A 72,089-nucleotide genomic window follows, 5' to 3' on the forward strand; every position below is an offset into this window, starting at 1 on the left:
ATTTTAAATCTCTCTAGTTGCTTGAAATGCTTTTTTTATTTCGTTCACAACTTAGGGGCCAGATACCATTAGGAATTGGGAATTTTAGTAACTTAAACTTCTTGTCTTTATACAGCAATGACTTAATTGGATCAGTGCCAAATACATTATGTGATTTGCAGAATCTTCAAGGGTTAACTCTTGACTAAAATAGGTTAAGTGGACCCTTGCCGGAGTGCCTTTGCAAATTGCCGGAGTTGGGCTTGGCTTCTTTGTCGTAAAATCAATTTTCGGGTCCGATACCATCTTACATTGGCAGTGATGCCTCTTTGAGAAATATTTATCTAAATTCAAATAGGCTCACTAAAATACCCATGAGTCTATGGAGCCTCAAATATCTTTTGAATCTTGACTTGTCAAATAATTCTTTGATTGGTTCTTTACCTCCTGATTTCAGAAATTTGAATGCCATAACGTTCATAGATCTGTCATGGAATCACCTTTCAAGAAGTATTCCCTTCACAGTTGGAAAGTTGCAGAATCTACTTTATCTTTCTTTGGCTTATAATAAGTTATAAGGATCTATTCCTGAGTCACTTGGGACAATGATAGGTCTGGAATCGGCAAATCTATCAAATAACCTTGTTTCGGGTACGATTCCAAAATCATTAGAGGCACTTCGATATCTGAAGGATTTCAATGTATCATTCAATAGATTAGAAGGTGAAATCTCGAGTAAAGGACTTTTTCTTAATTTCACCTCTCACTCTTTTATGGGAAATGAAGAGTTATGCGGCGATTTGCTTTTCCAGCCCTGTATGACTATGCCTTCTCATCATTCAAGGAGAAGCAATTTGGTTCTGATTATTCCTGTCCCATTGGGAGTTGTACTAATGGTACTCAGCTCAATCGTCGTGTTTATGTTAAGGAGACGTGGGAATAAAAATGTTCCAACTCAAGCTGAATCCTTTCCTGTAACAACACTAGCCAGGATTTCATACATTGAAATTAAAAGGGCAACTCAAGGGTTCGACCAGTGCAACTTGCTAGGTTGTGGAGTTTTTGGTTCTGTTTACAAGGGCATGTTTGCAAATGGGATGACTTCTGCAATTAAAGTGTTTAATTTACAGGTTGAAGGTGCATTAAAGAGTTTTGATGCTGAATGTGATGTTTTATGCAAACCTTCGCCATAGAAATCTTACCAAAGTTATCAGCTGTTGTACTAACATGGATTTTAAAGCATTACTTCTAGAGTACATGCCCAATAGAAGCCTAGAGCAGTGGCTACACTCTGATGATTACTTCTTGGATATAATCCAAAGATTTTGACATAATGCTCGATGTTGCATCTGCCTTGGAATATCTCCATCATGGTTATGCAACAGTTATTGTTCGTAGTGACTTGAAGCCTAGTAATATCTTGCTAGACGAACAGTTGATTGCACATGTGGGTGACTTCGACCTAACAAAGTTATTAGGAGAAGGGAAATCAATTGCTCATACTAAAACATTTGCTACTATGGGCTATATTGTACCAGGTGACTTTCTTTTAGTCCTTTTATTATCGCATACTAGTTTACTGGTTCCAATGTTATATGTCACATTAGAATTGGGTAAAAGCCTGAGTGGATAGCTTAATTTAGGAGAATGTAACATATCACAGATTAAGCATGAAAAAAAATGGTATTGAAAACATCGAAATATGACTATGTCAAACTCTATATTCATGCATCTGCAACGATAAAGAAAAAAAAACTTATGGTCATATTGTTTCAACTCTTTTTTTTTTCCTTAATTCAAAAGTTCCCAAGAGGGGATTAAACAGATAAGCCAAAGGAACAAAGAGGACGGGCTATGCCTCACCTCTGCAATACAATACTTGGAATGGAGAATTTATCCTTACACTCTAGCTTATTAGAAAAAAGAAGAGAGGAAAAAAAGGAGGGTCGCTCCTCATCAATTAAGCTTACAAAAACATATCTAAATTCTAGAATTTTAGAGCAAGTACAGAAGACTCAGCCAGGATAAAAAATAAAGTTGCTCTCTTCACTCAAATTCTAATGTTAGGCTTTCCAACTACATTATTCTTCAATGTGGATATAATCTTGGAAGGAAGACTTATAGCCTCAGTGAAGAAGGTAGTTATTTTGCACTGTTCAGCCAAGTTAGCAAGCATGTCAACAGGAGTGTTACCTTCTCTTAAGGCATGTGTGAAAGTGAAATGGCCAAGTGAGCTCATAGATTGAATCTGTCTAATATCGTCTTTAATCTGCTGGAAGTCATTGAGTTTCAATTGATTGTCTTACTATTGTTTAATTTCCATTATACCTTCAGCTTTTAAAGTTTTTATCTATTCAAGGTAGATTCAACTATTTTTAATATCTAGAAAATATAAAGATATTATTTTAATTTCTTTATTTGGCTCATCAAGAAAGTAATTACTCTTGTAACATTGGATCAGTAGGATTAGTTTCTAGAAGATATGATGTGTACAGCTATGGCATGATGCTCATGGAAACTTTCACAAGGAGAAGGCCATATGATGAAATGTGTCCCGAAAATTTGAGCATGAGGAGTTGGGTCTGTAATTCACTACCTGTCTCACCATATGATATTATTGATGCCACCTTATTGGAACCTGAAGATATTGATTTTGAGAAAAAGTTGCATTGTGTGTCCTGTATTTTGGAGTTGGCATTGAATTGCACATTTGAATGTCCTACTGAGAGGCTGAACATGAAAGATGTCTTTGCAAATATCAAGAAGATCAAGCATGAATTTCTTCGCAAATGATGTAACAAGGTTTATGCGACGGTAAGTACTCCAACTTTTTAGAACATTCTAATGTCGTGTTGAGAAATTATTTCCCCAATCAAGAATAGAAATGATTATTGTCTTGTCAATACCATATATAAATGTAGAAATGGGTTATTTAATAATAATAATAATAATAATAATAATAATAATAATAATAATAATAATAAATAAAGGAGAATTGAATTGAAGGACAACCTTTTAAGAGTCTAATTTAAGAAGGCAAAATAAAAGGAAAGCAAAGTCCAACGAACTTAAGAAAGAAATTTGGTTAAAAATTAAGGGTGAAATTTAAGAAGGAAAAAACATGAGAAGAAATTGAGGTCTAGTGCAAATGGGGTAGGACAAAGTTACCTTGATAAGATTATAAATGTTAGATTGGTCTTTTCCTATTTCTTATAACTCGGTTAGAAAAAAATTCCGTATTAATATCGAGTTCGCAATTCTTCTTTTTGTTTTAAATTCAAATCCATCATCCAGGCTGCATGAACCTGTGATGCTGGGGGTTTCGGCAAAGATCCCTACTGTGGATATTAGAATCCAAAAGGTAAAAGCATATAGGAGACATAAAACCTTGCCTCCTCAAAAGATTTATATTGTACAATAATATAATTAACTATTAACTAATTTCCTATGATAGGATCCTCCTCTATATAAATAGAGCTGCAAAATACTAGAAGAAAATAGGAGGACATCTTCTTTAAATAAGCGGAAGAGAGGCCTTTAAACACCAAGAAAAAGGATTCTGCTTAACCATAATTATCAATGTTGCAACCTTTTCTTTGCCTTATCCTGAAGGTAGGCATTTGAGTCTTTGTCCGTTCTGTATGAACCTCTTGCTTCCCTAGGAAGAGCTTGAGCATTGTAGAACAGTTCTGTCTCCAAAGAGTCTGCCAGTTCATTGCCTTCTCTAAAAGTATGAGTGATTCTATATCCATTACTGTAGATAATTATCTCTTTGATGTTATTCAAATCATCATATAATTCCCAAGGCATATTGTATTTTCCTTCAACCATATTAACAACCAAGAGAGAGTCCATTTCCAATATGATGTTGATCATGTTACTAGCCACACAAAGGTTAAGGCCCAATAAAGCAGCCTCTATTTCAGCAGAGTTATTAACACAGTAATGAAGAAATTTTGAGAAAGCCCATATCCAATCCCCATTTCTGTTTCTAGCAGCTCCCCCAATCCCAGCTGTGTAATTACCGCTATTACTACTACTGCCATCAGTGTTGAGCTTAATCCAGTTTTCAGCTGGTTTCAACCATTTACTGGGGTTAAGCTTAACTGTGGCTATACTCATCAATAACTTGACATAGCCGGTACTAAGAATTCTGATAGGATCAATTGTTAGTATCCCTGTTACCAATGGTGATCTTTCGGGGGTCGAGGAAAGCTTCTTTAGTGAGAAATAAATCAAAACGTTTAAGGAGAAGGACCTGCAATTTTGCCTATGGAAATTTAATTATGGTGACAGTTGAAAAATAGTATACTTTATGTTGAAAAGTAAAGTAAACAACTCGAGTCTCCGTTACTATTATAGTTTACATGTGCTGAGTTCGTATCCATAATGACTGGCAACTCAAGTTTGATCCGATTTTTACTTTTATACAGGTAGTGCCACCTTTTTCTCTTGGCATTAGCAATTTTTGGTGACCCCAATTGCGATGACAACCAACATTTGGTCCGAGATTGGAACTTTCTTTTTTCTCTTGTGCAATGTTTTAAGTTTGGTGTGTGTCAAATTGTAAGAAGGTAATAATCTGCTTGCATTAATCTTTGTCAACATGTGTATATATACAAAGATCCTAGGCTATAATGAAGGTAACTAAATATACACCTAAACATAATGGTAACTAAATATTCTTCTAATATATTTACATGGTGGCCTAGAATATTCTTCTAATATATTTACATCAATAAAGATGGTAACTAAATATTTACATAATATTCTAACACACCCCCGCAGTCGAAGCGGGAGGTTTGCGGACGCTTAGGCTGTCGCGAAAATCTTCAAATAGAACCAAGGGAAGACCTTTAGTAAATATGTCCGCGATCTGATAGCACGATGGGACATGTAGGACACGTACATGACCACGAGCAACTTGTTCACGGACGAAGCGAATATCCATCTCGATATGCTTAGTGCGTTGATGTTGAACAGGATTGCCAGATAGATATATGGCAATAACATTATCACAGTACACCAACGTAGCCTTTCGTATTGGACAATGAAGTTCTAGAAGCAGATTGCGTAGCCAACAAGACTCAGCAACAACATTGGCTACCCCTCGATATTCGGCCTCCGCACTAGATCGAGACATGGAGGCCTGCCGCTTGGCGGACCAAGAAATGAGATTATCACCAAGAAAGACACAATAACCAGAAGTCGAACGCCTGGTATCCGGACAACCACCCCAATCTGCATCCGTATACGAAATGAGGGTGGTGGGTTTAGATGGATAAAGATGCAAGCCATGATCAAGGGTGACCTTAATATAGCGCACAATACGTTTAAGAGCATTCATGTGGACCTTCATCGGGTTATGCATGAATAGACAAATCTGTTACACGGCATACGAAATGTCTGGTCTCGTAAACGTGAGATATTGCAGTGCACCTGCCAGGCTGCGATAAAGTGAAGGATCCTTAAATGGTGAGGTAGAGGTGGCACTTAACTTCGGTTTGGTGTCAACCGGCGTGGCACTTGGCCTACAAGACGACATGCTAGCTCGTTCTATGATCTCTTCGGCGTACTTCTTTTGAGATAAAAATAAACCACCTGCATGACGAGTAACTGCTATTCCCAAGAAATAACTGAGTGGTCCCAAATCCTTCATAGCAAATTCAGAGTTGAGAAGTGTCATGATAGACTTGCGAAGATTATCAGAGGAGGTAGTTAAGATGATATCATCCACATACAAAAAAAGATACGCCATATCAATACCTTTTCGGTAGATGAACAGAGAATGATCAGACTTGCTGTGGGTGAAACCAATACTAGAAACATAGTCAGCAAATCGTTTGTACCAGGCCCGGGGAGCTTGCTTGAGGCCATATAAGGACTTCTTTAGTAAGCAGACATAGTCAGGATGTGTAGGGTCTCAGAAACCCACGGGTTGATGCATGTAGACAGTTTCCTCGAGTTCGCCATGTAAGAATGCATTTTTCACATCAAGTTGGTGAATAGGCCAAGCATTAGAGAGAGCTAAACTGAGAACAGTGCGGATGGTCGCCAGTTTCACCACTGGGCTAAAAGTATCACCACAATCCACGCCAACTTGTTGAGTTTTGCCATCACCTACAAATCGGGCTTTATGCCTCTCAAAGGAACCGTCAGAGTGTTCTTTATGTCTAAAAATCCACATAGACCGAATAACATGCACATTAGGTGGGCGAGGCACTAACTCCCACGTCTTATTTTTAATAAGAATCTTATATTCATCTTCCATAGCCATTTTCCAATTCGGGTCACGTAAGGCAGACACGGGGTTACGAGGAAGGGGAGATTTGGACACATGAGTGATGAAGCTGTATTTTAGGTTAGGCTTGAAAATACCATGTTGACTCCTGGTGATCAGTTTTTGGACTGGGAGAGGACAGTGGACTGTGGCGGACGGGGGCTGGACAGTGGGGCTGGCGGTAGCAGCTGAGGGTGAGGCAGATGTGGTCGTGGGTGGTGGGCTGCTAGGACCAGTGGGCAGCGGAGTATGGTCGCTAGAAGGTGGGTTGTTTTGCGAGGCTAAATGGTGGATTACATAAGGAGAGGGTCCATCATCCAGAAAATCATAATGGTGATGATCTAAGGGAGTATGTAGCTTAGCAAAAGGAAATTGGGTTTCATCGAACACGACATGACGACTTATGATGATTTCTTGGATGATAAATCATAACATTTGTAACCACGATGATGAGATGGATAGCCTAAGAACACACATGAGGTGGAACGGGCTTGAAGCTTGTTAATGATATTAGATGGGAATAGGGGGTAACATAGGCAACCGAACACCCGAAGATGAGAATAAGATTGGTCTTTGTGATAGAGTACTTTGAGAGGAGATTGATAGGATAATCCTTTATGAGGAAGAATGTTGAAGAGGTAGGTGGTCATTTGTAATGCATGATGCCAAAAAGAAGGAGGTGTGAGTGCGTAAAGTACGAACCATGTTGTTTATTGTTCGAATTTTTCTTTCGGCCTTTCCATTTTGTGATGAGGTATGAGGACAGGAGAGGCGAAAAGACAAGCCATTAGATTTACAAAACTCCCAGAATGGACCGTTATCAAATTCCCTGCCATTATCACATTGAATGTTCTTTATTTCTCGTTCAAATTGAGTGCGAATAAAATTTCAAAAGACTAAGAATGTGGGTAACGTTTGAGACTTAGTTGATAAGGGAAATGTCCACAAAAAATTAGAGTAATCATCCAAGAACAAAACATAATATTTGTGACCCGAAGAGCTCAAAATGGGAGATGTCCAAAGATCACTATGGATAATATCAAATGGCATACATGTTTGTGAATGAGATGCAACAAATGGCAATTTAATCTATTTTCCAAGAGTGCAGGAATGACAAACATGAGACTTAATCGATCCATTACATTTAATAAATTTATTTTGCCTAAGGGAGTCTAAAATAGGTGCCCCCGAATGACCCAAGCGATCATGCCACATAGATGAAGTTAAAGCTGCAAAATACGATGGTGGTGTGGTGGTGATGGGATAAAGCTCGCCCCGACTATCACATCTCATTAGTCGCATCCCCGTCCGGTAATCCTTCACAGAAAAACCAAAAGGATCAAATTCAACAGAAACTGAGTTATCTATGGTGAATTTTCGAACTGAGACTAGGTTCTTGATAAGATTAGGAGCATGAAAAACATTTTTTAAAGCTAAAGGTGGGATGGGAGGAGCTAAGTTGGTATGACCATAACCACGAATTGGAATTGAATGACCATTTCCGACAATTATACCATGATTATTGCTCAAATTAAAATAAGACGAGAGGTTACCTTGCACGGATGTCATATGAGAAGTGGCTGCGATATCCATGTACCAATTTGCATCCGGAGAAGTGAGCCCAAGTGTGTGCATCGCTTCAATATCGGTTGGAGTGGGCTGAACGTTGGTAGAGTAAGCTTGTGGTGGACGTAGCCCAAGTATGCCAACCTGCCTCTGTTGAGTGTTGGTCCGTGGCCGTGGAGTAGTTGGATACGGACGAGGCACAGGCCACGGCATGTAGGGCCACTGCCATTATTGTGCATTCCCCATCCAAGGCTGCTGCCACTGTTGTTGTTGGTCGTGGTACTGCTGCCAGCTGTCGCGTCCACCACCGAAACCACCATTGTTTCGGTTGTTGCTGCCCCGATTGCCACCGCCTCTGCCATGGTTCTTTCCACCATTGTTGCTACGGTTTTGATACCTTTTACCACTGTTATTCTGACGGTTTGGGTGGTTATTTCTAGAAGAGGGATTATCGTCGTAATCCCGAGCAATCATGGCATTAGCGGATCCCGTGGCAAGCTGTTTGGTGAAGCCTGTTTCTTCAAGAATGAGCATGGAACGGGCTTGATAGAATAGAGGAAGAGGATTGCTTTGACGGATGAGTGTACCCACCCCCTTATATGCGTCAGTGAGTCCGGCTACCATTTGAAGGACGAGGCGGTTGTTGGAGACTGTAGCACCGACGTTCTTGAGTTGATCAGATAAAATCTTGAGTCGTTGGCAATACGCGGAAGAATTAGGAAAATCCTCTATATTAGTGTGAGAAAATTCATGCTCAAGAGTGACGGCTCGAGAATTTTTGTTGTCTTGGAATATGTCACGCAGCCTATTCCAAGCTTCCATGGTCGTGGAGTCGGGTTCAAGGATAGTATGCAATAGGTCAGTAGAGATGGTAGCATAAATCCATTGAAGAACCGTGGCATCAAGAGTCGGCCATAACTCTCTTTCAGCATCGGTTTTGGGCACCTTTTCTTTCCCGGACTCTGGTAGAATGATATGGTGGAGGACTCTGTGGGACTTGGCGTGGATTTTGAAGAGTTCCGCCCATGTCCCATATTGGACGTTTTCCATCTCAAGAGTAATGGAGATGTGATTTTTGATGTTAGAGACAGCCAAAGCTGGGTGGAAGAAGGACTTGGTGGAGTTAGATGAGGAGGAATCAGTCATGGTGGCTGATTGTAGGAGAAAGATGATGATGTTGACGCAGAGATGGAGGAAGAGAGAGGAGCAGAATCGTGCCCTAGTCTGATACCATGTAAGAAGGTAATAATCTGCTTGCATTAATCTTTGTCAACATGTGTATATATACAAAGATCCTAGGCTATAATGAAGGTAACTAAATATACACCTAACCATAATGGTAACTAAATATTCTTCTAATATATTTACTTGGTGGCCTAGAATATTCTTCTAATATATTTACATCAATAAAGATGGTAACTAAATATTTACATAATATTCTAACACAAATAACTTTAATATATAAGATGTGTGCTAAAGTTGGCATGGTGAAGGCCTTGTATAATATTGATGATCATTATTATGTAAAAATCAGCTTCAAGAATTGATGGAGAGTAGTGTAATATGCTGAACCACAGGCTAGGCTCTTTTGCTTACCAAGTTGAATGAGTTGTCTCAATGACTGTGGATTGAAAGCACAAATACAATCCACGTTTTTCACTCACTCACAAGTCACAAATGGGATTGAGACTTAAAACCAAAATATTTAACTTGTCATCACTATGGTTGCTTAATTTCAGCACCAACAACTTAACAGGTAATTTCAAGCAACATGTTATTGTTTGGTAATCTCGACTAGTCTTGCATCCAGGGGCAGGGCTAGAACGTTAACTACGGGTTTGGCCAAATCCAGTAAGTTTAGTCCAAATTTTGTACTTGTATTAAGAAATTCACTAAATATTAAAAAAAAAAAAAATTAGAACCCAGTTATTATATAATACTTGATGTTACTATCCTAGAATTTAAAATGCATAAAGTTCAAATCCTAAGGGCCTGTTTGGAAAGCCACCCCGGTAATTGGAATTGGATGTAATTGGGTGTAATTACACAGTTTGGCCTGTTTGTTTGACCAGGTAATTACACAGTTAGGTGGGAATTGGGTGTAATTGACAGGGTGTAATTACACTCTCCAATTCTCAAGGGGGGGCTGAGAATTGGGTGTAATTATACCCTGTAATTATAGAGTTACTTTTTAGTTTATTTCTTTTTTTATTTTATTTAATTTCTTTTTTTTTTTTTTTAATTTCTTTGCTTTTCTAATTTATTTTTTATTTTTACTTTTTAATTATTTTTATTTTTTAAAATATTTTTTTTTATATTATTTATATTTCATTTCCTTTCTTCTCATTTCCAACCTTTACTTCTTGTGGTTCCATGTAATTGCTCGTATTTTTTATTTTATTTTATTTTATTCATTTAGCATAACAGTATTATTATTCTAATTTTTGAAACTACATATCTTAATATTAGAAAGAATGAGTCATTAACAAACTTGGCATATAATGAGTGACGTATTAAAGTATAATTTCGTTGTGAATGTGGTTATAGACTTATATTTTCCCTTTCTTTTGAATTATAGGAGTATTTACTTATGTTACGTTGGAACTTACTTATGTAATGTTGAAATTTGACATAAGAGTATTATGTTAAAAAAAATTCTTTTGGATTTTGAATTTAGGTTATATTTTTTACTTTAATTTATTTGTTTTAATACTATTGACTTGTTATTTCACATTGCTTGTTGTTTATTTTTCACTTATAATTGATAGAATTTTTGTTAAACATTTGAATAATATTGTGGCATTATATTTATAAATATTCTTTTTTTTTCTCAAACATCAAATCCCATGATGTTCTCACAAAAAACGTATTTATAATCAATTAAAATAAAAATATTATTAATTTGAAATTATATATCAACTATTTTTTACAATATTAGTTACAAATATATGATTATTAATTAACATATTTTCAAGAAATAATGTGTTATTAAATAGTTAATTTAATATCATGTATAAAGGCACATATTTTTTAAATATTAATTTTAAATTTTTTATAGTGAAGTTTTATTTTAAAATTAAACTAACTGTGTAATTACACTTGTGCAACCAAACAGCACGCTTGTAATTACACTGTAATTACATTATGAAAACAAACAGGTCATTGTAATTACAATACTGTGTAATTACTAGGGTAGTAATTACACCAATTCCAATTAACAGGTGGCTTTCCAAACAGACCCTAACAGTTGCGCCTCTGCTTGCATCATGCATGAAGTTGCTGCTTGTTGATATATGAAGTCCATAGATTTTAAAATGGATCAAGATAATGTATATCATTATCTGTATTATGGATGCAACATTGGAAAACTTGAGCAGTCAAACAAATTTAATCTAGAAATGTTTTCCAATTTTTCCGTGTTCGGTTGATCACAAAAATTTTGAAAAAAAATTTCTTTAGGAAAATAAGTTACTTAAAATGAGGAAAATGACTTCCATAATGGAAGTAGGGAAAATAAGTTCCACAAGTGGCATTCAACATTGATTGTGTCTTCCCAACCTCCAACACACCTCATCTTCACCTCCACCCCCACCTCTCATAGTATTTGTCTAGATTATATACAAATATTATTAGTATAATATTTTTTGCTTATGTACCGAACACAAGAAAATAAGTAAGGAACTTATTTTTTTGGAAAACATTTTCCTTCATACAGAACACACCCATACTCTTTCTGAGGATTTTCACGGAAGCTAAAAACATTATAAATGGATCTTTTTTTATCTCTATAATTTGGGAGGAATTATTGCCAAAGAGATTGGGAGTCCACAAATTGGAGATACTTCCTTTGCAGTATAATAAACACTTCCTTTGCAGTATAATAAACTAAGTTCTTCCATACCGGCAGAGCTCTTCAATATCTCTACGCTAAGAGGGACGTCACTTGCTTGCAATAACCTTTGGGGCATTCAAATCTCTGTATCCCCTTCCCTCCAAATTCCATTCTCGTCTTGTGTTCTTTGAACTGCCAATCTCCTTCTTCTTTTAATCACACTGTGAAAGTATGCAGTGTTTTTTTCCCTACCCGCTAGCCATTTAGCCTAAGTTTTTTTACCTCAAAACTGCATCCTGTAGCTTCAGGTTGTGAAAATACTCCACCTTTTCTTTGATTAACTCGATTTTACTTAATAGAAAGTATAAGTAGAAGAATTCATAGACACCAGCAAAGGTTCGTGATCGGAGAGCACACCCTAGCAAGGTGAACCACTAATGTTGCAGAGAATTCATCAGACCGCTCAACATTGAGTAAGATCCTATCCAACCTCACCATATAGCTGAACTGAAATAAAGATAGCGATGCCCACACTAAAATTCTCTCCTAGTTTATTTAGTGATTCAAAGGCTTAATGACCTACCTCATGAGGGTCTAAGATTTGTAATCTATTATTAAGAAAATTAATCAGTTTTACGTGCACTTGTCACAGTTACTTGATAATATATAAGATACATGGTGGGATTTTTAACTATTTTATGCAACATTTCTGCAGTATGTCGAGTATGGAAGCATATTAGTTAAACTGTAGGTGGTGAGTTTAGTACTTGTTATAATAAGATTGGCAAGTCAGTTTTGCCAAGTAAAGCTTTCAGCTTACAGTATTGGTTGGATCCTGTTGTATGTGTTATCACTCTACTGCTTTGAAATTCGAGACCATACCATAAACTCATTAGGAAAGAAAACAAATATATATTGAAGAATGGATATCAAGATTCTATATTATTTTATTTTTTGGTACAACTAGACCATCTGCAATTTCTGGCAGGATTCCATCATCTAATTTCTCACATGTTACTCTGAATAAGGACCATAATGCAGCCTTCTCGATACTGCATTTATTTTGCCCTCTTTTAATCTATTTTTGGCTTAACACAGAATGGTGCAAGAAATGCAGATGGAGATCTTGTCTATGCTGCTGCAAAAATACATTTAAAAGTCCTTGGACTTGTGTTTAGCAAGGGACTTTTAACTGTATTCAACCTTGGTGAGGATTATTTTAATGAAAAGCTTCCGCTACACTGATTTTTTTTTATGACAAGGGAACCTACAGCTATCTTTCGGGTGCGCGAAGGGTAGCGCACAGGATAAACTCCGCTCCTATGCAATAGCCAACAAATCACATAAGAGATAACCCCCACCCCACTAGGCAAGTCCCGTGCAACGAGCTCAACTCAGAAGACAAATCTTGTTGTCAGGGGTTCGAACGTGAAACCTCCATTATAGAATTTTCATGCTCAACCAACTGAGCTACCCTTACGGGTCTGAAATAGAAATAATCCGCTACACTAGTTTTTCAATAGCACAAACCAAATAGCCAATAAAAAATAATATCAAAATAATTAATCTCAATATAACTAATTAATTCCAGCATAACTAGTCTTCAAACCAAACATCCCCTAAGAGAGTTACTCTTTTATAAGAGATACAACAAAAGGAGGAAACTTTACAAAAAAATTACTTACTGCTGCAAAAATAGCTCAACTGGCAAGTTTAAAAGCATCAATGAACAAACCATACGTAAAACCCATCTTGAAGTTGTTCAAAAGAGCAATAGGAAAAGTCACCTTAGGCCTACTATAGTAAAATCTTGTCACATATTCAGTAATTAAGACACACACTACAGCAGCAATGACATCATTAACTCCTAAAGCTCCAAATGATAGAGAAATTGTCTGTGCCACATAAAATCCACCAAGTAATGATATACCTCCAAACAGTGCCCTTCTTGAAGGGGTTTTGAAATAATTTCTTGATATTTCTGGCACTATACGAATAATGTCAATCAGTCGCTTAGGTCCTAGTCCATTATCTTGTACAGCTTGAATTTTGAATAATCTTGATGATGGTCTTGGTAAAGCCCTAATTTTGGGAGTGATGGCGTATTGGATAAGGTTTGTAGATGTTAAAGCTAGAGAATGGGTCATTTGGTATTTATGTGATTAAAGGGAAGAGAATATATAGGATGGATGATTTAGCAACTATTTGGTTGAATGAATAATGAAAAGATGGAGAGGCATAAGAACATGAATAAAACCCAATCCTCAATGTCCCTATCTTTGTTTTCCTTAAATACCCCTGACTGAACACTTGCAAGTAGCTAGTAGCTAGTAGCTAGTAGCAAGTAGCAAGGAGCAACACGTTTAACTAGAGCACTTTTATGTCCTTCTGGAAATAAAATTATTACTCTGTTAGTTGATATCACATGAAGAGAAAAGACATCATTATCCCCTAACTATACTCGAAGTTGTTACGACACACATTATTTTTTTATGGGTTCTATTATTCCTAAACTTTTTAAAATGGAATCATTATCAACCTAAGCGCTAACGTGGCAACGAGAGTGCATTGCACTCTCTTTGGGAGAGTGACAAGCATAAAATCTTACCTGTGTCATTTTTTAATTGGTACTTCACATCAAAGCTTAAAGTTTTTTTCTAAACTGATTTTTTTTTTTAAATGTGGAAAACTTAATTTTTTTTATTAAAAATCTGCATTTTCTTGAAATACGGAAAACTGAATTGTTTTTAAAAAATATGAAAATTCATTTTTTAGAAAATAATTCTGGAAGAGTTTTCTTATTAAAAATCTAGACTTTTTTAAATCTGCAAAACTAATTTTTTTTAAGAAAAATGTGAAAAACTGATTATTTTTTCTATATATGAAAAAAAATCTAGTTTTCCAGATCTAGTTTAAAAAAGAGGTTTTCCACATTTTAAAAAGAATAATTAATTTATCCAAATTCTTATAAAAATTCAGTTTTTTCACATATTGACAAGAAAAAACACTTTTTCCAGATTTTTTAAATAAATAATCCAGATTTTATCTGAAAAAATAAAAGTGTCCTAAAAAATGAAATCATGAAAATCTAGATTTTTTAAGAAATTTTTTAAAAAATAATCCCATTTTTCATATTTTAAGAAAATCCATTTCTTCCATATTTTATAAAAAAAAAATCCTTGTTTTCAAATTAGTTTTAAAAAAAAAACGAGTTTTCAAAAAATCAAATTTTCAGATTTTTTTTTTAAATATCCATTTTTTATTATTTTAAAAGAAAATTCACTTTTCAAATTTTAAAAAAAATTGCTTTATTAGCAAAAAGAATTAAAAAATAAGGTATATTGTAGCAATTTCGTGTATAGTTCAAGGGGTAATGATGCCTTTTCCCATCACAGAAACAATGGAATCTTTTTTTTTTTTTTTTTGGTTTTCTATCCGATGTCCCGTACCCGCATTGGGACCCGACTAATCCGGATTAGTAGCATATTATGTCAAGCTCTTAAAATATGTTTATTTTTCACATTTCTTTGAACTCCATGTTCACACAATGGATTCTTATTCGCATTTAGTTTTAAAAATTATTTATTTTAAAATTATTTTTGTCGGGCATATTTTTTAAAAAAGTATTTTTGAGGAGTTGCAGTTTATGTTTAACTAATTGATTTACAACAATAACATATCCCGTATAATTCCACAAGTGGGTATGAGAGAGTAGGATGTACTAGATCTTACCCCTATTAAAATAGCAATTTGTGCTCCGTTTTTAAAAGTGCTTATGAGGAACACAACTTGGAGTCTTTAGTTGACTTCACGAATGAAAATTTTCACAAGTTGGAGTCTTTAGTTGACTTCAAGAATGAAAGTTTAGACTTTTAGTCATCATATTTAATGAATCGAAAGGTCCCTTTTGACTGTTTTGCAGCATTTAAATGACATAGTCAACATAGCTTGGAGACTTTAGTTGACTTCAAGAATGAAGGTTTTCACCATTTATGTCGTTTTTTTTTTTTTCCTCAAATAATTTATCGCATTGTCGGCAGTTGGGGAAAGTAGTTCCAAGATGTATACCCCAATGGAAATTATCTATAACTAGTATCAAAGTCACCATCAAGATATGTTTTGAAATGGAAGACATTTATGACAGCTATTGCTACGACTCAGTCTCAAACAAGTTTGAATCGGTTATACCAACCTAGGACATTTACGACCAAATATTATGTTAATCATTTGTTATCAGAAACACATCTCTGTGAAGAAACAAAAGGAGAACTTTGAAACATTTATATATGTCCCAAATCCGCACTACTACTTCTCATAGACAAGTTTTATTTTCAAAGCAATGGCACTCATAGAGAAGTCCTTGTTCTATTCTCAACTAACATTCTTTTTGCTTCAATATGTTGTGACTAGTTCAGCCATCAAGATTGAAACCAACATTACAACTGATCAGTTATCTCTTCTTTCCCTGAAATCTCAGATCATTTCTGACCCTTTTTTGCTCTTGACCAAAAGCTGGTCTCAGGACACTTCTGTTTGCAATTGGATTGGAGTCACTTGTGGCTCTAGGCACCATAGAGTGACTTCCTTGAACATCTCCAGCATGGGTCTAACAGGAACCATTCCGCGATATTTTGGGAACCTCACATTTCTTGTTTCTGTTGACTTGACAAGCAACAATTTCTATGGGAATCTGCCTCAAGAAATCGCTCATTTGCATCGACTAAAGTTTGTGAGATTGAGTTATAACAACTTTAGTGGTGAAGTTCCTTCTTGGTTTGGTTTCTTAGCTCAACTTCAAGTTCTTAGTCTTAGGAATAATAGTTTTACCGGTTTAGTCCCTTCTTCACTTTCTAACATTTCCAATCTTGCAACTTTGGATTTGGCCTTCAATGCTTTAGAGGGACAGATCCCAAAAGACATTGGAAATCTTAAAAATTTGAGGGGTTTAAACCTGGGAAGAAACAACCTTACAGGTTCTGTTCCTCCATCCTTCTCAAATGCCACAAAGCTGGAAACTTTGTTTCTTTCTAACAATTTCCTTCATGGAAACATCCCAAATGGGATCGGTGATCTTCACAGCCTGAACTGGTTGACTGTAGAAACTAATCAGCTTACAGGTTCTATACCGTTCTCAATTTTCAATATTTCCACCCTTGAGACTATTGGATTTTCCAAAAATGGTTTATCTGGTAATCTCCCTACTGATTTATGTGATCATCTTCCTATTCTCAAAGGGTTTTATCTTTCTTTTAATAAGTTGCAAGGTCATATGCCACAAAGCTTGTCAAGATGTTACGAACTTCAGCTGTTGTCTCTGTCGAATAATGAATTTGATGGACCGATACATAGTGAACTTGGGATGTTAAGTAACTTGCAGGCCTTATATCTTGGATTTAACCATTTCAAAGGTATGATACAAGGTCTTCCATTTCTATGAGGTCTCTCTTTTTTCCTCTTTTAAGCTACTTATACAAGATGCTGTCACATGATTGCAGGGGAAAAACCACAGGAAATTGGGAATCTTGTTAATCTGCTGATGATAGGCATGGAGAATAACCAGCTTACAGGGTCCCAAGTCGATATTCAATATTTCCTCACTACACTTCTGTCGCTGCAGAAAAACAGTCTAATTGGATCATTACCAAGGGAGATTGGAAATCTTACTATGCTTCATGGTCTATATCTTGGTGAAAACATGCTTACAGGTATGCAGATGATAAAGTTAAACGTTTTCTACAGTAAAATACCTAACTAAAGATTTTTTTGATACTATATAACTTTGTCAGGTGAAATACCAAAAGAGGTAAGCAATCTCATTGAGTTGAGGACTTTGATTTGGGGAGTAACAGATTGAGTGGTTCATTTCCAATGGGGATTTTCAACATCTCAGGACTGAGATTGATTTCTCTTACAGATAGTACTCTATCGGGAACCCTTCCATCGAATATAGGTTCTATGCTTCCCAACGTTGAACTTCTTTAACTAGGTGGACTAACAAACCTTGCTGGGACTATGCCTTACTCCCTCTCAAATTGTTCAAAACTAACTGTTCTAGACCTTTCTCTGAACAAACTCTCTGGCTCGATTCCCAACTCTCTTGGACATTTGACACTCCTAGAGACCCTAAACCTGATGGAAAACAATTTAAGCAGTGACCAGTCTTCTCAAGAACTTAGCTTCTTAACTTGATTGACAAATTGCAGAAATCTAAAAGATCTGAGTCTTTCCATTAACCCTCGAAATGGTATGCTTCCAGCCTCAGTTGGGAACCTTTCAACTTCTCTTGAAAAGCTTTTAGCTTCTGATTGCCAAATTAAAGGTGGAATTCAAAATGAAATTGGGAATTTAAGCAACTTAATCTTCTTGCATCTATACGGGAACAGCTTGACTAGACTAATTCCAGTGACACTTGGCAGCTTAGGCAGGCTTCAGCAATTGTCTTTGGCAAACAACAGACTAAAAGGATCTATTGGGGATGGCCTATGTAAATTGCAGAACTTGGGTAACATAAATTTGGGTGAAAATCAGTTCTCAGGAATTGTTCCTGAATGTTTCAGGAATGTTAATTCCCTTAGGGGGATACAACTCAATTCCAACAGATTAAGTTCCATTATACCATCAAGCTTAGGTAACCTCAAGGATCTTCTGCAGCTCGACTTATCGTCTAACAACATGAGTGGTTCCTTACCTGCAGAAATTGGAAATCCAAAGGCTGCAATTCGTATAGATCTTTCGAAGAATCAATTTTCAAATGTTATTCCTAGAGAAATAGGAGACTTGCAAAATCTAATACACCTTTCTTTGACACAAAACAAGCTGCAAGGATCTATACCTGACTCAATTGGTAGCATACCAAGTTTGGAATTTCTAGACCTCTCGAATAACAATCTATCTGGATCAATTCCAATGTCCTTGGAGAATCTTCGGTATCTCAACTATTTCAATGTTTCCATTAACAGATACCATGGTGAAATTCCCTCTAGTGGTCCTTTCAAGAACCTTTCTAGCTAGTCATTCATGTTTAATGACACATTGTGTGGTGCTCCAAGATTTCATGTCCCTCCATGCCCCATTTCGTTAAACCGTAGATCAAAGAGGAAGAAGTTACTTCTGATAGTCTTTCCTCTACTGGGAACTGCTGTGATAATTGTTTTTATAACATTGGCATTTGTATGGATGAGGTGCAGAAGAGAAGGAAATGTTCCAGTCCAAGCTGATTTGTTGGCTACAAGGGGAAGAATTTCATACTATGAAATAGTACAAGCCACTAACGCTTTTAGTGAGAGTAATTTCATTGGTTCCAGGAGTTTTGGTTCTGTTTACCAAGGAATTCTCAGAGATGGGACTACCATTGCAGTTAAAGTAATCTACAATTAGAAGGCGCATTCAAGAGTTTCGAAACAGAATGTGAAGTTCTTCGCAACCTTCGCCATAGGAATCTCACCAAAGTCATTAGTAGTTGCTCCAACCTTGATTTCAAGGCTTTAGTGCTCGAGTACATGCCTAATGGGAGCCTTGAAAAGTGGTTGTATTCGCACAACTACTTCTTAGACATCATGCAAAGACTAAGCATAATGATAGATGTGGCATGTGCATTGGAATATCTTCACCATGGTTGTTCAGCACCTGTTATTCATTGTGATCTGAAGCCTAGCAATGTCTTGCTAGATGAAAACATGGTTGCTCGTGTAAGTGACTTTGGCATTTCCAAACTACTCGGTGAAGATGAGAGTGATTTACACACTAAAACCTTCGCAACATTCAGCTACATTGCACCTGGTAAATATCTTATAGCTTCTTGTTTCAGTATCCTAAATTTGTTTTTCCTTTCTCGCGATTAAATGATAAACCATATGTGATTTTATTGTAGAGTATGGGAGGGAGGGATTGGTGTCGCTAAAATGTGATGTTTATAGTTATGGGATCATGTTGATGGAAACGTTTACAAGGAACAGGCCTAACGATGAAATATTTGATGGAGATTTTAGTTTAAAGAAATGGGTAAATGATTCACTGCCAGAGGCAATAAGCAAAGTTGTGGATATGAATTTGCTAAAGCCAGAAGATAAGAAACACATGGACAAGACAGATGGTGTAGCATCCATCTTGAAAGTGGCACTAGATTGCTCCGCTAAGGATCAACATGAAAGATGTTGTAGGAATGCTACAAAAGATCAAGATTCGACTTCTTACATGTTCTGCAAGTACATAAAACATTTGATTCATGTCACTTAAGGATATGGCAAGTGTTTGCTGAACTTTTTTAGCTTCATACAAAAACTGTTACCTTATATTTTTGTTGTACATGGTCATCTATATCCTACCTCCATATTATTTGTTTTTTTAAGCTTTTTGCACTTCCTTCAAGAAAGACATTAATTAGTGTTAATCATAAGATATTTCTCTCAATTACTTTTATCTCTCCTTAAACGTCTCACTTAATTAACTCTAGGAACAAAGGATAAATTTTTCTTAAAAGAGGTATTAAATGACTTCTTATTTTTATGAAACAGCAAATATTTTGAAATAAATTCAGTTTACTAAAATAACTAATATTTGAGACCGAGGGGGTCATACTTTTCAGGACGATCATAATCATAATCATCATATCATAATTCATAATCTATCTGCATTTATATTATATTAAAAGCACAAAGGGCCTTAGAAATGTTGATTGAACTTTTTGCCCTTCATTAAAAGACTCTACAATAGACAAAATTGTCATTTATTATTTTCCTCAAATTAGTATTGAATTATATTTCTAATATTTCACAAATTTTATTTTTTGGAAAAGTATAAACATTATCGTTATTTTTGAAGTCCTTTTTAAATTTGGCAAATATTTTTTTGAATACTAAAGGAAACCTACAGTTATTTCTGGTAAAATCCTTTTTTGCTTTGATAAAATAAAATGCACGCAGCTCCCTTGTAATTCCACAATTCTATTTGGGGTAGGTCACCGTCGGTAAACATGAAACCGAAATTGAATGGGTTCTGACTGATAGAAATATATATATATATATATATAAGCCTCTGAGGAGGACCAACACAGCATCAAATACTTGTACCAAAAGCTTTACAAATTATACACGCAATGAATGCGTATACCATAAGCTATATAACTTGTACACTTTACCCAACTATTTTTTTATCCCACGTGGACATATGTCATAGTACTTAATATTTATTCTCTTCTCATTTATAGATGTATGCACTTCAATTTTAATTCTTCGACACATTTATTTTCTCCGTGCACTTTTACTTGTTCACTTTTGACTTTTCACGTTCTTTAAGAATTAATAAATCTCACATGGATATATGTCATAGTACTGAATATTTATTTTCTTCTCATGTATACACGTATGCACTTCAATTTTAATTCTCCGACACATATGTATTTCCTCCGTGTACTTTTACTTGTTCACTTTTGACTTTTCACGTTCTTGTTGAATAATTATTCTCTTCTCATATATACATGTATGCACTTCAATTTTAATTCTCCGACACATATTTATTTCCTCTGTGCATTTATACTTGTTCACTTTTGACTTTTCACATTCTTTAAGAATTAATAAATAAAGTACTCCCTTCGTCTCATATTACTTGGCCACATTACTATACTTGACTTTTCACATTCTTTAAGAATTAATAAATAAAGTACTCCCTTCGTCCCATATTACTTGGCCACATTACTATACTTGACTTTTCACATTCTTTAAGAATTAATAAATGAAGTACTCCCTTCGTCCCATATTACCTGGCCACATTACTATACTTGACTTTTCACATTCTTTAAGAATTAATAAATGAATCACTCGTCCCATATTACTTGGCCACATTACTTAAAATATATGTCTATTTTTCTATTCTATATTTTTCTTCTTCTTATATATAAACGCCTAAGGTGGACGAACACAACAACAATAAGTTGTACAAAAAGTAACAGAAATTGTACTCTAAGCAGGGACTAACATGTTTACATTTCAGAAGTTGAACATTAATTCTACTTCTTGTGTGTTTACTTTTTAAGTCCCCACAAGTCCACAGTGTCTTAATTGTCTTTTCATTTCCTTCATTTGGCATATACTCTCTTTGTCTCAATTTAAGTGTCCACGTTTGACTAGACATGGAGTTTAAGAAATAAAGATAGACTTTCAAATCTTGTGGTTCTAAATTAAAAATGTGTATAATATAATAAAATATTCTTTGAATCTTGTAATTATAAACTTGACATGTAAGATATTTGAATTGTCAACTTACTCAATATAAAAAGAGGAGGATATAACCAAAATAAGACAATTTTTTTTTAACAACAAACGCCCAAGTGGACGAACACAGCAATAATAAATTGTACAAAAAGCAACTGAAATTGTACTCTAAGTCAGGACTAACATGTGTACATTTCAGAAGTTTAACATTAGTACTACCTCTTGTGTTAAATTTAAAGTCTCCACGTGTCCGCAGTGTCTCAATTGTCCTTTCATTTCCTTCATTTGGCATATCATTTCCTTCATTTGGGTTATACTCTCTCTGTCTCAATTTAAGTGTCTACGTTTGACTAGACACGGAGTTTAAGAAATAAAGATTGACTATCTTGTGGTTCTAAATTAAAATGTGTATAATATAATAAAAATATCTTGTGATTATAAACTTGATATGTAGGATATGTTAATTGTCAACTTACTAAATATAAAAAGAGACGGACATAAACAAAATAAGATAACTTTTAACAACAATTGAGAAATTAAGGGAAAAAATAAGACTAAAAGAAAAAAAAAATTGAGACTCACTAAGGAGAATTGCGGTATCCTTTACAAAATATACAAACCATAAAGACTAACTAAATTGAATAATCAAATTAATCATGTTGGGCCCCGTGCATTGTACGGACATAATTTTTTTTGGGGGGGGGAGGGGGGAGGGAGGGGGAGTGGTGCCGGGGGTGTGCTTGCACGTGGACAATGTAGCAATAGTAGATTAGGAAGTAGCAGTTCTAGCTTCTTCCTCCCTCATGTAAATACACTGCAAAGAGATGCTCCTATTGTTTGTAATGTTTAATTTAAGTACGTTTTATCACCAAAAAAAAAAAACATTCAATTTACTGAGCTTTTAACTCTTTATTATATCTCATGTCGTTTTTTGTTTCATTATTGGCATGGTTTTATATGTGACTAGTGAAATTGTCCGCGCTTTGCGCGGTCATATAAAAGACACAAATAATTTACAAAATATTACATGTTATATGTTGTCTACGAAAGATTACGGATGGCCAGACTTTTATAAATGGAGCATGTTTATAAAGTTGATATGTATTCCTAATTAAATATCTTTTTATTTCTTAAAATGCTGAAATTTGAAGTACATTTGTGTCCTTAAATATATATATATATATATATATATATATATATATATATATATATAATATTCTCTTTATCTAATATATATTTAATAAATGTGTATCTAAGTCAGCGTTTTTAAATATTTTTCGAGAGTTTCTCACATAAAAAAAGAATATAAAATAAAAAATACAAAAGATTAGAAAAGTTACACTTACTCGGTTTTTTCTATAAATACTCAGACTTACAAGTGACTCCACGGAGAAAAAAAACCGTTAGGAATTCACATGTGATCATCTTCTTTAGAAGAAGAACACAATATTTATTCTTGCAACTTACAACGATTTTAAAACAAATTAAACACACAGAAAGAGACTAAAAACTATAATGTATGTGCATATACTGCCCGTGATTTCCACAACTCTCATCTCCATCCAAATACAATAACAATGTACTCCCTTAACTGTAAATTCAATCAACAAAAGAACATGCAACTCGATTTATTGCACACCGCTGCGCCACAGCTAAAACAATATAATCAATGGCTATGTTATGCATTTCTACTCCTTTTTTATCATCAGACGAAAATTCATATAAAACCTGAACTTAAGAGACATCATAGAGGTACATAGGGAAAGAAAATAGAGGGAAAAAAAATAAGACAATATACTCATCATTACGAAGACCTTAATCATTAAAAGATAGAAGGGAAAAATATGGAATTAATACATAATTTAGGAAGCTCTTGTTGATATCCACTCCCACAAGCCTATCACCATTCAAGGGTGTTCTTCTTCAAGTAAGAAAAACATGAATATAATACTGCAGTGAAAATTGAGGATAACTTTGGGTAGAGTCTCATGAAACAAAAAATATGAATTTATATTGGAGTAGATGGAGAAATACCATAAGGTATCTTAAACTTTTAAATTAAATTTTGGGGGTTAGGAATATGAAAACTTGGAAAGCATGAATTATAAATACTACGGAAAAAAAGGCCAAAATTACCCCTGAACTTGGGGAAATAGTTCATCCATACCCTTCGTTATACTTTAGGGCTAATTATACCCTTACCGTTATACTATGGGGTCAATTATACCCTTATGTCTAACAGCTGCCATGTGGCATCATCCCAGCCCTTCAAAATTATTTTCCACTCAAATAATTTTTTACCCACTAAAATAATCTAACCGGACCCAAAAACAAATTTCCAGTCAAGGGGTAATGGGTTGGGTCCGTATCACTTTGGCTGGAAAAAATAATCGGGTCGGGTTGGGTTATTTTAGTAGGTAAAAAATTATTTGAGGAGATAATAATTTTGAAGGTCTGGGATGATGCCACGTGGCAGCTGTTAAACATAAGGGTATAATTGACCCTATAGTATAACGGTAAGGGTATAATTGACCCTAAAGTATAACGAAGGGTATGGATGAACAATTTCTCAAAGTTCAGGGGTAATTTTGGCCCTTTTCCGTAAATACTATTAAGAGCAGAAATTAATAGGTCAATTATGGTCTTATGGAGGTAAAAATTTAAAACAAATAAAGGGTGTAACACAGACAAATAAAGGAAGGAGGAAGATAATGCAAATCGTATTTACTACTATAGTATACTACGTGGGCTCAGTTTAAGAAAACGGATACAGTAGCGCTTTATTAGGCAAATCAAATCGATCAGACTTTGTTCCTTTATTAATGCATTGTATTAAATAGAATGAAGAAGAAAAATATCAAAAAATGCAAAAAAATGAGAAAAAAGATAAATGTCAATGGAGGTCATAGAGAGGTGTCACATCACCTTGTCTATGCCTAGCTTTATATTATATATAGATTTGTTGTATTGATAGCATTCAATTGTGTTAATTATACTGAGTTTTTGCCATTTTATTATATTTCATGTCGTTTTTTTGTTCCATTATTGACGTGTTTAATATATTTATCTAAAATTATTTATTTTTTAATAACGTGATTTTGATTTATGTTGCAGTGCATTCATCGGCATAATTCATCAACTTTGTCTTTTTGAAGTGCATTCATCGGCATAATTCATCAACTCTGTCTTTTTGATTTTTTTTTTTTTTTGGAAAAGGTCGTATTTAAGTTGGTCGTGACAATTGTATTTTTTTCTCCTCTGTATTATGTCTCATGTCATTTATATTTTTTTTGTTCCATTATTGACATGGTTTTACATGTGATTTGCAGTACTAATAGTATTAAAACTGTGTTAATGATACTGAGCTTTTACCTCTTTATTATTTCTCATGTCGTTTTTTATGGTCCATTATTGACATGGTTAATATATTTATCTAAAATCATTTATTTTCTAATAACGTGATTTTGGTTTATGTTGCAGTGTATTCATCAGCATAATTCATCAAATCTGTCTTTTTGAATTTTTTGGTAAAGATCGTATTTAAATTTGTTGCAGCAATTGTACCTTTTTCTCTATAACAATTGATGATTTATTGGACGCTGCGAACAAATTCCTGACGTTGTGATTGGTGAATGAAATACTATTTCATGCTTGAATTTAGAAAATTAAAAACTGTTGCATGTAGTCATAACTTTTACTTTTGCATATGCATTATATTAAACAAATTAGTCATGTTGTGGAGTGATAACTTAGAAGAAGCTTTGTGCCTCTAATTATTTTTAATGCAATTAGTGTGTCAATGTAATAATATTTCTTTTTTCATTTAAAATAACATTGTCACGTCTATTTTAACGTCCATTACTATTTTAGTTAATTCTTTCTTCTTGCGTATAATAGTTTATTGATTGACGCAATACACACTGCAACACACATAGGATATATATATATATATATAAGCACGATGCCACCTTTTTTACTCTTTAAAAAGATAGTTCACACTAGAGAAACTTGTCGTTTAATTATTTTCTTAATATTTAAAACTGTAAAATAAATTAAAGTTTTACTTATTAAATTTTTTCTTATTTGAACTATATAATAAGTCCTAATATTTAGGATTTTGAATTCAAGTATTAAGATTTAGTTGCTATGAATGTAACAGCCCAGTATTTTTCCAAGTGTCTTGAATTACTTCCTTATTCATAGTTTATTTAATTTTAGCGGTCTTGTACCAAAGCAGATAATTATGAAATATATTCATATAATATATATGTATATATATTTAGTTGTATATATAATTTATAGGATATATGTTATGAAAAGGCAGTTAAGTGAATAAGTGGGTTAGGCCATTACTTTGGTTGCTGGCCACGTTAATAATAGTGAAGACAAGAAAAGTTTAGGTGTGAGTTAATAGTTCCCCAATGGTTAGAGGGACCCACGGTTATGATTAGTGGCAGATTGATTGATGGTGAGATTATAAATAAGACAAAATATGTTTAAGTGGGAAAAGAAGTGGGGCAGGTCCACTCTCATTTTTGCGGCCATTGTTTATATATGTATACGTGTGAGTGCAAATTGGTGAATTTAATTAAAGATAAAATATGTTTAAGTGGGAAAAGAAGTGGGGCAGGTCCACTCTCATTTTCGCTGCCATTGTTTATATATGTATACGTGTGAGTGCAAATTGGTGAATTTAATTAATGATAAAATATGTTTAAGTGGGAAAAAAAGTGAGGCAAGCCCACTCCCTTTTTCTTCTACCAAGGCATTATAACGTTGGGGCTCTTTCTTGGTTTCGGACGAGAGAAAGTGCCAAAGTGGCGTGGAGAGTTGGAAAGAGTGGAAATTTCATTTGTTGTATCCAGGTATTGTACTTAATTCCATTCCTTAGTTATGTTTGATGAACTGTAATAGGATGACTAGTATAAGTAATTCATACTGAATAATGCCAATAACCTATATTTATTAAGAGGCAATACCTTTCTGGATTACAATTTTTCTTTGCAGGGAATTCATTTGGCTTAGGGGAAATAGCATTAAATATTATTTTAATATAAGAAGCAATTATTATGCAAACCTTGGAGGGACCAAATAGCAGTAGATTGAAAGTGGGCTTTCAAAGTGTTGAATTTGTGCAATTCTCGTGCACTGTGAATTGGCTTAGGGGGAAATAACATTAAATATTAGTTTAATATAGGAAGCAATTATTATGCAAACCTTGGAGGGACCAAATAGTATTAGATTGTGATGAATTTGTGAAATTCTCGTGCACTGTGTGAGTGCCAAATTTTTATTTCAATTATTTCCTTCTTTATGTATTACGGTTATGACTATTTGGAGACTATATCATATTTTGAAATTTGTTTATTAGAAGTATTATTAAGATACAGTTTGATCATTCTATGGAAATTATGAAATTTAGTATAAAATATTGACATTGAACCTGTAGTTTACAAATTAGGAACATGAGATTTGACTCATTAACTTGAACCCGTTATTTATGATATTGAATAGATTGAGGCTATCGGAAATCGTTCGAAGAGAATTTGGCATTTCAAGAGAGACCGCGTTCCGGTTATAAGGCAAGTGAGGCTTAAACTCTTAGTTTACTTGCTTTTCATAAAAAGCATATGGTTGTGTTGTATGTATGCATTTAAACCGTTTAGTTCGTGTGAGTGGGCAAGCATGATCTAAACTAATTTCCAAGTTTCTAAAGTAATGACCGTATGAGTCCTTTAGCGTAAATTCGCTTAAATAGATACTATTTAAATAAATGTAAAGTTTGGAAATGGTATTGATTGGATGTATGTTCCACTTATCGTATTTTTAGAGGGGCATACTTCCATAGGTCCCACTGATGTTCAGTGAGAGATTGATGCTAGAATCTTAAGTGACCCGGGTAAGATGGGGGTAAATAATACCCTCTCCGGAAGACGGGGTAAGACATAGACAAATACGTACTATGTCCCGTAAGCGTAGATTTAGATTCAATTTATTTCGTCTATTGCTTGTCCGGGTAAGATGAGGGTAAATAATGCCCCTCCGGAAAACGGGGTAAGACATAGATAAATACGTACTATGTCCCGTGAGCATAGATTCAGATTTAGAGTACTTCATGTTCTGGCTGGTTGTGCTTCATGATTTTAGCTTTAGCCTCAGTGTTTGTATATATTTAGTATACTTGTACTGTGTAATTGCTTTTATGCATTATCAGGAATTTCAAAGACTTTCCCCTGGGGTAAGCTGAGAGTGTCGATTATCTTGCTGGTCTTTTAGACTCATACTTGTTGATGTTATATGTGTGCAGGTGTGGTTAACGGTGACCAGATAGCCGATACTTGATTCATTCCAGCTTTGTTCAGTCCAGTTCAGTAGAGGTGAGCCACCATTAGATCATGGCGGCCTCTTCTTCTTTAGTTGACTTAGTAGTATTCCGAGCTACGTCTCGTACTTTTATATTCAGACTAGCAGTTCCATGACTTAGACATTTTATGGGGTTTATGGGCAAGACTCAGTATTTGTATTTCGTTTCTGCACTTCTCTTTATATTATGAGACTTTGCGTATTATTCATTTTATTCATTAATTTTCTCATGATTAGCTTAGAGGGTTCGCCTTATAGGTAGAAGCTCGTCAGGTGCCCGGTCACGGCCTGAGTGTCAGATTTGGGTCGTGACAAACTTGGTATCAGAACCACTAGGTTTCAATTTCCTTGAAGTCATGGAACGATGCCTGGTAGAGCCTTGTAGATCGATACGAAGACGTCTGTACTTATCTTCGAGGGGCTGCTCGGGTATTTTAGGAAAAATTTCCCTTCTTTCTAATTCTTATCGTGCCATTAAGTTGAATAAGGAATTAACCCTGTTTTTGTTCTGGAACAGATGGCTAGGACTCGATCTTCTGCATCTGCGAGGCGAGGGGGTGCACCAGTAGCACGGGGGAGAGCTGGGTCACGAGGACGGGCCCCAGCAAGACAGGCTGCTAGGCCTAGAGGTAGATCTCCAGCCGCCAGGCAGGCACCACCCGAGCTTCCGGCAGAGGAGGATGTTATGGACATACCAGCAGCAACCCCAGTTGAGGGAGCTATAGTTTCAGTGCCACCAGAGTTGTTGGTCAGGATGGTTTCAGTTTTAGAGGCTATTGTTCCTCATCTAGGTGGAGTTATGCCTCCAACTACTTCTCAGACTCAGGAGGGTGTGGGTGGTCAGACACCAACCACTCTTATCACAGAGCAGCGGGTCGCACAGGATTTTCAGACACCACCACCTGGTTTAGCTCCACCACCAGCTGAGGTGGTAACACAGCCAGCAGTTCATCCAGGGGGTACAACTTCGGTTACTAGCAGGAGGGCAAGTGCTACAAAGGAGCTTAAAGCTTTCATGAGTTTTAGACCACCAAAGTTTGATGCTACCCCTACATCGGTGGATCCCCAGAGGTTCATAGACAGGTGTGAAAAGATTTTGATGACTCAGGGTATCTTACACACTCACGGGGTTGACTTCACAGTTTTCCAGCTTTCTGGATTGGCAGAGTCATGGTGGACTACTTTGAGTCGTAATAGGCGTGCAAATTTGCCCCCACTTACTTGGACCCAATTTGTGACACTTTTTATGGACAGGTTTCTACCTCCTAGTCAGCGTGATGCTTTGCGCGATCAGTTTGAAAAGCTTCGTCAGAACGACATGACTGTGGCACAGTATGATGCAGAATTCACCAGATTGTCTCGTTATGGCTTTGAGATCATTCCTACTGAGGAGGATCGGGTCAGGAGATTTGTGAATGGGTTGATAAAGTCCCACCGTACCGCCTTGGCTACTGAGGTGCGGGGGTCTACCTATGATCAAGTTCTAGATAGTGCTATGCGTCGAGAGGGATACCATTTAGAGGACAAGACTGAGCGAGAAGGGAAGAAGTCGCGCACATCAGTGGTATCCAGTTTGGCTCCATCTGGGAGCAGAGGTGTTCAGGGTAAGGGGTCATCTAGACCTCCTCAGTTAGCTTCACATAATTATTCTCAGGACTCACCTAGTTCTCAGTCAGCCCAGCAGGGGCAGGGGCAGCAACAACACCAGAGACGTAGTTCTTTTCAGAACAGGGCTTATCACTGTTCTTCTTGTGGGAAGAACCATTCAGGCAGGTGTATGAGGGGTTTCACTGGATGTTATACTTGCGGGGAACAGGGTCATTTGTCTTTTGCATGTCCTAGAGTTGTGGGCGCAGTCCAGTCGGCAGCCCAACAGCAGGGTGCCATTGCGGCGCCACCTATAGCCGCAGTTCCAGCTAGAGCAGTACCACAGGCAGGTCGTGGAACAGCTAGACAGGGTACTCAGGGTGCACAGGCAGTGGGTGGACAACCCCGTTTCTTTGCTTTGGCCAGACAGGATGTTGATGCATGTGATGCAGTAGTCACAGGTATTCTCACAGTTTGTTCTCATTTGGCATTTACCTTAATGGATCCTGGATCCACTTATTCTTATGTATCCCCATTTTATGCTGCTTGTTTTGAGCGAGTACTTGATTACATAGATGCGCCTTTTCTAGTATCTACCCCAGTTGGGGAGTCTATAGTGGTAGATCGAGTATATCGTGATTGTATAGTATCTATTCAGAGTACAGAGACCTTGGTGAATCTTCACGAACTTCAAATGGTCAGTTTTGATGTCATAATGGGTATGGATTGGTTGGCAGCCTGTTATGCTACACTTGATTGTCGTAACAAGCTAGTTAGATTTGATATACCTGGAGAGCTGAGATTAGAGTGGAAAGGTACCAAAGCCTCTCCAGAGAAGCGGATCATTTCTTATTTCAGTGCCTATAAGTTGATTAGCCAGGGCTGTTTGGGATTCATAGCCACGGTTCGAGATACTCGAGCTGAGACAGTGACTATAGACAGCATTCCGGTTGTACGAGACTACCTAGATGTATTTCCTGAAGATTTGCCAGGATTGCCTCCCACCCGAGAGATTGAGTTTTTCATAGATACTTTACCGAGGACTCAACCTATTTTTATTCCCCCGTATCGTATGGTACCTGCCGAGTTGAGGGAGTTGAAGGAACAGATTCAGGATTTGCTTGATAAGGGCTTCATCAGGCCCAGTGTGTCACCTTGGGGTGCTCCAGTATTATTTGTGAAGAAGAAGGATGGTTTCATGCGAATGTGCATTGACTACAGGCAATTAAACAAAGTCACAATCAAGAACAAGTATCCACTACCTCGTATAGATGATTTATTTGATCAGCTTCAGGGTGCGGTCTGTTTTTCCAAGATTGACTTGAGATCGCGTTACCATCAGTTGAGAATCAAGAAATAGGACATCTCGAAGACAGCATTTCGGACTCGTTATGGCCATTATGAGTTTTTGGTCATGTCCTTTGGGCTTACTAACGCTCCGACAGCATTTATGGACCTTATGAATCGAGTGTTCAAGCCTTTTCTCGACACTTTTGTTATAGTATTCATTGATGACATATTGGTTTACTCCCGTAGCCAGTTGGAGCATGAGGGTCATCTAAGGGCGGTGTTAGAGAAGTTGCAAGAACACAAGCTTTATGCCAAATTCTCGAAGTGTGAGTTCTGGTTAGATACAGTGGAATTTTTAGGTCACGTGGTTTCTAAGGATGGTATTCTAGTTGATCCAAAAAAGATTGATGCAGTGCAGCAGTGGCCTAGACCTACTACTCCTACTGAGATCAGGAGTTTCCTGGGCTTAGCCGGTTATTACAGACGCTTCGTGGCAGGATTTTCAGTAATAGCTGCACCGTTGACCAGATTGACGCAGAAGAATGTCCAGTTCAAGTGGACAGAGGAGTGTGAGTTGAGCTTTCGAAAGCTCAAGACAGCTTTGACTTTGGCTCCAGTATTGACTTTGCCTACTGGGGAGGGAGGCTATTCAGTGTATTGTGATGCCTCGAGAGTGGGTTTAGGTTGTGTTCTGATGCAGATAGGCAAGGTGATTGCATATGCCTCTAGACAACTGAAGAATCACGAGAAGAACTACCCGACTCATGATTTAGAACTAGCAGCAGTGGTCTTTGCCTTGAAGTTGTGCCGGCATTATTTGTATGGCGAGCCATGTGAGATATTTACAGATCACAAGAGTCTTCAGTATATCTTTAAGCAGAAAGATTTGAATTTGAGGCAGCGGAGATGGCTTGAGTTACTAAAGGATTATGATATGACAATTTTGTACCATCCGAAGAAAGCTAATGTAGTGGCAGATGCTTTGAGTAGGAAGTCAATGGGTAGTTTGGCTTCTATTTCTGCCTCAATCCGGCCTTTAGCTATAGATTTTCAGCGGTTGGCCAACAGTGGTGTTAGACTTGATGCCACGCCTTGTGGAGGGATACTTGCTTGCGTAGTTGCACAGTCTTCTTTGATTGAGCAGGTCAAAGCTCATCAGTTCGAGGATCGCCAGTTGCTTAAGCTCAAAGAGCAAGTGGAGCAGGGACAGACTAAGAGAGCAACTATTGACTCCGATGGAGTGTTATGGCATGATGGCAGGTTATGTGTACCAGATGTAGGAGACCTGAGGCAGACTATTATGGAAGAAGCTCATAGTTCTTTCTATTCCATACATCCGGGAGCTACAAAGATGTATCAAGACTTGAAGAAACATTTTTGGTGGATGAGGATGAAGAGAACCATATTTGATTATGTGGCTCGTTGTTTGAATTGCCAACAGGTTAAGTATGAGCATCAAAAACCTGGAGGGTTAGCTCAGAATCTGGTTATTCCTGTGTGGAAATGGGAGAGAATCACTATGGACTTCGTGGTGGGCTTGCCACGTACTCTGAGGAGACATGATTCAGTTTGGGTGATTGTGGACAGACTTACCAAATCCGCACATTTTATACCGGTTCAGACTACATTCATAGCAGAACGATTAGCACAGATCTATACTCGTGAGATAGTTCGAATGCATGGCGTGCCCATTTCTATCATTTTTGATAGAGGGTCACAGTACACAGCTCAGTTTTGGCAGTCTTTTCAGAAGGCCTTGGGTACTAAGGTTGAGCTCAGTACAGCATTCCATCCGCAGACTAATGGTCAGTCAGAGCGGGTTATTCAGATCTTGGAGGACATGTGGAGGGAATGTGCCATCGATTTTGGAGGTCATTGGGACGAGCAGTTGCCTTTGGTAGAGTTCTCCTATAATAACAGCTACCACTCCAGTATTGAGATGGCTCCATATGAGGCTTTGTACGGTAGGCGGTGTCGTTCTCCAGTTGGTTGGTTCGAACTAGGTGAGAGGAAGCTTTTGGGTCCAGAGATGGTTCAGCAAGCTTTGGAAAAGGTAAAGGTAATCCAAGACCGGCTCAAGACAACTCAAAGCAGGCAAAAATCTTATTCGGACAAGAGAGTCCGTGATCTTGAGTTCATGGAGGGTGATATGGTATTGTTGAAAGTATCGCCCATGAAGGGTGTCATGAGATTTGGCAAGAAGGGCAAGTTAAGCCCGAGATATATTGGTCCTTTTGAGATCCTAAAGCAGATAGGAGCAGTTGCATATAGATTGGCTTTACCGCCGTCCTTAGCAGGAGTTCATCCGGTTTTTCATGTTTCGATGCTCCGAAAATACTCTAGATACCCGAGCCATATTGTTCAGGTTATTGACCATGAGGCAGTTCAGCTTGATCAGAAGTTAGCCTATGAGGAGGCCCCGATAGCTATTTTGGATAGGCAAGTTTGCCAGCTGAGATCCAAGAGTATTCCTTCTGTAAAAGTCTTATGGAAGAACCATCCGAGAGAGGAAGCTACTTGGGAGGCAGAGCAGGACATTCGAGACAGATATCCCGAGCTTTTCTCTTGAGTCATGTCAAAGAGAAGAAGCTAATGCATATGCGCATTGGTTACAGGTATACTCTTTATGTGTTCTCACGAGGATTAAACTAATAGACAATGTGTTTACATATTCACATTTATGTGTTGACTTATTTGAATTATATAGATGCATATATTCCTCATTGGTATGTTTTGTTTGATGGTATGGAGTCGCCTGGAACTCCCTAATATATGTTAGTTTATAAATTATGACTATTGGTTGTTGTTGTTAGCTATTTTATGACAAGCATATAAATAACATTAGTCCTAATTACAGGGGAAACTCTGTCGAAGTTTCAGTAGACTAAGAGACTTGTTAAGAAGGCTAAGATTTGCCAGTGCGTCACTCTTTGACCAAGGCGTAGAATTTTTTTTTACGTTCGAGGACGAACTTTATTTTAAGGGAGGGAGAATGTAACAGCCCAGTATTTTTCCAAGTGTCTTGAATTACTTCCTTATTCATAGTTTATTTAATTTTAGCGGTCTTGTACCAAAGCAGATAATTATGAAATATATTCATATAATATATATGTATATATATTTAGTTGTATATATAATTTATAGGATATATTTTATGAAAAGGCAGTTAAGTGAATAAGTGGGTTAGGCCATTACTTTGGTTGCTGGTCACGTTAATAATAGTGAAGACAAGAAAAATTTAGATGTGAGTTAATAATTCCCCAATGGTTAGAGGGACCCACGGTTATGATTAGTGGCAGATTGATTGATGGTGAGATTATAAATAAGACAAAATATGTTTAAGTGGGAAAAGAAGTGGGGCAGGTCCACTCTCATTTTTGCTGCCATTGTTTATATATGTATACGTGTGAGTGCAAATTGGTGAATTTAATTAAAGATAAAATATGTTTAAGTGGGAAAAGAAGTGGGGCAGGTCCACTCTCATTTTCGCTGCCATTGTTTATATATGTATACGTGTGAGTGCAAATTGGTGAATTTAATTAATGATAAAATATGTTTAAGTGGGAAAAAAAGTGGGGCAAGCCCACTCCCTTTTTCTTCTACCAAGGCATTATAACGTTGGGGCTCTTTCTTGGTTTCGGACGAGAGAAAGTGCCAAAGTGGCGTGGAGAGTTGGAAAGAGTGGAAATTTCATTTGTTGTATCCAGGTATTGTACTTAATTCCATTCCTTAGTTATGTTTGATGAACTGTAATAGGATGACTAGTATAAGTAATTCATACTGAATAATGCCAATAACCTATATTTATTAAGAGGCAATACCTTTCTGGATTACAATTTTTCTTTGCAGGGAATTCATTTGGCTTAGGGGAAATAGCATTAAATATTATTTTAATATAAGAAGCAATTATTATGCAAACCTTGGAGGGACCAAATAGCAGTAGATTGAAAGTGGGCTTTCAAAGTGTTGAATTTGTGCAATTCTCGTGCACTGTGAATTGGCTTAGGGGGAAATAACATTAAATATTAGTTTAATATAGGAAGCAATTATTATGCAAACCTTGGAGGGACCAAATAGTATTAGATTGTGATGAATTTGTGAAATTCTCGTGCACTGTGTGAGTGCCAAATTTTTATTTCAATTATTTCCTTCTTTATGTATTACGGTTATGACTATTTGGAGACTATATCATATTTTGAAATTTGTTTATTAGAAGTATTATTAAGATACAGTTTGATCATTCTATGGAAATTATGAAATATAGTATAAAATATTGACATTGAACCTGTAGTTTACAAATTAGGAACATGAGATTTGACTCATTAACTTGAACCCGTTATTTATGATATTGAATAGATTGAGGCTATCGGAAATCGTTCGAAGAGAATTTGGCATTTCGAGAGAGACCGTGTTCCGGTTATAAGGCAAGTGAGGCTTAAACTCTTAGTTTACTTGCTTTTCATAAAAAGCATATGGTTGTGTTGTATGTATGCATTTAAACCGTTTAGTTCGTGTGAGTGGGCAAGCATGATCTAAACTGGATAATTTCCAAGTTTCTAAAGTAATGACCGTATGAGTCCTTTAGCGTAAATTCGCTTAAATAGATACTATTTAAATAAATGTAAAGTTTGGAAATGGTATTGATTGGATGTATGTTCCACTTATCGTATTTTTAGAGGGGCATACTTCCATAGGTCCCATTGATGTTCAGTGAGAGATTGATGCTAGAATCTTAAGTGACCCGGGTAAGATGGGGGTAAATAATACCCTCTCCGGAAGACGGGGTAAGACATAGACAAATACGTACTATGTCCCGTAAGCGTAGATTTAGATTCAATTTATTTCGTCTATTGCTTGTCCGGGTAAGATGAGGGTAAATAATGCCCCTCCGGAAAACGGGGTAAGACATAGATAAATACGTACTATGTCCCGTGAGCATAGATTCAGATTTAGAGTACTTCATGTTCTGGCTGGTTGTGCTTCATGATTTTAGCTTTAGCCTCAGTGTTTGTATATATTTAGTATACTTGTACTGTGTAATTGCTTTTATGCATTATCAGGAATTTCAAAGACTTGCCCCTGGGGTAAGCTGAGAGTGTCGATGATCTTGCTGGTCTTTTAGACTCATACTTGTTGATGTTATATGTGTGCAGGTGTGGTTAACGGTGACCAGATAGCCGATACTTGATTCATTCCAGCTTTGTTCAGTCCAGTTCAGTAGAGGTGAGCCACCATTAGATCATGACGGCCTCTTCTTCTTTAGTTGACTTAGTAGTATTCCGAGCTACGTCTCGTACTTTTATATTCAGACTAGCAGTTCCATGACTTAGACATTTTATGGGGTTTATGGGCAAGACTCAGTATTTGTATTTCGTTTCTGCACTTCTCTTTATATTATGAGACTTTGCGTATTATTCATTTTATTCATTAATTTTCTCATGATTAGCTTAGAGGGTTCGCCTTATAGGTAGAAGCTCGTCAGGTGCCCGGTCACGGCCTGAGTGTCAGATTTGGACTATATAATAAGTCCTAATATTTAGGATTTTGAATTCAGGTATTAAGATTTAGTTTCTATGAACCCTTTACCTTTTAAATTAATAAACTTTATTTTAAACGTAATTCTAAATTTTGAGTTTACTTTTTATTTTGTTTGGATTAAACGACTGTTTCTAAATTTAGGATATCGCAATTAATTTATTTAATTATTATATGATGCCACTGTAATTTAAAGCATTTTCTTTTTCGGTTAAAAATTAGAGCTTTTCAACAATATCAAGAAACAAGGTAGATGGGAAAAAAAATCTGGGTATTCCTCAAATTACTTGAAAACAACATTGTTATCAAATTTATATGTATGATGAAGGTAAATGAAGAAAAATGCTGCAATTTAATCTGAAAAATAAATTATATATTGGAGAAAATAGTCATTTGATTATTTTCCTAAGGACTTTGCAATCAATTAAAATTTTGTTTATTGAATCTTTCCTTTGTTTAAACTAATATGTAGGAAGTCCTAATATTTAGAATTTTAATATCAATTAAAAACTTACCTTATATAAACTCTGTTCCTACTCGTTCAACATTTCTTAATTATGCTCTTTAATAAAACACATAACAGTTGATTTTCGAGTGAAAAAAAAAATATGAACTAGACAAGATTTATCACGTCTTAATGATCACTAAAAAGGCAATAAAACAGAATATGAAAAAGAGAGGTAACTTTGAGGAAGAGAAACAAAAATGTTGTTAAAGACGTGTAGTGGCACAGTTTAGATAAAGTTTTAGGAAGGAGAAGCCATAAAATTAAATAGTAAAACACATCGTTAATCTTATTAAGCGATGGATTAATAATAAATTACCAAAAAAGAATCTTAACTATCAGAAAGTTAGCGACGTATTAATGGTGAAATTTGTAGCTAAGTTGTATAGTATTTGTTATCAAATGAGGTCCGTATTTTGGTCACGCGAAAAATGCGTATATTAAAATTAGTATATTAAAAGTGAGAAGCCCCATGTGTCAAAGTTGAATTATGAAAATATCTTTCAAAAGTTGATCGACCATTTTACCCTCCAATTAAACACTACTACTACAATATTTGGTACTAAAAAGTAACTTTACCTTTCAATCAACTATAGTATTCCATTAAAATTCAATAAAGGTAAATGGACCAATACTTGGCCGGGTGCATTTCAATGACTACAGCATATTCAGTGTTGTGCTTTCATATTCAAATGATTATTGCAACCTTTAGATGCCTATTTAATATTTTGGAGGTCTTTTCAACTTTCAACAATAAATACAAACTTTAAACTAATATTACTTGGGAAGATGAACTAACTCTACATATCCAAAATTGATCGACTATATTATCCTTCTCTTAAATCTTATTCCTAATATATCCTTGGGCTAAAAAGTGAATTTACTTCTCAATAAATAATAAATTTGCAGCATAATAAATTGCCAGGTTAATGAAAAGGCATAATTCATGTATTTGCCTTTAATGATAATAATCTCCACGACAGACTGAAATAACCCCAAAATATTGAGAGACTAATATACCTTCAAATAATTAATACCCCTTCATTAACTAAATCATGCGATAGCCAACCTTCATCTGAAGAATGTGAAAAGTTGTACTTTGAGTAATAAAATGCAGAAAGTAACGCATAAAAAGGAAGTCCAAAGAATGTAGGATAAGTCTCTCTCTAAAGCTATATAAAGACAAGAATGGATTTCCATGTCCCTCACCTCAACTCCTCAAGTCTCTCTCTAAAGCTATATAAAGACAAGAATGGATTTCCATGTCCCTCACCTCAACTCCTCAAGTCTTTCTCTCTATTAAACTTTTTTGTATCTTTCATCTTCGTTTTCTTTCATATTTCATTTATTTTCTTTCTTTGCAGAGATCAAAATTAACGTGCGACTACCGTATCCACCTACTCAACTATCAATATTTGTGGCGCTACCTAGTAGAGGTCCATTTCTGTTTGATTGAAATTTCCAAAGAGTGTTTTTGAGGTGTCCAATTAAGAAAAAAGATATCCATATGAGTTGTCACATTTATTAATTAGCATGGTAGCCTATAAAAAAAAATAGAGCCAAGTGTGCGTTAAACTCTATAATTGGCTACAAAAAATGAAACAAAACAACTACGTATATATATAGACACTAGTTTTGGTGCGCGTGACCAAAGCGTGTACATTATCGAAGAACTAACAGGAAAGAAAAGTTAGACTTAGATATGAATTTCATCCCTAATCCGTTGCTAAATGAATTTCGTCCCTAATCCATTGCTAAATTGCTCGCTTTGATAATTCGTTATTAATCTGTCGCTTAATAGGATTTGCAACAATTTTTTATTGTTTAACTTTTTATGGATAATTCATGTTTGTTTAGCAATGAAATGACTTAATGTATAAGAGAAACTAGCAAGCTATGCTCATGCGATGCACGGGGCCAACATGATCAATTTGGTTACTCAATTTAGTTAGTCTTTATAGTTGTATATTTTGCAAAGGATACTGCGATTTTCCTTAGTAAGTCTCCATATTTTTTTTCTTTTCCTCTTATTTTTCCCTTTAATTTCTCAATTATTGTTAAAATTTGTCTTATTTTGATTATGTTCGCCTCTTTTTATATTTAGTAAATTGACAATTTAAATATCCTACAGTCATGATTATTATGTTATACACATTTTTAATTTAAAACCACAAGATTTGAAAGTCTATCTTTATTTCAGTATAGTAATGTGGCCAAGTAATATGTGACGAAAGGAGTACTTCATTTATTAATTCTTAAAGAACGTGAAAAGTCAAGTAATGTGGCCGAGTAATATGGGACGGAGGGAGTACTTCATTTATTATTTGTTAAAGAATGTGAAAAGTTAAAAGTGAACAAGTAAAAGTGCACGGAGAAAATAAATATGTGTCGGACATTTAAAATTGAAGTGCATACATGTATACATGAGAGGAGAATAAATATTCAGCAAGAAAGTGAAAAGTCAAAAGTGAACAAGTAAAAGTGCACGGAGGAAATAAATATGTGTCGGAGAATTAAAATTGAAGTGCATACGTGTAGACATGAGAAGAGAATAAATATTTATTACCATGACATATGTCCACATGGGATTTATTAATTCTTAAAGAACGTGAAAAATCAAAAGTGAACAAGTAAAAATGCACGGAGGAAATAAATTTGTACAGGAGAATTAAAATTGAACTGCATACGTCTATACATGAGAAGAGAATAAATATTTAGTAAGAACGTGAAAAGTTAAAAGTGAACAAGTAAAAGTGCACGGAGAAAATAAATGTGTCTGAAGTGCATACGTCTATACATGAGAAGGGAATAAACATTAAGTATTATGACATATGTAAATATTCAGCAAGAACGTGAAAAGTCAAAAGTGAACAAGTAAAAGTGCACAGAGGAAATAAATATGTGTCGGAGAATTAAAATTGAAGTGCATACGTGTATACATGAGAAAATATAAATATTCAGTAAGATGACATATGTCCACGTGGGATTTATTAATTCTTAAAGAACGTGAAAAGTCAAAAGTGAACAAGTAAAAGTGCACGGAGGAAATAAATTTGTGTAGCAGAATTAAAATTGAAATGCATACGTCTATACATGAGAAGAGAATAAATATTCAGCACGAACGTGAAAAGTCAAAAGTGAACAAGTAAAAGTGCACGGAGGAAATAAATGCGTCGGAGGATTAAAATTGAAGTGCATACGTCTATACATGAGAAACGAATAAATATTAAGCACTATGACATATGTCCACGTGGGATTAAAAAAAAAGTAGTTGGTTAAAATGTACAAGTTATATAACTTTTGGTATAAGCATTCATTACGTGTACAATTTGTAAAACTTTGGGTACAAATAGGTATTGCTGTGTTGGTCCTCCTTAGCCACTTATATATAATAGAAACTAGCAAACTATGCCCGTGCGATGCACTGGGCCCAACATGATTAATTTGGTTACTCAATTTAGTTAGTCTTTATGGTTTATATATTTTGCAAAAGACACCGCGATTCTTCTTAGTGAGTCTCCATATTTTTTTCTTTTCGTCTTATTTTTCCCCTTAAGTTCTCAATTGTAGATAAAATTTGTCTTATTTTGGTTATGTCCGCCTCTTTTTATATTTAGTAAGTTGACAATTCAAATATCCTACTTGTCAAGTTTATAATCACAAGATTCAAAGGATATTTTATTATATTATACACAGTTTTAATTTAGAACCACAAGATAGTCTATCTTTATTTCTTAAACTCCGGGTCAAGTCAAACGTAGACACTTAAATTGAGACAGAGAGAGTATATACCAAATGAAGGAAATGAAAGGACAATTGAGACGGGTGGGAACTTAAAAAGTAAACACACAAGAGGTAGTATTAATGTTAAACTTCTGAAATGTACACATGTTAGTCATGGCTTAGAGTACAATTTCAGTTGCTTTTTGTACAATTTGTTGTTGATGTGTTCGTCCACTTGTATTATATTATACACATCTTTAATTTAGAACCACAAGGTTCAAAAGTCTATCTTTATTTCTTAAACTCTGTGTCTAGTCAAACATAGACACTTAAATTGAGACAAGGGGAGTATATGCCAAATGAAAGGACAGTTGAGACACTGCGGACACGTGCAGACTTAAAAAGTAAACATGGAGATTTAAAAAGTAAACACACAAGAGGTATTATTAATGTTAAACTTCTGAAATGTACACATGTTAGTCCCGGCTTCGAGTACAATTTCAGTTGCTTGTACAACTTATTGTTGCTGTGTTCGTTCACCTTGTGCGTTTATAAATAATAAGAAAAATATAGAATAGAAAAATATATATATATTTTTAGCAGTGTGGCCAAGTAATATGGGACGAAGGGAGTTCTTTATTTATCAATTCTTAAAGAATGTGAAAAGTCAAGTATAGTAACGTGACCAAGTAATATGGGACGAAGGGAGTACTTCATTTATTAATTCTTAAAGAATGTGAAAAATCAAGTATAGTAATGTGGCTAAGTAATATGGGATGAAGGGAGTTGTCACGACCCGACTAGGAGCCATGACGGGTACCCGGAACTAACCACCGAGCACCACCCATTCTCCTACTCGTCATACTTATCCTGCATTCATTTATTATTCTCATGCTCCTAATCATAGAGAAACCCATTATCACTTCTAAGAACATATCCACATTCATATACATAAGCCCTTCGGCTATCAAAATAATATACATACAATGAGGAAATCGTGAGACCATACTACCTACACATCGCATCTACGAGCCTTTACTAGAGTACTAGACATCTGGACGGGACAGGACCCCGTCGTGCCCAAAACATACATATACACAAAATAATAAATCAATGGCACCTCCGAAACAATGGAGTGCCCTCAACGTCTGCTGATGGCTCCTACGAATATGGATCACCTCCCTGTCTGCCTATGGGCATGAACACAGCATCCAAAGAAAAAGGACGTCAGTACGATCATTGTACTGAGTATGTAAGGCATGAATAAACTGAACACCATAAATAAATCATAAGATATAACATGAAGATGTAACCTGCTCAGCCTTTAGGAGTAAACACCTGTCACACATCATACATATATAAACATATCTCATGTACCATCGTCATTAACCCACGTCCGGGTAATCATCATACGCCACCCACTAGTGGTGTCATGCCCGGCTCTCTAGGCTCGGTGTAGTTGTAAGCAGCCCGCCTTAGCGGTGTCATGCCCGACCCTATAGGCTCGGTGTAATCATATGCAGCCCGCCTTAGCAGTGTCATGTCCGGCCATCTAGGTACGGTGGAATCGTATCATCATGAACTCATCATAACTCATCATCATCATACATTTGTCATAGAACATGCATTAGAGCTTAAAGATAATCTATAACTATATCGGGGTGACATAAGGTCGAGAACCCCCGATTACATTATGGAGTGATCATATTCACCATATCTCACCTTGAAGGAACTAATATTGTAAGGTGAGTGTAACGCAACGAGCAACATCAAGGGATCGTAAATAGGGTCATTAGATTTGTAGAATCATCATATCGTGGCTTTAGGATTTCTTAGACTCAAACTCATCATCATCGTTGTCATACTCGTAACATATCTTTTACCTTTTATCTCACATGAAGCCTTTCATGAACATAGACTCATAATTTTCCGGAATGTAAGAAAGTCATGAAAAAGTCGGAGAATTCATGCCATGGAGTCATGCCTTAGAAGGAAGGGACTAGCCTTACATACCTTTTCGTTTAGCTACTCTATCGCTTGAACGTTCTCCTCCAATGTTCTCGTCTCTACCTTCAAGAGGGTTTGTACTAACACTAGATAATCTATAGCTTAAGTATACCTGACTAAAGCTAGAGAAAATTGAGCAGCATTCCCTTTGTTTATACAAATTTCTCCATATCATATATTCACTCCCAAACGTCTATAATAACATTCACAACATCATAAGCAATAATCTTCATTCACCTACATTATCCACATTTCCCAATTTCACTTCAAATCATCCATATTCATGGTCATAGTACAGTATTACATTCACTCATATATAATTTTTATCCCATGTCCTTAATGTCATTTATAACATAGTTATAATCACAACATATCAAGAATCATGATTCATTCTAAGCTACTACTCAAAAATGTCACTACTCTCACATTCATGACCCATTTTCTATCTCCTTATACAATCCAAGTCTTTCAACCTCTCAATACTTTAAACAACATGGAATGATCATAAAACTTACCTTTAATAGTGTAGGAATGAACTTTGGGTGGAAACACTTCACTTGAGCAAAACCCTAGTTCCACTTCCAATGAGATGTCTTGCCTTGGATGAACCCTAGTGAGTTTCTTGCACTTGATTCTCTTGGTTTGATGAAGTTGATCATGAGTTTCTCTTGAATTCTTGTGGAAGAGATGTGGAGAATATTCTAGAGAGTTCTTGAGAGAAGGGGAATGAAAAAAATGAAATGAGATTAAATGAACTTGGGTCCTCTTTTATTAACTTAAAATCTGTCCCGCTTTGGTTTCACGGACAAACATATGGCATGTATAATTTGTATGGACCGTATGTGTGACCGTATCTTTGGTCCAGTGAAGGCTCCAGTTCTGGACAGATTATACGGCCTAATATACGGCCAGTACATTTTATACGGTCCGTACGTTGGACCGTATAATGCTCAATTTTCCGAAACTTGTTCTCGTCGACTCGTTTGATCTCCAATCCTTATGGAACCTTCTTAACACTTGTTTAACACTTCATTAACAATCTAAGGGACGTTATAACCCTTCTTCTAAGACATCATTAAGCCATCATTAACTTGGTACTTTGTAAATCCTTTCCGATACACACGGATACCTCGCCTTTCTTGACGAACTTTCTTCTCTTACCTCGAATGTCTTTGAAATCTCAATTAGAACCATTAATTACTATTTCTTACTTATTGAAACATCGTATACTTCGTGCCCTTTGTTAGTCTATTCATTGTGCTTCAACGTGAAGTTTTCCGAGGTGTAACATGAGTACTTCATTTATTAATTCTTAAAAAACGTGAAAAGTCAAGTAATGTTGCCAAGTAATATGAGACGGAGGGAGTACTTCATTTGTTAATTCTTAAAGAACGTGAAAAGTCAAAAGTGAACAAGTAAAAGTGCATACAGAAAATAAATATATGTCGGAGAATTACAATTGAAGTGCATACATGTATACATGAGAAGAAAATAAATATTCAGCAAGAACATGAAAAGTCAAAAGTGAACAAGTAAAAGTGCACGGAGAAAATAAATATATGTCGGAGAATTAAAATTGAAGTGCATACGTGTATACATGAGAAGAGAATAAATATTCAGTACTATGACATATGTCTACGTGGGATTTATTAATTCTTAAAGAACGTGAAAAGTCAAAAGTGAACAAGTAAAAGTGCACGTCGGAAATAAATAAGTATATACGTGTACACATGAGAAGAGAATAAATATTAAGTACTATGACATATGTCCACGTGGGATAAAAAAGTAGTTGGTTAAAGTGTACAAATTATATAGCTTTTAGTACAAGCATTCATTGCGTGTACAATTTATAAAGCTTTTAGTACAAGTTGTCACAGCTGTATTAGTCCTCCCACCACACTTATATATAATAGAAATAACCACCACACTTAGATATAATAGAAATAAATATAAAAATATAATATATATATATATATATAATAATAATAAATAATAGAAAAGAAATATGACATATGTCCACGTGGGATAAAAAAGTAATTGGTTAAAGTGTATAAGTTATATAACTTTTGGTACAAGCATTCATTGCGTGTACAATTTATAAAGCTTTCGGTACAAATACTTGATGCTGTGTTGGTCCTCCTTTGGCACTTATATATAATAAAAATATATAAAATATATAATAAATAATAGAAAAGAAATATGACATATGTCCACGTGGGATAAAAAAAGTAGTTGGTTAAAGTGTACAAGTTATATAACTTTTGGTACAAGCATTCATTGCGTGTACAATTTATAAAGCTTTTGGTACAAGTACTTGATGTTGTGTTGGGCCTCCTTTGGCACTTATATATAATTAAAATATTGAGAATTTTCATTTGTTAAATAAGTGTAACAAAAAAAAAATGACAAATAATTTATAATATATTTTATTTTCTATTATCTCATCTCTATTATTTTACATTTGCATTTTACCAATTTGACGTTTAACATTATATACCATAATCGATTTTGTTATATTTCTAATTTCTTTCGTCACTAATATTGTTCTCATTTATCAAATTTATAAACTTTTTTTTTTGTCAATTTGACAATAAATTTACTAATGTGAGGAATTTGAAAAGGAATAAAATTGATTTTTTTGCAATTTGAAACCTTATATGATGTCAACAAAAAAACTTTCAGCTTCTGGACACGTGATGTAAATGGGTTGTAGGCAATTTTACTTAATTTTTTGTAGTCAAATGTTTTTAGTATAAACGTTAATAATTCTAGCACAAATAGAATATAAGTTTATTTGGTCAATCGTTTATTACCGTATATCATCTTCAATTTCAGTCTCCTCCAATCGAGCCAAGCCTACGACGACCAATTTTTATTCTAGGTTTCTTTCTCTGTCTTCTTTCTTAAGTACCAATATTTTCTAATGATTTTGTCGAGAATTTCCAAATAAAACACATAATATCAAGTTTTTGCATTTGAAAATATTTTAGATGTAAAGTAATTTCTACTACTTTATTAAATATTATGAATTTATCCCATATGAAATCTAGTGTTAAAGACCAAAACAAATTTTAGAATAAATCATATCACAAATTCTATTTTATATAAGTGTGCTGGGAGGACTAACACAGGTGTGACAGCTTGTACCAAAAGCTTTATAAATTGTACACGCAATGAATGCTTGTACTAAAAGCTATATAACTTGTACACTTTAACCAACTACTTTTTTATCCCACGTGGACATATGTCATAGTACTTAATATTTATTCTCTTTTCATGTGTACATGTATATACTTATTTATTTTCGACGTGCACTTTTACTTGTTCACTTTTGACTTTTCACGTTCTTTAAGAATTAATAAATCCCACGTAGACATATGTCATAGTACTGAATATTTATTCTCTTCTCATGTATACCCGTATGCACTTCAATTTTAATTCTCCGACACATATTTATTTCCTCCGTGCACTTTTACTTGTTCACTTTTGACTTTTCACGTTCTTGTTGAATATTTATTTTCTTCTCATGTATACATATATGCACTTCAATTTTAATTCTCCGACACATATTTATTTCCCCCATGCACTTTTACTTGTTCACTTTTTACTTTTCACGTTCTTTAAGAATTAATAAATGAAATACTCCCTCCATCCCATATTACTTGGCAACATTATTTGACTTTTCACATTCTTTAACAATTAATAAATGAAGTACTCCCTTCGTCTCATATTACTTGGCCATATTACTATACTTGATTTTTCACATTCTTTAAGAATTAATAAATGAAGTACTCCCTTCGTCCCATATTACTTGGCCACATTGCTAAAAATATATATCTATTTTTCTATTCTAAATTTTTCTTATTATTTATAAACGCCCAAGGTGGACGAACACAACAACAATAAGTTGTACAAAAAGTAACTGAAATTGTACTCTAAGCAGGGACTAACATGTGTACATTTCAGAAGTTGAACATTAATTCTACCTCTTGTGTGTTTACTTTTAAAGCCCCCACGGGTCCGCAATGTCTTAATTGTCCTTTCATTTCCTTCATTTGACATATACGCCCTCTGTCTCAATTTAAGTGTCTATGTTTGACTAGATATAGCGTTTAAGAAATAAAGATAGACTTTAAAATCTTGTGGTTCTAATTAAAAATGTATATAATATAATAAAATATCCTTTGAATCTTGTGATTATAAACTTGATATGTAGGATATTTGAATTGTCAACTTACTAAATATAAAAAGAGGCGGACATAAGCAAAATAAGACAATTTTTTATTTATTTAACAACAAACGCCCAAGGTGGACGAGCACAACAACAATAAGTTGTACAAAAAGCAACTGAAATTGTACTCTAAGCTGTGACTAACATGTGTACATTTCATAAGTTTAACATTAATATTACCTCTTGTGTGTTTACTTTTTAAGTTCCCATGTTTACTTTTTAAGTCCACGCGTATCCGCAATGTCTCAATTGTCCTTTCATTTCCTTCATTTGGCATATACTCCCTCTTTCTCAATTTAATTATCTATGTTTGACTAGACAAGGAGTTTAAGAAATAAAGATAGACTTTTGAATCTTGTGGTTCTAAATTAAAGATGTACATAATATAATAAAATATTCTTTGAATCTTGTGATTATAAACTTGACATGTAGGATATTTGAATTGTCAACTTACTAAATATAAAAAGAGGCGGACATAATCAAAATAAGACAAATTTTAACAATAATTGAGAAATTAAAAAGAAAAATAAGAGGAAAGAAAAAAAAATATAGAGACTCACTAAGGAGAACCGCAGTATCATTTGCAAAATATAAAAACCGTAAAAACTAACTAAAATGAGTAACCAAATTAATCATGTTGGGTCCCGTGCATCGCACGAGCATAGTTTGCTAGTTTCTATTATATATAAGTGGCTAAGGAGGACTAACACCGCATCAAATGCTTGTACCAAAAGCTGTACAATTATACACGCAATGAATGCTTGTACCGAAAGCTATATAACTTCTACACTTTACCCAACTACTTTTTTATCACACGTGGACATATGTCATGGTACTTAATATTTATTCTCTTCTCATGTATAGACGATGCACTTCAATTTTAATTCCTCGACACATTTTTTTTCTCCGTGCACTTACTTGTTCACTTTTGACTTTTCACGTTCTTGCTTAATATTTATTCTCTTCTCATGTATAGACGTACGCAGTTCAATTTTAATTCTCCTACACAAATTTATTTCTTCTGTGCACTTTTACTTGTTCACTTTTGACTTTTCACATTCTTTAAGAATTAATAAATTTCATATGAATATATATCATAGTACTGAATATTTATTACACGTTATAATATGAAATGTGCTATTTAAAAAGAAAATATGAAATTGTGCTATCAACTTGGGCATATTTTATTTGGTGACTAAATTTCTTTGCTCTTCTAATACAAACACGTGTATTGTAACTCAATATTAACCCTTTAATTTTACTCTTTTGGGTACACGTGTTTACTTTTTTTGTCTATGTGGGGAACAACTGGTTTCCTCTTCATTTCTAATACTAGTGTCGTTTGGCCCGTGCTGCCCGGACCCAAATTACATTAAAATTTATATTTACAACCTTTTTTTGTGTTTTTTTTTTTGCTACTCTTGCTTTTTTTTTTTTGCTTTTGTAACATTATATTAGTTGTAAAAATAGTTCGACACTTTCTTTATGTTTCTAATATATTGAATCATATAGAAGTTTTTGTAAGTTAGAAAATAATATTTTTCTTAGAGTATATCTAGACTTCCTTTTTATTTTCAAACAAATGCATGCACTTTCCAAAGTTTCTTAAAATTTGCCAAAATGTACAATGACAAATAATATGAAAGGTAATCTAATAGTCGACTCGGTCTATATTAGCTTGGGCACACCCCTTGAGAAATCACTTATCCTTAGAAAGTAAAAAGCATTTTTACTAAATCACCTTAATTAAAGAGTGCCCATTTAATATGATTTTTTAGTTGTGTAAAAATTCACTTATATAAATAATGATAAATTTGATATATAAAACTATTAATATCTTCTTAATTATATATAAAAAATATTTATTTGGACTAAATATAAAAGCTAAAAGTATCATATAAAAAAGATTCACAAAAAGTATTGTAACTATTAATATACACCAATTTTAGGAACTCACATAGAAATGGACAACAAAATAGAGTAGAAAATGATAATAGGCTAAGAAAGTCAAAAGGAAAGCCTAACCATTAGTTTGAATCTAACTAAATGACTACAAAATCTTTAAATTCCCCCTTATTATTAGTATATAAATATATATAAATAATATAAAGCATTGAAGTAATAAAATGGAAAGCAAAGGGTCAAAGCACTGAAGTAATAAAATAGAAAGCAAAGGGTATAAATAGCAAGTGGACTTGGACGTAGGCCCACTGCAAATAAGAGATTAGCAAATGCAAGGAACTTAAATTACAGCAGCCACGTGTTTAGTTAGCAAATCTAGCCAAATACAAATCCTTGTAGTTAGCAAATAACCCAACCAAATAGTTGAGATGTAATGAGGGACGACAAAACCCATTTGATACTCCCTTATTATATATAGTAATATATAATTCTTGTCATGTATAAACGTATGCACTTCAATTTTAATTCTCCGATACATATTTATTTTTTTCCACGCATTTATTTGTTCACTTTTGACATTTCACGTTCTTGCTGAATATTTATTCTCTTCTCATGTATACATGTATGCACGTTAACTTTAATTCTCCGACACATATTTATTTCCTCCGTGCACTTTTACTTGTTCACTTTTGACTTTTCACGTTCTTTAAGAATTAATAAATGAAGTACTCCCTCCGTCCCATATTACTTGGCCACATTGAACGCCCAAGGTGGACGAAAACAGCAACAATAAGTTGTATAAAAAGCAGCTGAAGTTATACTCTAAGCAGGGACTAACATGTGTACATTTCAAAAGTTGAATATTAATTCTACCTCTTGTGTGTTTACTTTTAAAGTCCCAACGGGTCCGTAGTGACTTAATTGTCCTTTCATTTCCTTCAATTGACATATACTCCCTCTGTCTCAATGTAAGTGTCTACGTTTGACTAGACATGAAGTTTAAGAAATAAAGATAGACTTTCAAATCTTGTGGTTCTAAATTAAAAATGTGTATACTTTAATAAAATATCCTTTGAATCTTGTGATTATAAACTTGACATGTAGGATATTTGAATTGTCAACCTACTAAATATAAAAAGAAGCAGACATAAACAAAATAAGACAATTTATTTTTTATTTTTATCAACAAATGCCCAAGTGGACAAACACAGCAACAATAAGTTGTACGAAAAACAACTAAAATTGTACTCTAAGTCAGGACTAACATATGTACATTTCAGAAGTTTAACATTAATACTACCTCTTGTGTGTTTACTTTTTAAGTCCCCACGTATTCGCAGTGTCTCAATTGTCCTTTCATCCTTCATTTGGCATATACTCCCCTTGTCTCAATTTAAGTGTCTATGTTTGACTAGACACAGAGTTTAAGAAATAAAGATAGACTTTTGAATCTTGTGGTTCTAAATTAAAAATGTGTATAATATAATAAAATATCTTTTGAATCTTGTAATTATAAACTTGACATGTAGGATATTTGAATTGTCAACTTACTAAATATAAAAAGAGGTGGATATAACAAAAATAAGACAAATTTTAAAACAATTAAGAAATTAAGGGGAAAAATACAAGGAAAAGAAAAAAAATATGGAGACTCACTATGGAGAATCACAGTATCCTTTGCAAAATATACAAACCATAAAAACTAACTAAATTGAGCAACCAAATTAATCATGTTGGTCCCCGTGCATCGCACGGGCATAGTTTGCTAGTATAATATAAGTGTCCAAGAGGGACTAACACAGCTGTGAATGCTTGTACCAAAAGCTTTATAAATTGTACACGCAATGAATACTTGTATCAAAAGCTATATAAATTGTATACTTTAACCAACTATTTTTTTATCCCACATGGACATATGTCATAGTATTGAATATTTATTCTCTTCTCATGTGTACACATATGCACTTCAATTTTAATTCTCCGATACATTTATTTCCTCTGTGCCAAGTAAAACTATGACAGTCTTTTTGGGACGGCGGGGGTACTTGGTTTGCCACCTATTCTCTGTACACGTGTATTCCACTTTTATGTTATTATATTTCTTTACTTCTGCACTTCATTTTATTACTCTATTATAGAAAGCACAAGAAATTGTATTCTATGTAGGGACTAACATGTGTACATTTTAGAAGTTTAACATTAATTCTATCCCTTATGTGTTTACTTTTTAAGTCCCCACGTGTCTGCGGTGTCTCAATTATCCTTTTATTTTCTTCATTTGGCATATAGTCCCCTTGTCTCAATTTAATTGTCTAAGTTTGACTAGACACGGAGTTTAAGAAATAAAGATAGACTTTTGAATTTTGTGGTTCTAAATTAAAAATGTGTATAATATAATAAAATATTCTTTGAATCTTGTGATTATAAACTTGACATGTAGGATATTTGAATTGTCAACTTACTAAATATAAAAAGAGGCGGACAAAACCAAAATAAGACAAATTTTAACAACAATTGAGAAATTAAGGGAAAAAATAAGAGGAAAAGAAATAAAATATGGAGACTCACTAAGGAGAATCGCGGTATCATTTGCAAAATATACAAACCATAAAGACTAACTAAAGTGAGTAATGTCTTTCTTCTTCACTATTCCGGTGGTCCCTCAGCCTTTATTCTACTTCTCCTGTCTTCACTCGCTTGATATGATTTTTCTCTGGGCTGCTTGGTAGTTCATATAGTTGGTACTCTGAATTTGAGATTTTCTTTTAATTTTTCCTATTTAAATTAGAGTTTTGCTATTAACTTTGGTGAGTTTATTCTACAAATTTCTTTGTTAATTAGATCCAACGCAGTGTCTCAATTGTCCTTTCATTTCCTTCATTTGGCATATATCCCTCTGTCTCAATTTAAGTGTCTAAGTTTGACTAGACACGAAGTTTAAGAAATAAATATAGACTTTTGAATCTTGTGGTTCTAAATTAAAAATGTGTATAACATAATAAAATGTCTTTTGAATCTTGTGATTATAAACTTGACATGTAGGATACTTACAAAATATAAAAAGAGGCGGACATAACTAAAATAAGACAAATTTTAACAACAATTGAGAAATTAAAGGGGAAAATAAGAGGAAAAGAAACAAAATATGGAGACTCACTAAAAAGAATTGCGGTATCCTTTGCAAAATATATAAATCATAAAGACTAACTAAAGTGAGTAACCAAATTAATCATGTTGCACGGGCAAGTTTGCTAGTACAAATATACACGGACAAACCAAACCTAAACATGTACACCGACTTGAAGAAGAAATGGACTCCTATAAACGTTTTATATACAAAGGACGTTAGGATTTAATAAATAAAATTTAGTTGATTTTAAAGTCCTAAATATTAGAGGAGATAATTAATTAATAATTTGAGGAGGATAGTAAGTGACAATTTTGTTTATGGTAGAGTTTTTTAATTAATGACAAAAAGTTCAATCAACATTTTAAAGAAAATTTTTGTACAATTTATGTTACCTCTATAATATAGTATATAAATTATAAATTCCAAATAAAATTTACCTAACAAACACAAACAACAAGAACAAACACAAAGAATCAATTATTATAAATTTTTTTTACAATAATTCCATACAACAATCTAGATTTTTTATAATATTATCATAATTGTAGCCTCTTAATGTTCTGAAATCTCATCTAACATATTGATGGAAATTATGTTACATAAAAAAGTATAGGAAAAATACATCTTAGATTTGCTTTCCGCAGATACACTGCATAATATGCAATTTACCAAAAACATATATCTATATATAAAGTGCACCATATAAATAATTTATTGAAGAATAGGATTACTCTTTCTAGAAAGATTAAAATATAATATAAAATAGATCGTGGAAGTGGATTAAAGTCACATACCTTAGCTTGATGGCTTGATTGCCTTAGAGCAATCACAATTTTCTTTCTGCAAATAATTCTCTATTTCCTTTTTAAGTATGGTTCTAGCAAAAAAAAGTATTGACTTGAACATATTACGTATTCAAATAGGTGATAAAAAAAAAAACTTAATAAACATAAATAGAAATAATATGAATGAATAGAAGCATGCCTTTAAATTCGAGCTTAATCGGCATGAAGTCTCAATCACATACTCAAATCTTCTTTCGCCTGCGAAAAATATTAAAGAATCAATTGATAATGACATAGTGTCTAACGACTTCAAGTAAAGGGAGAAATTTAGCTCCTAAACCTAAATTTTTTAACCAGAAATTAAATTATATAAACACAATAAAATCACACGTAATATCATAAGCAACTAAGAAAAAGCGAAAATTGAAGAAAGAAAATAGCTTAAAGCATCAGGAGAAATTAAGAACATAAATGCATATGCTACCAGCTACTCCTATAAAGAAAGAAGATTGAAAAATAAAAATAAAAAGGGCAGGGAAGATTATTAATACGAGAATGAGTGTATATAGATTTTATTGTACAGTCAAAGTCCTATAAAAGGTAAAGTTCTAAAAAAAATTATTTTTATTATAGAATATTTAATGGAAGAGTTGCCTTTGAGATTTATATTTTACGTTCTTACCATAATCAATTTGAACAAATTGAATTTAGTACATGGCTATCCAATTTACATAAATTCAATGTGGGAGCAATTCTAAAGCTATTAATATTATATAAGTAATTTATATAAGGTAAATCCTAACTTTTTTTTAAGGTAAATCATAATTAAGTTTAAAGTTCTAAATATTATTTCTTGCTACCCAATTTGTACAAGAAAAGATTTATTAAATAAAATTTTAGTTGACTTGAAAGTCCTAAATATTAGGAAAATAATAAATGACTATTTTGTCTATTATAGAGTCTATTAATGAAGGGCAAAAAGTTCAAACAACATTTCTAAGTATATTTGATAGTTATTTACAGCAAATGAGGTTTATTTTTCTCATTCAAAAATCATCCTTTTAGTTTTAGTTAATTATTTCTATTTTATATGAAGAGTGTGTGTGTGTATATATATGTGTGTGTGTTCTTTCTTTAAAATTTAATTTCATGTAAGACAAGTTAGTTTTGGTACATCATAAGTCAACCGCACATCATGACAGGCCACTGCAGAATAGAGAATGAGAGGTTGCGCAATTTGCGAGATCAACATGCGACTCGCATGTTAAACTCGCGAGACAACGGTGTTAACGCAAACCTTGTCCGAATCTGGGAAGCCTGAAGTAAAGAGCATAACATGCGACTGCCAAGCATGCTTCGCGTCTCGCATGTTTGTCTTGCGACACAACATGCGAGACGCATGTTGCGTCTGCAGGGTTATTTTTGTCTAAATTTTATGCACGTTTTTGGTGGATATAAATACTCTCCTAGGGTTCTGAAAAAGACATTCTCTGCACTTTTTATTGTCTTTTTGTGGATGAAACATTTATTATTGGTTGTTGGAGCTTTAAAGGGGAATCTTCCACTTTTTTTTGTTGTCTTCTTCCATAAAACTTTGTAAGCATTATGACTACATTATTTACCTTTGTCTTTTACTTAGTGGAAATGAGTAGCTAAACCCATTAGCTAAGGTTGTGGGACAAAATGTGTTAGTTATGTGATTGGATTTCATATTTATACCTCATTTATATGTTAATGATGCATTCTATCAACTCTTCATGCTTTAATGTCTCTTGATGGTTGCAAACATTATTTGTGCCTAAGTAGTTTCACTTTGCTTGAGAAAGAAAGTGAAAGTTAGGAAAAGAGTTAGATAGCAAGGATTTGGGTCATTTAGCAAAGATTTGGGTCATTAAACCCATCTAATAGCTTGATTTAGAGATAGGAAAGCTAACTTGTAGCATAATGGGTGTTTACATTCTCCACATTCTAAGGCTTGAGAAAGCTTAGTAATGATATTTATCAATTTGGTTGAAAGACTTTTGATAAAATTACGTAGCCCATTGTTAATCGCATTTAGACACTTAAAGAGGTTGAATTGATACCCACTCGCATTATTTCCATCGGAACTGCAACCTTAGTCCCTTTTACCAATAATCTATATCTTATAACAACAACTCTCAGTCATTAATGAATAAAAATCAAACTAATTACTATTATATTCCCCTCTCCCTTGAAATATAGACTAATAGTCGAGCGTTACACTTAACAAGTATATTTCTTCATTGTATTCTCTGTGGGATTCGACCCTAACCTTGTTGGGTTCTATATTTGACAACAACTGCTTACTCCTAATATTAAAGGTGTAATTTGGGCGTATCAAATTTTGGCGCCATTGCCGGGGAATACGGTCTAGAAATTTACCAATTAGTGTAAAACTCTACTTTTAGTCTCTATTTCTCTTCTTATTTTGCTTGCTTGTTGTTGTGTTGGCTCAGGTGCAACGGGTGATAATACGGATGAAGATGAAATGATTTTGGAACCGGGTGATGTAGCCGCTATTCGCCCACCTTCAGTGCAAGGAAACGGGAGTTTCCTTGTTAACAATACTATGTTGCACCTGCTCAACACCAATGGCTTATTTGGAGGTCTACCAACGGATGACCCGAATAGGGACTTAAAGAATTTTCTTAGGGTGTGCACCACTAATGTGCATCCAAATGTCTCCGCCGAGACGCTTAAGTTGAGGCTCTTCCCGTTCTCTCTCACAGGTGAAGCCATCACATAGTTGGATGATCTTCCAGCTGGTTCTATTACTACTTGGGCGGAGTTGACTCAAGCATTCCTCAACAAATTCTTCCCTCCTTCCCGGATATTACAACTCCATGACGAAATCAACAACTTTCATCAACTTCCAACCGAGGCTTTACATGAGGCTTGGAATCATTTCAACAAGAAAGTAAAGAGTTGTCCAAAGCATGGGCGGCCCGATATTGTTCTTCTCCAAACATTCTACCGATCACTTGATACGGTCAATAAGTCGGTAGAAAATAATATTGCGGGTAGGTCTGTGGTGGAAAAATCTTATGCGGTGATGAGTACTCTCCTAGATAAATTGACAGAGACTAATGAAGCTTGGCATGCTAGGGAGACGGAAGTGGATGGAAGAGGTCCTTCCAAGATTGTCTTGTCTAGGGAGACAATAAAGAAGGAAGAAGAGAGAGATGAGACCATGGCAAAGTTGGTTACCCAAATGGATCTCCTCACGAAACATGTGTTGGGTGGAGGCTCCAAGCGAGTAAATGTGGTATGATTTTGTGAAGGGGATTCTATGGATGAGTATTGCTTCCAAGTGTGTGAGGAGGAAGCCAGTTTTATCAACAATCAAGTGGGGGGTTCCCGTCCGAACTACCAAGGTCCTAATCAAGGATCTTGGCGGCAAAGTCAAGGGAATCAAGGTTGGAACGAGGATAGCAGAAATCAAGGGGGAGCAAAGATAGTGGAAATTCTCATTGGCCGGACAACAATCAAGGTGGTTATAACAACAATCAAGGTGGTTATAACAACAACCAAGGGAGTTATAACAACAATTACAACAACCACCGGAGCTCAAATCCTTATGTCCCACCAAAGGGAAACCAAATTATTTCGAGTCAACCATCCATTAGCGACCCCGCTAGTTCTAAAATGAAAGATATGCTATCAAGAGTGTTGAAAAAGGTGGAGTCAACCGATTCTTTTTGCAAAGAAACAAGGGATGAAATGAAAAGCTTGGGGAAAATTATAGGTTCTCATTCAATGTCCATCAAACAATTAGAGTCGCAACTTGGCCAAATATCGGCCACTCTCAACCAAAGACAAAAGGGCACACTCCCTAGTGATACGGTTACAAATCCAAAGAATGATGGTGACCATAAGTGCCATGCAATCACCACTAGGAGTGGAAAGACAATTGGGGGAGAGACGTTGATGAAAAATAATGTGGTGGTCGATGATGAGAAAACAGTTGAAGAACCCATCGTTGTTTAAGAAGAAGTAACTCTAAAGAAGAAGCGGGCTAGTATTGAAAAGCCCATAATTGTTGAAGACGGTCCGGAAATTGATGAATCTTCAAAAGGCGAAGGAGAGGTAGAGGAGATGCCAAGGGCTTTACCGCCCGTTCTAAAGCCTCCTCCACCATTTCCTCAACGATTGGCAAAGAAAACAGATGATGGAAAATTTCTCAAGTTTATCGAGAGATTGAAAGGGCTTTCAATTAACATTCCCTTGGTGGAAGCACTTGAACAAATGCCTGGTTATGCCAAATTCATGAAATATCTTGTAACCAAGAGGATACATGCTAGTTTTGAAACGGTGGGAGTTACACATCATTGTAGCTCTATTGTAACGAAGGCCTTGGTTCAAAAGAAGGAAGATCCGGGAGCTTTCACCATTCCTTGCACAATTGGGATGTATAAATTTGCCAAAGCACTATGTGATCTTGGAGCAAGCATTAACTTGACGCCATTCACTATTTTCAATAAGTTAGGTTTGGGCACTCCCTGACCCACAACAATGAGATTGCTAATGGCGGATAGAACCGTGAAGAAACCGATTGGTATCCTCTATGATGTGATTGTAAGAGTTGATCGATTCATTTTTCCGGCCGACTTTGTGATCTTGGATTATGAAGTTGATTTCGAGGTGCCCATAATCTTGGGAAGACATTTCTTGGCCACGGGGCTTGCTCTTGTAGATGTGGAGAGGGATGATCTAAAATTTAAAATGAATGATGAAGAGGTCACTTTTCATATTTGCAAGTCAATGAAACAACCGGCGGATATGAGTGTTGTGTCAGTTATTGATGAACTTGATGATGCCATGGAGACAACCGTTGAGCATGATTATATGGGTGATATGTTGGCGGTGGTGATAATAAACTATGAGGGGGAAAATAAAGAAGAGTTCGAGGAGACGGTTAATGCATTGATTGGGTTAGGGTCATATCACTACAATCCAAAGAAGCTTGATCTTGATTTAGAAAATCGAGCAATTCCTCCCGCAAAGCCCTCCATAATAACACATTCCTTGTGGTGTGGACTACGTGTCTAAATGGGTGTAAGCCGTTGCGCTCCCTAATAATGAAGGAAGAAGTGTCACCGCATTCTTGAAGAGATATATTTTCTCAAGGTTTGGAACTCCAAGGGCAATCATTAGTGTTCGGGGCTCTTATTTTTGCAAACAGTTATTCAAAACTCTTCTTGAGAAGTATGGAGTCAAGCATAAAGTTTCCACCCCGTATCATCCCCAAACAAGCGGACAAGTTAAAGTTTCAAATAAGGAGATCAAGAGCATACTCTCTAAAACAGTGAATGCTAACCGGACCAATTGGTCAAATAAATTGGATTATGATCTATGGGCTTACTGAACAGCTTACAATACACCAATTGGCATGTTTCCTTATCAATTGTTCTTTGGCAAAACTTGTCATCTTCCGGTGGAACTTGAACATAAGGCGTTGTGGGCCTTGAAAAAGTTGAATCTAAATTGGGGTGATGCCTCAAACTTGAGGATGGAACAACTTAATGAGCTTGATGAATTTCTATTTAGAGCTTATGTTAGCTCTTCACTCTACAAGGCCCGCATGAAGCACTTCCATGATAAGAAAATCTTGCAAAGAGAATTTAGCCCTGAGGATCGTGTATTGTTGTTCAACTCAAGGCTCCGGTTGTTTCTCGAAAAATCCAAATCCAAATGGTCCTGTCCTTTTGAAGTAACACAAGTGTTCCTACATGGAGCGATTGAAATTGCGTGTCCAAATGAAGATCGTATCAAAGTGAATGGGCAGGGGGTCAAGCATTATTTGGGCCTCCCAAATGAGTTGGAGACAAAGAGTATTGAGGAGATCTACCTCAATGAACCATGAAAGAAAAGTAACAACGTCGTGCCGCAATGAAAAATCAAGCGCTACTTGGGAGGCAACCCAAGTTGTTACTTTGTTGTTTTGTTTTGAGTGTGTGTTTTTATTTTTGTGATGTTTTGATGCTTATTTCAGTGTTTGGGAGTAAACTGGAGTTGTATAAGGCATTACAAGGAGAATATGCCCAAGTGTTGGGAGGGTGAAAAGAGTTAAGGATTCAAAAACAACCCGGGCACACTATGCAGTAACACTGCAGCTTTGCAGGTTCAACCTGCTAAGCCGCATGTGAAGTCGCAAGTTTTGCCACAAGAGTAAGGAACCAGCAATACTCTGACAAGGTATGCGGTTGAACTGCAGTCACACAAACACGGTATGCATGACGCATCCTAAGCCGCAAAGTGTGCCACTAGGTAAGTGAGGCGCGAGTCAACTGACCCGACCCGATCCGCGATGTTTCTTTTAAAAGGCTTTAGTAAAGAAAGAAAACGGCTATCCAATCATTTTCAAAAGGGCACCAAGCCGTTCCATCTTCTTTCTCTTCCCATTACTCATTTCTCATCTATTCCACACTGTAAATCTTCCTGATTGGGTATTCCCAAAGATTGTAAAGTGCACAAGGCCTTAATCTCTTCATCATCTATGACATTCAGGTATGCACTCTCTAACTTTTATGGTAGATGGCAAGAAACATAATTATGCTCTAAACTCACTAGTAATTAGTGATAACTGCTAAAGAAACCTTGATAATCATGTGTAATCACTGATTGAAAGTTTTGGTTCTAAAAAAAATGAGAAAAAGGAAAATCGTCATCTATTGGGGTTAAGAATGGGTGTTTTGCTCTTGTACTTGCTTAGTAGGAATTATGAAGAACTCTGAGTACCTATTGTGTCTAGTTTTCACTTGCGTTATTGTCTCCTACTACATGCTCGATGAAATGCCCCAATGACCATTTTGCTTAGGAAATAGTCGAAATGTTCAACGTTGTTATTTCTGCTTTAACTCGTGGCTTCTCCCAATGATAGACGGTGTGACGACCCTCTTAAGGGAACAAGTCCTGTGTATGGATATGTGGGGGATTGGATACCGTGGGTTTGAGAGGATAACAGTAGTTGTCCCACTTTGCGTCACAACATGCGACTCGCATGTCAAACATGCTTAGTCACAATTGTCCCACAAAGTGTGACAGGGGCTTCATAGAAATGAGACATTGTTGTCCCACTTTGTGACACAACATGCGAATCTCATGTCAGACATGTGGAGTCACAATTGTCCCGCAAAGTGTGATAGCAGTGCATGTTAAGCTGTTCCTCCCATTGTCACCTTCTGCGACATTACATGCGAGACACAAGTCATGCTATGCGTCCCGCATGTTGTGCTCGCAGATGGTGTCAACAACAACAATGCATTGCTTGTTTTTACATCCGTTGTTTTGGTTTTGTATGTTGCTATTCAGAACATCATAAAGATAGTTTGAACTTGTGGTTGCAGGATGGCGAGAACTAACCGATCAAAGGACACCCCCTGCTGCAGATAAGCAGGCAACTGGTTCGCGAAAGCGGAAGGCTCCAATGACCGATGTCCCTCAATCTGAATAGGGGGCATCTACAGCTCAGGTTGCCCCACGGGCATCTCAACCTACTAGAGTAACAACGGGGGTGCCAGAAAGTGATATGATGCCGCGAGGAGGCAAAGAAGGCTGAGCATGAGCTCCGATTTATTGTTGCGGGCTCCAAAGCACTGTACTACTCGTGGTGCAAGGTTAAGGAGGTTGGAAACCTCACACGGGACTTCCATGAGGAGAAACAGGTAAGCCGCAATGGGCTACGGGAGTTATATCCCGGATTAGTATAAAAGTTGAAAGCCCAGCAGTGGGAGTCTTTCCTGAACCCTCTAGGAGAGTACTGCCAAACATTAGTCCGGGAATTCTATGCCAACTATAGGGCCTTGTTGAATAGCAAACGGGAGCGTCATCAACCCAAAAGATCAATTGACCACATTAATTGGGTGCCAGTGAGGGGTGTTGAGGTGGATTGTTCTGCCGAGGAAATAAATTTGTACATATGTGAGAGTTGGAAAGGTGAATTGAGAGGGCAATGGCCACCTTCTTATTCTGAGTATACTTGACGAAAGGAAGTTCCAACTAAATATCGTGAGTGGGCAGCGTCGGTTATTTCTACTAGGACACCAAACTGGATAGATCCAGCAGTCGTTATCCACTAGAGTACCCTAAGCCTTCAAGCTAAGTGTTGGCTGTCCATCGTGTCCTCCAGAATCCTACCATCTTAGAATAATACTGGGATTTCCATTAATAAGGCAGTCCTGATCGCCTCTCTCATGTCGGGGTATCCGGTAAATTTAGGGGAGATTATCCAGTAGGAGATAAAGGAAAGGGCTCAACATAAAAATACATCATTTCCCTTTCCTTGCATGATCACTGCCCTTTGTCGAAACGTTGGGGTTCCCCAGTTAGAGAGGATTGATATGCCTTTAATAGCAGATCAAACAATTGACATCACCAGACTTGAACCCGGGGTTAAACGGAGAAAGGAGGCTGAGCAACCGCCAGGATCAGTTGCAGAGCTAGACCCACACATTATTGGCACTCAGAGTCAGAGCATGACTATTCCTGCCGCCCACTCGGATCTCGAGCTTTCAGGCACTCCGATAGCAGCTACGAACACAACCCCTTCCCCTTCCAGGGACACTTCCTCAGCTTCAGCATCGGGGTCCAATATCCTAAAGGAGGGTATGTGATTGATCCGACTCGCGAATGCCAAAATGAACAAGCTGGTGACTGAGCTGCCTACATTTATTAAGGATACGATTGAGCTGGCATTGGCACCACAGGCTGCAGCACTTAAAGCAGTGAAAAGGGAACAGAATAAATAAATGATCGGTTGAAGTCACCTAAACTCTGATTGGAGCGAGGCAAAGGTGGTAGTGTGGAGGACCTGCCCTCTATTCGAGTTGATTTGACATAGGCCCATGCAGAGAGTCGGGAGTTTGACCCATCCCACATTGGCCCTATCTTACCATCAGCGGCAGAGTTTTTTGCCAAAAAGCCCACTGAGCCACAAGATGACCTTGATTCTGAGGAAGCCGAAGAGGAAGAAGAAGAAGAAGAGAATGACAGTGAGCACGAGGTTGATAATGATGATGAGGATATGAGATTGGATAGAGATCGCAAGGAGACCTTGACGCCCGGAGTTGATAAAAATGATATAGACAACATGGTGGGGGTGCAAAGGTCGATAGAGGAGCAGCTTGGGACCCCACGCAAGGGTGGTGATCCCGCACAGTCCAGTGGGACTGGTACGTCAGACCCCATTCAGGAGACATTGAGTGGGTCGCCTGACCTCACACCACCATTGGAGACGATCCCTGCTGTCCAGACTTCTCCTCCTGATGCTGCTCGTCCGGACGCTTAAGGCGTCCTATGAAGCTCCTTACCTCCTTATTTTGTGTATTAGATGCATGCGAGGACAGCATATATTTTTGTTGGGGGTGGGGTAGCTCATGCTTTTGTCATTATGGGGTTTTGAAAATCAGGATTGTATAACTTTTGTTTTGGGTATTGCAAAGCAACTTGGCTTGTATACTGATGGTTTGATCAGTTTTATAGAATATATATGTTCATTTGGTGTGAAAATATACCCCTAAATAAAAAAATAAAAAAATAAAAGGTTTGTGTTTTCATTGTGCATAAGTATTTAAAGGATATTGCATAGCTGACATGATTCACTTGGTGACATATTGTTTGTTGACAAGTATCTCTTCGCCACGAAGGCCCGATTGAGAAGTAATTAGAAAATAGTGTAGTAATCCATGTGCCATGTGTGTGAGGTTTTATCATTCTAGTCTTGTACATAATTGTGATCTAGAACTTGCCCGGAAAGTGTCTCAAGGCGAAATCCTAAACTACACCTTGTTTGAAAGAGGATATTAGGCTTTAAACCTTAAATTGCCTACCCATTTCATGTTCTTCCCTAGTCAACCTTTGAACCTTAACTCCTTTTCTTTCTGTAACAACCATAGCACAAGCCCTACCCTTTTGTTCACATTGACTCGTCATTTGACACCAAATCTCCCTAAGTGATTCGGAAATGTAAACTTTGGCCAAAAGGCCTAAGTTGGGGGTGGCGGTTGGAAATTGGTGAAGTGGAAGTGACTAAGAGGTAAGAAGGCAAAAAAAAAAAAAAGAGCTTTAACTAAATCAGTGTGTTTATTTGTAAATAATAGTTGTCCTTTTTTTGTAAATATTGGTTATTACTGATGTGTGGCATGAAAAGATAGAAAAATAAGCAAATTTTGTGAAGAAAGCATTTTGGTATTGCTTAGGGAGGTCTCAAGTCACTCTTATCCAAAATCAATCCTACCTTGACCTTGAGCCTTCATTTCTACCTGCAAGTCCTAATTAATTTTGAATGAGGTCTGTTTACATTAGTGGAGAAATGCTTAAAGGACAAGCCTATGGCATCGTATTTGTGTACTTGTACATATTCTTGGAGTGTGAGTTGTTCTCTTCTCTTTCGTCTATTGTCCCATTCCTTGTTGTGAATATGTGTGTTTTGGGACTTTCTTTGGTATTTTGTGAGGGCATGTGGATTACAAAGCTTGATGAAAGAATTGCTTCTTGACTTAGCATTCGAGGCCATTTCCTTAAATCAAATAACATTGTGTCACCGAGTGAAACGTTTGGTTAATACTCAACTTCTGAGAGAATGTGCACTGTTTTTAAAAAAGAAGAATGAGGGGTAATCATATCTTGAATGCATGCTTGTAACTGATCACTATCACCAAGATAGCCAGTGTTATTTTTGAAATACTTGAACACCTGACATGTGTCTCGGTTGTGTCTTAGCTTCTTGAGGACAAGCAAAAGTTTAAGTTGGGGCTGTGATGAGCCGTAAAATTACGTCACATTCGATGTTGATTCCTTAGGATTTGGTGACTCTTCAAGCACTTTTGGTTTTACTTTTAGTATGTTTTTGTCATTTTGTAGGAAAAGATATTCGGAAAGCATAATAGAGCAAAATGAAGCAAAATAGGCCAAGGACACACCTTGCACAACATGCGAACTGCATGTCATGTCTGCGGATCCACCAGTCCACCGCATAGCATGACAGGCCACTGAAGAAGAGAGATGAAAAGATGCTAAAATGCAAGCTCAACATGCTAACTGCATGTATGACATACAATGCCACAAGTCAATCGCACATCATGACAGGCCACTGAAGAATAGAGAATAAAAGGTTGCGCAATTTGCGAGATCAACATGCGACTCGCATATTAAACTTGCGAGACAACAGTGTTAACGCAAACCTTGTCTGAAATCTGGGAAGCCTGAAGTAAAGAGCATAACATGCGGCTGCCAAGTATGCTTCACGTCTCACATGTTTGTCTTGTGACACAACATGCAAGACACATGTTGCGTCTGCAGGGTTATTTTTGTCTAAAGTTTATGCACGTTTTTGGTGGATATAAATACTCTCCTAGGGTTCTGAAAAAAAAAGACATTCTCTGCACTTTTTATTGTCTTTTTGTGAAGGAAACATTTATTATTCGCTGTTGGAGCTTTAAAGGGGAATCTTCCACTTTATTTTGTTGTCTTCTTCCATAAAACTTTATAAGCATTATGACTACATTATTTACCTTTGTCTTTTACTTAGTGGAAATGAGTAGCTAAACCTATTAGCTAAGGTTGTGGGACCAAATGTGTTAGTTATGTGATTGGGTTTCATATTTATACCTCATTTATATGTTAATGATGCATTCTATCAACTCTTCATGCTTTAATGTCTCTTGATGGTTGCAAACATTATTTGTGCCCAAGTACTTTCACTTTGCTTGAGAAAGAAAGTGAAAGTTTGGAAAAGAGTTAGATAGCAAGGATTTGGGTCATTAAACCCATCTAATAGCTTGAGCTAGAGATAGGAAAGCTAACTTGTAGCATAATGGGTGTTTACATTCTCCACATTCTAAGGCTTGAGAAATCTTAGTAATGATATTTATCAATTTGGTTGAAAGACTTTTGATAAAATTACGTAGCCCATTGTTAATCGCATTTAGACACTTAAAGAGGTTGAATGGATACCCACTCGCAATACTTTCCATTGGAACTGCAACCTATAGTCCCTTTTACCAATAATCTATATCTTATAAGAACAACTCTTAGTCATTAGTGAATAAAAATCAAACTAATTACTATTATATTCTCCTCGCCCTTGAAATATAGACTAATAGTCAAGCGTTACACTTAACAAGTATATTTCTTCATTGTATTCTCTGTGGGATTCGACCCCAACCTTGTTGGGTTCTACATTTGATAACAACTGCTTACTCCTAATATTAAAGGTGTAATTTGGGCGTATCATATACCACTAATTAATTTTAGTTTTTCATACATATAACATTGGAGGAATTCTTTTTAGTGGAAGCAAATCAGATGGATATTCTAATTGTAAGTGTTACACCTCGTAGTTTTGTACCTTAAGATTCGTTAGGTGTTAGCCGCCCAATTGTAGACACTAGGGTTATGTTCTAGGATATATCATATTATACGCGCCTATCTTATAGTTATGACGGTTTAAGTTCATGTGCTAGGTCATGGAAGGATTTGAAAGCAAGTGAATTAAGGAAATTAAGTTTGTTGGAACTTTGAAGAAAAGACGGGCAAGGTTTTGTATGATAGTTTTGGTCTAGCTAGGGAAAAGAATATCTTTTAGTACATGAAGAGTTTTGAGGTAAAGTAAAAGCCTAAAATAAAGTTCACGAAGTCAAGTTTCCAACGCAACAAACCGCTCATCGATATGACATCAGAGTAGAGAGTTATTGACGTTACAAGTTAGGCCGGCGGAGCTGAGATGCGCAGCTACAATACGCGAACTCGCCAGCTACAGTGCTCGACGCGCTAGCTACAGTGCACAAAATTTTTAGGTCGGTAGAGCCGACCTTGGAAAGTATAAAAGGACCCCTTTTGGTCATTTTTGGGTCAATTCCCAACTCTGGACCCTTCCACAACATGCACCTATATTTCTACAAATCTAGAAACCTCTCCAAACATATTCTAACATATTTCTAAGCCTAAACCAAGGATCAAAGTGAAGATTAAAGTGGTTATGGGTTCCAAGTGAGGTCTACACTTGTCTCCTCTTCTTGAAGATGTTTGGGTGAGTATTTTTAAGATAGAGTAACCACGGGATTGAAGTGTTCTTGAATTTTGAGGTAATATTTCATCTTAGTTTCATGTTTATGAGTTTATTTGGTAGTTATGTTAATATTTGAGGAGAAGAAATGGGAGGAAAAGTTCAAATATACATTTGATGATATTTTGAGTTGTGAATTAACTTGAGTTATAATTATTAGCATGTTTTGAGCATAATCTTGTTATGAGGGATAATAATGATGTTAAGGAATTGCCTTATACAAGTGTATAAGGGGTTGTATGAAGTTGTTATTATGGATTGATTATGAAAAGAAGTTTTGGGATTGAATTGAGTATAATTTGAATGTAATCTTTTGATTATTGAATTTTTGATGTTTTATTGTGCTTTGGGAGTTGTTTTGAAGATTGGAGGAGATAGAAGATATAGGGGAAATGCTGTCCAATTTTCTTTAGCTAACCAATTAATCTAATTTGACCTTGTAAGCGTTTCAATGACTTATCCTTAGGGCGAATCATCTTAAATGTAGATTTACAAGCTCGGACGGATAAGCATTGAGTAGTAAGGAGACCCAAAAGGTATATTAAGGTTATTCCTTCTTTTCTTGGAATGATTCCATATATGGTAAAAAAATGTAATGAACCTTATGACTAGGAATTTGTCAAAGTAGATCTTATCATATTATTGCATAGTTTACGAGTGTTATGTTATTCTTTCCGAGGGGCCATATCTCCTCCCTATGTCCTTAAGTTTTTAGAGAGACAGAAGAGGCATGTTATAGTATCAGTATTTTCAGCATATGCATGATATGCATATATTTTCTTTGGCCTGGCCACTTGGTCAGTGAGACACTTTCTTTTGCCTGGCCTACGGGTCAGTGAGACAGATTTCCCGGCCTACGGGTCAGTGAGACAGATTGCCTGGCCGACGGGTTAATGAGATTTTACAGTTCCCTGGCCGCTTGGTCAGTGAGACAGGCCAGGTGAGATATTTGGGGCATCTTTTGGCCTCCAGACTGTATTGTTTCAGTTCAGTTTCAGTTATCGCTTGCCTTACATACTCGGTACATTGTTTCGTACTGACGTCCCCTTTTTTTGGGGTCGCTGTATTCATGCCTGCTTGTAAAGATCCACATACCGATAGACCACCCCAGTAGGCAGGATCTGATATCATCTGATTGGTGAGCTCCCTTTTTGTTTGGAGTTGCTAGGTCTTTGGAGTCTCTCTCTTTTGATTACAGATTGTATGGGCCGGGGCCTTGTCCTGATCATGATACAGTCATACTTTTCCTAGAGGCTTGTAGACGAGTCCTGTATATAGTATGTCTGTGTGATTTCCCTGTCGGCTTGTATATGTCTGTTGGATACTGTTGGTTTCGTACAATCAAAGCAGCCTCATCGGCTTGCTCAGTTGTGTTTATATATTTTGGGAGTGTGTGCCAGTTCAAACGAGATAGTCAGTATATATATATCAAGATTTAGACATTATCGGTTTAAGTTGGGGGGTTACTCCCCAGAGTTTCAGATTTAGAGTGGTTCGCTCGGGCCTAGTTTGGCATCGAGTCCGGTCGTGCTGCTCCCGATTTGGGGTGTGACAAACTTGGTATCAGAGCAGGTCTGTCCCAGGTAGTCTACAAGCCGTATCTAGTAGGGTCTTGTTTATAGATGTGTTGGGCATTTAGGAATTGGTTACCTTTCTTTCAGATCTAAATCGTGTTGTAGAGCCAAGTTGTAGGAGATTTGAGTTGAACTTACCCTTCCATATTTGTACACAACTATGCCGGTGACTAAGAAGGTTGTGGTTAACCGGAGAGATGATACGGCGGCTGGTAAAGGGACCAGTAGGGCACACCTGACCGTTGAGGCCTAGTTTGAGGGCCAGGGTGAGACCTTATTCCAGTCATCATCGACGACTCCACCGCTCGAGGAGCTCCCGAGGGAGGCAGTACGTCCAGTACCCCCTCCCGCACCGACAAACCAGGATCTTAGGACAGCGGTGCACTTATTGACTCAGCTCGTGAAAACACAGAGACAGCCGAGAGCACCTGCTGGAACAGTGACCACTAATGGGTCCAACAATTCGAGGGTTCGTGAGTTCTTAGCACTTGACCCCCCAGAGCACTCAGGGGTTATGCGGGATGAGGATCCGCAAAACTTCGTCGATAAGCTTCAGCGTATTTTCAGGGTCATGCATGCTACCGAGATCGAGGCAGCAAAGTTAGCGGCTTTCAAGCTTCGTGATATAACAGTCTTATGGTATGAGAGAGCATACCAGAGGTCCTGAGGCGCCTCCCGCGCGTTGGTCTGAGTTTTCAGAAGCCTTTCTTGATCAGTATTTACTATTGGAGATACGAAAGGCAAGGGTAGATGAGTTCTTGACTATCCAGCAAGGTAGCTCCAGCGTTCGTGATTATTGCCTCCGATTTGATTCCTTGGCCAGATATGCTCCATCATTCTTTCATTCATCGAGGGACATGATTCACAAATTTATATCGGGTTTGCACCCCGATTATGTTGAGGCTTGTACCACTGCGGCAGTGAACGATAATATGGACCTTGCTCGTATCCACGCATCCGCACAAAATTGCGAGGATCGTAGGCGTCAGCGGAGGGCGGCTGAGAGCATGAAGAGGGAATATCATAAGAGAGCTAGGACTACTGGTCAGCAGGGTGAGAGTAGGGGGAGTTTCAGACCCCAGTACTAGGGTAGGTCATTTAGGCCACCATCAGCTCAGCCTCAGTGATATAGATCAGGGTATTATATTCACTTCTGACCAGGAGAGAGTTCCCGTACGTTCGGGTCACAGCAGTAGAGGGGTACAGGACAGGCTAGATCACTACCACAGCAGTGTGGCAATTGTGGTAGAGCACACTATGGGCGATGTCAGTATGGGTCGAGGGCTTGTTATACTTGTGGCAACCCAGATCATTTTAAGAGAGCCTGCCCACAAGGGAGACCTACTAGTATGGCGCAGCCGACGGGTTCTATTATAGGGTCATCAACATCTGTGCGTCCTCCTGAGCGCGGGCCTCAACCTTCAGCAAGTAGAGACAGAGGAGTAGGAGGAGCATCTGGTGTAGGTGGGGCTCAGAATCGCATCTATGTCTTGGCAGGTCGTCAGGACTTGGAGTCCTCACTAGACGTTGTGACAGGTACGTTGATAGTCTGTTCATATAACGTTTACGCGTTGATAGATCTGGGGTCCAATTTATCCTATGTCACTTCTCTTATTGCGGGAAAATTCGGTATAGCGCCAGAACTGTTAAGTGAACCATTTTCTGTGTCTACACCTATTGGTGAACTTGTTATTGCTAAGAATATTCATCATGGTTGTTCTATAGTTGTTTGTGGTCGTCAGACCATAGCAGATCTTATAGAATTACAGATAGTCGACTTTGACGTCATTATGGGGATGGATTGGTTAGCTTCTGTTTATGCTAATGTGGGGTGTTAGATGAAGACTGTCACGTTCTACTTCCCGGGAAAACAAGTTCTGGAATGAAAAGGTAATACGGCTTCGCCGAGAGGTAGGTTTATCTCCTATCTCAAGGTGAAGAAGATGATTTCGAAAGGTTGTATCTATCATATAGTTCGAGTTTAGGATACAGAAGCAGAACTGCGAACTCTTCAGTCCATTCCTGTAGTTAATGAGTTCCCAGATATGTTTCCAGACGAGCTTCCAAGTCTCCCACCAGAGCGAGAAATTGACTTCACTAGAGATGTACTCCCGGGTGCTCAGACGATATCAATCCCTCTTTATAGGATGGCCCCTGCTGAGTTGAAGGAGTTGAAGGAACAACTGAAGGATCTACTGGATAAGGGCTTTATCAGGCCCAGTACGTCACCGTGGGGAGCCCCAGTATTGTTCGTAAGAAAGAAGGATAGTTCGCGACGAATGTGTATCGACTATAGGCAGTTGAATGAGGTGACAATTAAGAATAGGTATCCACTTTCGATGATAGATGATTTATTTGATCAACTGCAGGGTGCTAGATATTTTTCGAAGATAGACTTGAGGTCAGGTTATCACTAAGTCAGGATCAGAGGGAAGGACATTCCGAAGACAGCATTTAGGACCAGATATGGTCATTTCGAGTTCCTTATTATGTCTTTCGGGTTGACTAATGCTCTAGCTGTATTCATGGACCTGATGAATCGCGTATTCAGACCCTTCCTAGACCTGTTCATGATTGTGTTTATAGACGATATTCTGGTTTATTCTCGATCAGAGACTGAGCATGCAGATCATTTGCGTGTGGTACTCAGAGTCCTTCAGGACCAAAAGTTGTATGCGAAATTCTCCGAATATGAATTCTGGCTAAACTCTGTGGCTTTCCTAGGGCATATTGTTTCGGATGAGGGCATCAAAGTGGATACTTAGAAGATAGAGGCTGTGAAGACTTGGCCTCGACCCATGACGCCGACAGAAGTTCGTAGTTTTCTGGGTTTAGCAGGGTATTACAGAATATTTGTGAAGGGCTTCTCTTCTCTTTCTGTCCTATTGACGAAGTTGACTCAGAAGGCAACCAAATTCCAATGGACAGATGCTTGCGAGCGGAGTTTTCAGGAATTGAAGGATAGGTTGACTTCAGCACCAGTCCTGCTGCTTCCAAAGGGATCGAAGGGTTATGCTGTCTATTGTGACGCTTCGAGGGTTGGATTGGGTTGCGTACTGATGAAGCACGGTAAGGTGATTGCTTATGCTTCTAGACAGCTCAGGAAGCACGAGAAGAACTGTTCGACTCACGACCTAGAGTTAGCAGCTGTGATTAATGCATTTGAAATCTAGAGACATTACTTATATGGCGTTCATGTTGACATCTATACAGATCATAAGAGTCTTCAATACATCTTCAAGTAGAATGAGCTAAACTTACGGCAGAGGCGGTGGTTAGAATTGCTGAAAGATTACAACGTTGATATTTTATACCACCCAGGGAAAGCGAATGTGGTAGTGGATGCCCTTAGCCGCAAATCTATGGGTAGTTTAGCATACCTGTAGGCTGGAAAAAGGGAGTTGGCTCATGAGTTTTTTCAGCTAGCCAATTTGGGGGCCAGAGTGATAGATTCAGGAGATACAAGAGTTACTATTCTGACCACAGCAACATCATCCTTAGTAGCTGAGGTAAAATGGCGTCAGTATGAAGACCCTTCATTGACCCATTACAAGGATACAGCTCTGCAAAAGAATAAATCACCATTCGGGATTACTGGAGATGGAGTCCTCAGGTATCGAGGTAGGTTGTGTGTTTCCGATGTTGCGGGGTTACGTTAGAAGATTATAGCGGAGGCTCATTGCTCTCGCTATTCTATCCATCCAGGGTCAACAAAGATGTACCGTGACATCAAAGAGGTTTATTGGTGGAATGGAATGAAGAAGGATATAGCGGAGTTCGTAGCCCAGTGTCCTAATTGTCAACAGGTGAAGATTGAACATCAGAATCCCGACAAATTATTACAGGCTATGGAGATCCCGACTTGGAAGTGGGAAGTAGTTAATATGGATTTCATTACGGGCCTACCCAGGTCTCAGCGTTGGTTTGGTAATTGTTGATAGACCGACAAAATCAGCACATTTTCTACTTGTCAGGACTAATTACTCCGTCGAGGATTATGCGAAGCTTTATATTAAGGAGATAGTCTGACTTCATGGTGTTCCTGTATCCATTATCTCCGACAGGGGTGTGCAGTTTGCGGCAAACTTTTGGAAATCCTTTCAGGAGGTTTTGGGGACTCAAGTGAATCTTAGCACAGTATTTCGCCCCCAGATAGACGGACAGGCTGAGCGCTCTATTTAGACCCTTAAAGATATGTTAAGGGCATGTGTGCTAGATTTTGGAGGTAATTGGGATGATCATTCACCGCATATGAATTTGCGTACAATAATAGTTACCACTCCAGTATTCAGATGGCCCCATATGAATCTTTATATGGGCGAAAGTGTAGATCACCAATTGAATGGCTTAAAATGGGAGAGACGAAGTTAGTAGGGCCAGATTTAATCCAGTAAGCAGTGGAGAAAGTTAAGCTTATTCAGGATTGATTATTAATAGCCCAAAATCGACAGAAGTCTTATGCGGATAATTGCCGATGCGACTTGGAGTTCCAAGTTAATGACTGGGTA

The 72,089-nt window shown here is 36.4% G+C and overlaps 4 protein-coding genes across 4 annotated transcripts; 2 read left to right on the forward strand and 2 right to left on the reverse strand.

Annotated features, from left to right (window-relative positions):
* Positions 1-8,053: 8,053 nt before the first annotated feature.
* On the reverse strand, positions 8,054-8,971 carry LOC132612826 (uncharacterized). Its single transcript, XM_060326910.1, has one exon. It carries the CDS (start codon positions 8,969-8,971, stop codon positions 8,054-8,056), a length of 918 nt encoding a protein of 305 aa, XP_060182893.1.
* Positions 8,972-13,205: 4,234 nt separating this feature from the next.
* LOC132614064 (uncharacterized protein ycf20-like) lies at positions 13,206-13,971 on the reverse strand. The gene has a single exon (XM_060328426.1). It carries the CDS (start codon positions 13,802-13,804, stop codon positions 13,358-13,360), a length of 447 nt encoding a protein of 148 aa, XP_060184409.1. The 5' UTR covers positions 13,805-13,971; the 3' UTR covers positions 13,206-13,357.
* A 2,025-nt stretch (positions 13,972-15,996) lies between these two features.
* Positions 15,997-18,668, forward strand: LOC132612827 (LRR receptor-like serine/threonine-protein kinase GSO2). Its single transcript, XM_060326911.1, has 4 exons — positions 15,997-17,065; positions 17,153-17,362; positions 17,644-17,815; positions 17,861-18,668. The coding sequence occupies exons 1-4, from the start codon at positions 15,997-15,999 to the stop codon at positions 18,666-18,668; spliced, it is 2,259 nt and encodes a 752-aa protein (XP_060182894.1).
* A 6-nt stretch (positions 18,669-18,674) lies between these two features.
* On the forward strand, positions 18,675-19,892 carry LOC132612828 (probable LRR receptor-like serine/threonine-protein kinase At3g47570). Its single transcript, XM_060326912.1, has 3 exons — positions 18,675-19,019; positions 19,139-19,436; positions 19,528-19,892. The coding sequence occupies exons 1-3, from the start codon at positions 18,675-18,677 to the stop codon at positions 19,890-19,892; spliced, it is 1,008 nt and encodes a 335-aa protein (XP_060182895.1).
* Positions 19,893-72,089: the final 52,197 nt, after the last annotated feature.

Source organism: Lycium barbarum, chromosome 10, assembly GCF_019175385.1.
Source record: "Lycium barbarum isolate Lr01 chromosome 10, ASM1917538v2, whole genome shotgun sequence".
NCBI lineage: Eukaryota > Viridiplantae > Streptophyta > Magnoliopsida > Solanales > Solanaceae > Lycium > Lycium barbarum.

Coding starts and splice junctions, on each gene's coding strand:
- LOC132612826 (XM_060326910.1), bottom strand. CDS start 8,971: ATGACTGATTCCTCCTCATCTAACTCCACCAAGTCCTTCTTCCACCCA.
- LOC132614064 (XM_060328426.1), bottom strand. CDS start 13,804: ATGACCCATTCTCTAGCTTTAACATCTACAAACCTTATCCAATACGCC.
- LOC132612827 (XM_060326911.1), top strand. CDS start 15,997: ATGGCACTCATAGAGAAGTCCTTGTTCTATTCTCAACTAACATTCTTT. Junction 17,066..17,152: donor TGGATTTAACCATTTCAAAG/GTATGATACAAG, acceptor ACATGATTGCAG/GGGAAAAACCACAGGAAATT. Junction 17,363..17,643: donor TGGTGAAAACATGCTTACAG/GTATGCAGATGA, acceptor TTCTTTAACTAG/GTGGACTAACAAACCTTGCT.
- LOC132612828 (XM_060326912.1), top strand. CDS start 18,675: ATGTTTAATGACACATTGTGTGGTGCTCCAAGATTTCATGTCCCTCCA. Junction 19,020..19,138: donor GGACTACCATTGCAGTTAAA/GTAATCTACAAT, acceptor CTTGATTTCAAG/GCTTTAGTGCTCGAGTACAT. Junction 19,437..19,527: donor ATTCAGCTACATTGCACCTG/GTAAATATCTTA, acceptor ATTTTATTGTAG/AGTATGGGAGGGAGGGATTG.